The sequence below is a fragment of the Anguilla anguilla genome, chromosome 3, assembly GCF_013347855.1.
Source record: "Anguilla anguilla isolate fAngAng1 chromosome 3, fAngAng1.pri, whole genome shotgun sequence".
In the NCBI taxonomy this organism is placed as follows: Eukaryota; Metazoa; Chordata; class Actinopteri; order Anguilliformes; family Anguillidae; genus Anguilla; species Anguilla anguilla.
In genome coordinates this window covers 18,403,081-18,475,169 of record NC_049203.1, presented here as the reverse complement: position 1 = coordinate 18,475,169, position 72,089 = coordinate 18,403,081, and the positions used below count along the sequence as shown (strand labels likewise).

At 40.2% G+C, this 72,089-nt stretch overlaps 1 protein-coding gene across 2 annotated transcripts; it reads left to right on the top strand.

Annotated features, from left to right (window-relative positions):
- The first annotated feature begins 29,305 nt into the window (after nucleotides 1–29,305).
- On the top strand, nucleotides 29,306–53,155 carry gypc (glycophorin C (Gerbich blood group)). Of its 2 annotated transcripts, XM_035409016.1 has the most exons (4): nucleotides 29,306–29,629; nucleotides 31,187–31,402; nucleotides 49,489–49,530; nucleotides 50,533–53,155. In XM_035409016.1, exons 2-4 carry the CDS (start codon nucleotides 31,330–31,332, stop codon nucleotides 50,727–50,729), a joined length of 312 nt encoding a protein of 103 aa, XP_035264907.1. In that variant the 5' UTR covers nucleotides 29,306–29,629; nucleotides 31,187–31,329; the 3' UTR covers nucleotides 50,730–53,155. The 2 variants fall into 2 exon arrangements, with proteins under 2 accessions (XP_035264907.1, XP_035264908.1); XM_035409017.1 differs by lacking the exons at nucleotides 29,306–29,629; nucleotides 31,187–31,402 and adding an exon at nucleotides 48,031–49,401 and having other exon boundaries at nucleotides 50,533–52,685.
- The last annotated feature ends 18,934 nt before the right edge of the window (nucleotides 53,156–72,089 follow it).

The window sequence follows — 72,089 nt, the reverse complement described above, 5'->3', positions numbered from 1 at the left end:
TGTGTGCTTTGTTGCGCTGCCTTGAAGGTGCACTTCCGCATGGAGATCATGGAGATCAGTGCGCTAGTGTCCCAGAGACATTGTTCAACCAAACCTGCAGGGTAACATGCGAGGCCGAGCAGAGCTCCTCTATTGAATAGCTCTTACAAAACCCATCTTTATCCTTGTGAGAGCATAGAAATATAGTGGTGTTTTTTCAATTTAGAGCTGGCTAACTACAGCAAAAGAGGAAATATGAACAAATGTATACATACGTGCACAGGCATACTTCAAAGTAATTGATATTCATATATAGGTAGATTTTCAATTTAGAATGACATTAGATGCAGGGGTTGCTTAATATAAGCTTTTGAATGCCCTGGCATGACAGCAAAAATAATTAATTAAATGATATATATAAAATAGCAAAAATATTTTATACATGCATACTTTCTTTAGAAAGTCTTTAAAAGATCTTAACTTTAAAAGAGCCTAACTTTGATTTGATGTACAAATAATTATACAAAAATATAGCCTTAGCAGACCTCTGCTCCCAATGGAATTAGTCCTTTTAACCCTTTTTTGTGTGTTGGCAGTCTTCAATGAATAAACTGTACATGCTGTAATCTGTAACAAGCTGCACTTCAAGCAGTTAGTGGCAGCAAATATTTCTCTGCTAAAAAACATTTAATGAAATGTGTAACTGTAACTGGAAATCAATCAATTGCATGGCTTTTCACCCACTTTGTACAACTCTTTTTATCATCCAGTTTCCCTGTTGCCTGTCATTCATTCTGGAAAGTAATTTTTGGAGCTACAGTAGGATTGAAACTCATCAATACAACAAAAATAAGAGAGCAAACTTGCGAAGGTCGAAAATGGGCCCTTGCACGATAAACAACTTTCATTTTTAAATATTTCTTTTTTTCAGTTGGATCGTTAACTTTTCTTTTACATCTGTTGGTGAAAAAATAGTGTCTGTTTATCATTCCTAGGGAACAGACGTTGGTAATATATATATTTTCTTCTGGTCCAGGTGGTTGTTTGCCTTGAACTCTTCCAAAAAATAAAAGCCTTACATGCAAATAAGAGAGGCTTTAAGTTGCCATGTTATATCTGTGCCCATGTCTTGTACAAAAGCACATGAGGGTTCCCACTGAAAAAGCCTTATCCACGAGAACAGTTGTGACAGATTTTCTCTCTGAAAGCCACCTGTTTCACATCGATGTTTCGGGTATAGCGCAGGAACTGCTGTTGCAGAAAGCACTCTGCGTGACAAATCATCTCATTGGTGACATGCAAATGATATGCCAGTGTCAGTTTGAAGAGCCAAAGAAACACAACAAAAATACCTGGGATTAAAATTACCCCCCGCCTGTCTTCTGGCTCAAAAAAGGCAAGGAAAAAGGCTCTTGGATCCAGTCACACCCATTTCCGGCAATAAAAAAAAAAATCTATCCCTCTTTACAGAACTAGTTGTCTTCAGGAAGTCGGGGCAGCACGCTGGGCCTCTCTGCCCCAAACATACTGATAATATGTCAGTCTCTGATCTGTTGTTCAGAGTCTACTTTAGGATGTCCATTCTCTCTCACCCCTCAATGTCAAGCACAGTCCCTCCTCTTCATCCTGTGTCCTTCCCATAATGCACCTTGGCTCGCTTCCCATGTCCACCCCTCTTCTCTGTTATTGCATGCTTCATGGTGTAATAAGGAGGTTAGTTTTACAAATGTATGGTTACAAATGTATTTTATTATGGTTGCATATTAACATGAGCTAACTTACATTTAGGCCTGTACTTAATTAACATTTGGCCTTAACTTTCACTTATAAATAAATGCAAGCATCACACTTTTCTTAATAAATTGTTTGACTGCATAATACTTCTAGTGATTTCTAACATGTCAAACTGTGAAAATAGAAATATTGCACTTAACTGCTAATAAGTAGAAGAAATGCTGATTGAATGAAGGTTGTTGGGTAATGTTTTACTTACACACGCCAGTTCAGTAATTTTGTTAGCCTGGGGATCGTTTCACGAAATTGACTTGTGAGGATTTTAATTTGTAGATTGCGACATCTTGTCCAAATGCATCTCACGAAAATGTGTCACTTGTGAAATGTGAATAAAAGTGTAATGACTACAGACTCACGGATCCTTGCTAGCATGGCGCGTCCACTGATTGTGCAGAGACGGAGTCAGACTCCGGAAAGAATCTTCTGTAATTGTGCCCATCCATTTGATAGCTATGGCTATAATAGGCTATGTTGATAAAACGACACAGATTTTCCTGGCATTAAATGTTATGTTTGTGACCTTCTTGACATAATTCTTAGGTCAATCACCTTCAACTGCTCCCTTACAAATAAGTAGTACATAAACATTTATTTTTAAAAAATATAGTCTACTTAAGTACATCAAGTTTATTTTAAAAGTATTTATTTAAGTATATTTTAAGTAGTAAAGTGCACCGTAAGTATACTTTCTGGAAATTGGTTCTGAAAAAGTATACTTCAGGCATACTTTTCTAAAGGTTTTTTTTTTTTAAAGTGTAAGGGTTGACAGCTCTGAACTTCCTTGCAACCAACAACCACCTTTCAATATGTTTGAGAATATGTATTGTCTGCTGGATATATGTATTCCAAAAAATTATTTTGATATACTTTAGGCTACTGAAAAATGGCAAAATTAGTTTTATATTGTATGAAGTATTGAAAATATTGGAAAATATATACTTCATAAATAAACTTGATGTAGACATATTTATGTAGCCTATGCTTAAAAAAAAAAAATGTTTATGTATACTTTTCGTAAGGGGACACTTAAGCAAGACTGGTATAAGACCACGCTCCTGTTAGTGATTTCAGTCAAGATGGTTGCATAAATGTAATATTTAATTTCATAGAAATCTATATCATTCAATCATCTCATTATCTCTAGCTATCTAAAGAGTGGGCGTGATCCCTGAAGAAACAAAAAAAGAAAAGAAAAGTCTGTTTTGGTAAGAGCATCTGCTAAATTAATGCAATGTAAGGTAATGTAATAAATCATTTAATTCAATGCAGATGCTTAATTTAGTAATAAGTCACACGTTATGTAGCTGGATATCTGTTGATTGAATGCTCCTGGTACAGAACTGGAGGTGCATCACTCACAGGTAGTTAAGATGCTTCCTTTTACATTCATCAGTGTACTTATGATGTACGTCTGCTGTTGTTCAGTAAGAGCAAATGGATGTACAGAATGAAAATGTACCAGGATATTTTTTAAGGGGAGGGGAAAGCTAAACAAAAAAAACTTTGGCTCTCATTTTACACCAGTCCCATGACTGCATTATTTCAGGGTCGAGGGTGATTCCAGCTGAGAACAGAATTAAGTTTTCCACTTCCACTGGCAGACTAAATTGGAGGGAGTGTGGCGAAAAGTATAGCACTTTTCTTGATGACAAGCATTTGGGTATGGAGAGGAAATGAAGATGGGGAACGGATTGAAGCAGCACACCCGAGTTAGGCAGCCTTACTTAGTGACTTGCTGGAGAGTGCTAGAATTGCTGCCACAAAATGATTGGGATTTCTCCAAATGATTTGGTTCACAAAATGGGAGAAGGTGGGGTTTTTTATTTATTTAATTTAATTTTGTTTTGTTTTTGGCAGATGCATGTAGCCGAAGCAACTTACAAAGATACATTCACCATAGTAGGCAAACATCCCTGGAGCTCGAGACAGGCACAGTTACAATCAAGTAAGTACGACCAATTTTTTTTATTAGCTCCTTCATTCATTTGGAATGAAGGACCTTTGCACTACCTGTAAGTTATACAATGGTGACAAAGTAACACTTCATTAATGCATAGCTATAGAGATGTCTATTTGCGTATGAAAACATAAAGAAAAATGCTTTGTGTTCAACAGTAGTATCGACTACAGACAGTGGGATTATACAGATTGAGACCTGTTTGCTATCAATTTGTGGAATTTCTGTGAAAGGTTACAGGGATTCATGAGAAATAAATTGTGTCCTTCATTACGCTCATCTGACAAGCTAGGTGAGGGTTCTTTCAATTGCAATGAATAGTGTACCATTTCCTGTATAGTGCATGCTTTGTGAAGTACAAGTGGGCCTGCAATTGGATGAATGTACTGAAGTTCCTGTTGCAATCAAAATGGTGTTGATTTACTCCAAAAATTCATTCATTCATCACTTGAGGCACTTGGCACATGGAATGTTTTGGGAGCTCATGACTAATCTTTTTTTTTTTTTTTTTTTAATGTAACTGCATTTCATTTTCCAAAGTTTTAATTACTAATTTTCAATCCACCAAGGACAAAATTTGAGTCAAAGATTTTTCCCAGATTAATAGAAATGTATAAAATCTTGTTTCATCTCATTGACATGTACACAAGAGAGAGAGAGAGAGTATATCCTCACTAAAACATTATAACAAATTAAGATTGTTTGTGTGTGTGCGCGTGTATGTGTGTGAAGGCAGTGTGAACCTAAAACATTTTACTAATTTCTTACTCGGTGTGTGTGATGACTCTTCACCTGGTGTATGTTGTGCAGTCCACACAACACCCACACAGAAATTCATAGGTGAGAGAAACTGAGATAGTCCCTATGGCTCCCAATTTTGGGGAGCATCGGTTGGCCTCAGACGCGTGGATATGAGTGGAGCAGCCAATGCTGCACATGGCTTCCAAGCAACAACCAAAAAAAAATGAAATAAATAAATAATCAAGAGTTGTCTTCCCTCTTCAGAAACAGAACAGGCAATTTGTGTGCAATTCAGCCATCACTCTCACAGTATCACTTCTGAGAAATGAACCTGATGAGCATTGACAGGATAATTTTTCTCAATGCCAGGATCAGATTGCCTCATTTGCAGATGAAGAAAGCAAAACAGTATTTCCATCCATTATTTCTTTCTCTCCTGTGATTTGGGGGCATCCAGTGCTGGGCACTGCAGTTATGCAAACCAGTAATGATCCCTGATGTTGAATCAGTGCTGGCATTCTTAGTCATCGTTTTTGAGGTTTCAGAAATTTTTTTTCCCTCAAATTAACATAAAAACTCTTCCCTTTTTCTTCTCAGTAGACATATATGAAATACTTTATTTATATTACTTTATTATACTTTAGTCTCTTTCATAATGGAAAATTTAAAATGTCATGTGTTTATGTGTTCTGTCTTATTTATCTAATAGGTATTCCATTACACATTAAGCAAACCTATATAGGATTTTATTTTATTTATGTTGCTCATCATCCGTACACACAACAGTTATTATTAGGACATAGGAAGTGTTGTGTTTAACCACAAAGCCAGTCCTGCCGTGTTTTCTCTATGTTTGCTGGTAGAAGGTAATATCACAGTCTTGGGGGGGGGGGGGTTCTATTTTAGCAGCTGTTTTCCACCATCAATAATGCAGAGCCCAGCATCGCGTTAACCTTTCAATGTGCTAAGGTGGGGCCAGGCACCTCTGTGACCTGTGTGAACCCGCTCATTAGAGAAATTTAACCTGTGTGTGCACACATCCCATCAGGCTGATATGGGTCTGTGGTAAGGCTTTGGGCTAAATGTGAACCTAAAAAACATTGCCTCCAGTTCTCGCCTCCTCCTCGTCTGTTAAAGGAAAACATTTGACACTGTGCTGTCTTGCTATAAGAATCCTCCACTTGCGCCAGAGAAAAGCTGTAAATCCGCGAAACGTGGTAGTGAGAGCTGGCCCTCCCACCTCTGCTTTCAGCTTGGGGGGTGGAAATGACAATGCCAAGCGATCGTGACAAACTAGCAAAGGTAAAGATGACAAGTAAATCAAAACATACATTTTTTTTTTGTTGCTTCTAAAGAAAACAGTGGCACAGATGAATGTGCCTGGCCATAACATCAGATACGTTAGTGAAAAATCCCAGACTGAAACAAATAGAAACGTATAAACAGGCCACGTACAGGAGGGTCAGTAGGGAAGACAACATGGCCGATGTTATTACTAGCTGTCAGAGTGAGTTCAAAGGGCACATGGGCTAAAGGGACTCTGCTGAAGACGTGCTGGTCCACTTCACATGGCACTGTCCCTCCCCGGCCCAGGAAACACTGACCCTGGCCTTGGAAAGAAAGGTTTTGGAGATAAAATAGATTACCTCTGAAATATGAAAGGATGGTTCACATTGTAAGGTGATACAAGGCAGGATAGCATTGTAGTATCCATTTTGAGGGGAAATCTTATCCATTCAGCAGCTGGGCTGCCCTGCAGCGGTACCCCACTGGTTAGGAGGCTGTTGTCTGCTTTGTCCGAATGCCTTCTCACTGACTCTCGAGGCGGGCTGTCAAACTGACATGGCTGTCCAAGCGCAGACACCTGGAGCCTGACATTACCCTTTCCCTTTCTTTCTCTTCGACAGCAGAGCTTGCAGGATGTCAGTACTTGGATGCATTTGGAGCTGAACTTTTGAAAGGCGATGTGAACCCTGATGTCGAACCCTGATGTGAAAACATGAGTCTACAAGTGTAAGCGTTGTATAGCGGTGTGTCACATGATGGCCTGGCTGGCTCCAGTACCCTCAACTGACAAAGTTGGGTTTCACAAAAAATACTTGAGTCCCTGCTAAAGTTTGACTGATACTCCGATTGTGGCATAAGCAAGAAGACTGAAGATGGATTTAGGTGAAACCTAGAGAAAATATGACATTGATATGATTTCATGCTTGGAGCACAGTTGGGTTGTGTTAGTTGCCTTTGCCCATCAGTGCGTTGAATAAGGCATGGGAAGATTTAAGAAAACATTAAAAATGAAAAAGAAACTTGTATCGATAAGCATTTAGCATGCAAATCAGTGTCAAGATCAAAATCTCCCAACCTATTCGCCAGATTAACACGTAAATAAGGCAGATAGCAAAGGTGCCATGAAATTAGATTTCAGTGGACTAGGCCCCATGTAATTGGTTGGTTATTAGCAGGTCTTAGGCATGTTTAAGATTGAAACTGGAATCTTAATCTTTGCTGACAGACAAAACCTACAATGTAAGCTCTTTGATTTTTCATTCCTTTTTGTTACTGTACCCCCTGAGTGGGTCGATGGCCGTCTCTTCTCAAAAGCCAAGCTGGAACACAGGACACACAACTCAATCCTGAGTGGCATCACTAAGACTATTTTAATTTAGAATGGGAAACAAATCTTCAAGTCGTTCACAAAGGACAGCACATTACCCTCGGCATTTGAATTTATACCAGTATTAATTTTGCCTGGTGAACACAAAGCTCCTGTGTGTTTTTAATGCCATAATGAGTTTAGAATCTCTTTAGCAGATCTTTAAGTTCCACTTTTTTCATTGTTCTTGTTAATCATCTTACAGTATTGCAATGCTGCTTAGAAGAGATTTCATAACTGGCTTTACTGTAAGAGGAGTCGTCTGCATTCAAATCCCAGGCTTTCAGAGAGATTTTGAGATGTTCTGTGGATGATACAGCAGCTAGGCTCCTTTTGAAAGGAATTATGGGATTCTCACTAGCATTTCCGCCCCCTGAAATAGCACAGTGATCATGGCTCATAATAAGGAAATCTTTGGGGAAGTGAAGGAGAACTATGTAACTGTACTCTGCTGCTTCTCTGGGACAGAATATCTTTTGAGGCTTTGTGTGTCTTTCTTCACACACAAACACACACACACACACAGGGTTATCTGAATCCATGCATAAATACCAAAAGTTATTTTTCAAGTTGTACATATTTTAATATTTAAGTTCTAAAAACAAATGTTTGAGGTTGCACAGAAATATGAAACGTACTGAAGGTTGATGTAATGCCGAATTAGTACATTTAAAATTGAATCCATATGGTGAAATATATTAATTCAAAATAATATTCAGGTCTTGGGAGTAAAATGGGGTGGAGGATGGCAGGAAAAGTACAATATTTGTCAATAAATTGAATACAGGATGTGTGGGAGTATAAACTGGTAGTGGTCTAGAGGACAGGAATATAAAGGGAGACTATTGGCCCTAAAGCCAGATGTTTTTATAATGAGCAGTGGCTTTCCATTTTCCCACAATCCCTCACTCCAAATATCCAGGGAGGATTGGAGTGATCTATGGTGGCCATTTTAAGAGGAAGAGCAATACTGGAAACTCAGAAATAAATACTGCTTAAATAATGCTTCCTCCCATGTAAACACGCAGATCTCATCGGCTCTAAATAAGGGTTGTGTGAGAGCTGGTTTTTTGTTGTAAACACTGCAATACAAGGCTATCAAACTCATGTTGCAGTGTCTGCAGTTATTTGCAGTTTCCTTTTAATGAACAGCCAATTAAGGCCTTGGAAATATAGTGTGTGGATTCCTTATCCAAACAACAACTTAAATGAATCTCTGGCATGAAACACACTGAAAAGCAGTTCATACTGTAGCTCTCCAGGGCTGGATTCTGACCCCCGAGCTATAATGGGTTGTACTACCATGTAAGGGGGCCATGATTTTTATTTCAAAGTGTTTTGCTGTAGGGAGAAATTCCTTCCGTTACATCTTACCTGGTGTAAGGGAGTGTTTATTTTCCAGCATGTGGGGTATCATGGCTCTTTGAACATGCAATTAGTAGTGGGACTGCGGGGCCAGCCGGTAGGAATATTTTTTATGGAGGAACAGCCATAGTAAGCCTTAAGGGAGGGTCCATCAAGTGTCTGACAGCAATTATGGTAGCAGCATACTTTAGAGATCGCAAAATGGTACCTCTAGTGACAAGCAAGTCTATTAAGGTCCCATATAATCTTGTATAAATCTCAGCTCCACAAGGGCCTCATCCTGCAATGTTCAGTATATCACAAGAATGCACTTTGGTTATTCCCAGATCCGTACTGTTCAATAAAATCTTTTTTTTTTTTTTTCCCTTAATCAGTCCGACTCTCTTGAGCTATTCAGGAAACCCTTTCTTCACTGCAAAGCCTCCATGTCACTTCCAGCTCAAAGGGAGATCCTTCCACTTGAACTAGTGGGAGTGGATGCGAGGCGGCCAAACGATTATCTCTCGACGTGAATAAAAAATTGCTTGCACCGGTGCTTTCACGTCATGTCTGTGTAGTCATGTGGGGAGCTGGTGAGGGCTGGGGAGGTGACAGCTGTGCAATTTACTCCCTGGGTCAGTATTGATGGCGACGCAAGCTAAGAAGCTGAGCACTATCATAAAAGAAAATTGATTAGTACTCGGAGTAGAGGCTAAGCCAACCATTGGACGTTGCCCACTCGCCCCATGTAAGCAAATGGCTAATGCCTGCTCTCCTCCGTTGAAGATAATAACATTCTGCTCCATTTTTCATATCCCCCATGCAGCAAATTGCTTGTCACGGCCCGTTTGAACTTCCAAAGAAGAAACAAGAGGGTATAGTGTGACGAAACAAGAGCATGGACCAATTCCAATGAGTGAGGAACATGTTCAGTGGGATAACAAAAGCTAGGCTTTTCCCTTCTTAACCCCTTTGCACAGATGCCAAATCTGGCCAATCCTCATCTATTTAGGTAGTGCTCTATTTAAGGCTTTATAACTCCAGATGTGAGCATCCCAGAGACTTGGAAAATGGCCTAACTCCTTCACATGGATGCCAAATCTGGCCAAATCCTCAACCATTTAGGAGGTGTTCTATTTAAGGCACTATAACTCCAGATGTGAGAAAAACACAGCAAAACAGTTGTACCATTTACAAAACTAACTTAGATTATCTTTATTATTTAGGTAGAAATTAAGTGGCAGAAATGCAATTATCTTGGAGGAAATGCAAAAATGTAGTTGTTCTCATTTTTGAGAGATCAGATATGTATCCTCCTGAGAGATCATACGTATATATATGTGTGTGTGTGTGTGTGTGTGTGTGTTATGTTTAGTGAGAATTTGTAAATAATTTTATTAATTTTATAAATTCATTAAAATAAGCCCTGGTATTTACTGTGTGTGTTTGCCTCTGTATGTCTAAACATGTTTTCTAAATATGCTTTCTGAGTTATTATTAAATCATATTATTATTAAATCAAAAACAGAAGGCTGTCTGATGATCATAATTGTATTCTCTGTGGTATGGCCCAACTGAATTGTGTTTGCATGTCTGGATATAATCAGGAAATAACACAGTTTGATGGGCTGCATTAATGAATATCTGCAGTAGATATAGAGTCCTTCCCTGAAGTGATACTGTAGATATCTGTGACAGATTATGCATAGCCATATCTCTGGCTTCACCTGTTCTCTGATGGGGTCTTAAAAAACAGACTCATGTTAACAATCACAGGATGTCATTTATGACAATGACAGAGCAGCTGTCAGAAAGGACCTGTAAGATTGTTGTTACCCTGTCTGTCTACTGATGGGGTGAGAAAGGGGACGTGTGTGAAATTTCAAGGAACACAGCAATTACATTGAAACAAATAGACATGGCTGTGCCAGGCTTTGTATGGAGGCCTGGACTGGAAGGTGGATTACATCTGTGTGGTCCTTATTTATTACTTTTCTAATTCATTCTGGTCTTTCTTGTCAATCCTGTCCCCCGAGAGAACATTCAACACTTCAATGTTCAAAAGCCTGGACTCAATTTAGCTGTAAATTTGGTCCAAATCACGGCAAAGAACGGCAAAAATCTAATTTCCAATCTTACGTATTTCCAGGCTGCTTTCGTTTGTTATCGGCACCCTGCTGCCAGACTAGAACGTGCAACAGCCACATGAGCTGCTGACACTTCCTTTTCTCCTCTCAGTTTCTTTTCTCTTCATTATGAAATTCCTCCCACTAGATGTAATCCGGACCTGACAAGCTGCTCATAAACTGTGATGAGGGAGACCAAACTGTGAACAGCAACACACATATTTAAAATGGTCATCTGTAAAGTGTGGATTATGATTGTGAAGGGAAGCTACAATATTAAAATGATTACCGGAAAAAATAGCTGAAAGCGGGTCTTGTGTAATAAAGCCCTCAAAAACACCAGATAATGTAATCTTTTTATGTCTTAGTATGTCATCATATTTCTGTAGGTAGTAGTTAATCATTTTGAATGCCATTGTTCTCTAGAGCAGCCAACCTTACTTGGCATGCAAAAATGGTGATTTACTAAGAGCTCCAAAATTTTCCAATTTAAGCTCATCATGCTGGAGAGAATAATTCCATTGGAAGATAAATAACAAATAAATATAGTCCAATCATATGTTCTTGTCCTCTGTTCCTGTTCTTTGAATGCCACATTTAAAATGACAAAATGCTATGAAAAATAAGCAGCAATCTTTAGCATTCTACAAGGTTCATTTTCATGGCAGCAGGAGAATTATGTTTGTCTTGTTGATACATGCAGCATATACACATTAATTATCACTATAACCTGCACAGTTCCGGCAGCAATCGAACCTTTTAAAACTACAAGTAGCACCCTCTGACAATTCACTCACACTTCTCGTGATTCAAGAAAATGGCATCACAGTGCGTCATGCATTTAAGTTCAAACTGAACTGTATAACTGTCACAATGGGTAATTTTAAATACAAAAACACAAAAAAGGATCCACTTTCTGGCTCATCCTGTAAAGGCAGTGGTAACCAAGTCTGTTCCTGTAGATCTACTGTCCTGTATGTTTTCACTCCAACCCTAGCAAATCACACCTCATTCAGCTGCTAGAGATCTTGTTCAGCTGCTAACTTGTGGAGTCAGGTGTGCCACATTAGGGTTGAAATGAAAACCTACAGGATGGTGGATCTCCAGGAACAGGGATGGTTACCACTATGTTAAGGCATTGTTCAAGCCCAGCAATCTCAAATTCCAGTCCTGGGGGGCCGAAAGTTTTTATTGGTTTTTTCTATTTTTTTTCATTAAATCAACCACCGATTTAGGCTTTGGACACCAGATTTGCAGACTCTTTAGATATCAATTTACATAAATGAAGCACTTAATGTGCAGAAACACATTAACAACCAGCAGACGCTTTTATTCTTTTCACATTTTAAAAAAGGTGTCCATTTATTTTAACATTTTATTTAAAATGTTGTCTTAAATTTTGGTGTGCACTAGTCTCCATTGTTTTATCATTTTACTTTATTATTCTTATTGTATATTATTTCATGCCAATTACATTTGTATTTTTTTTTTTTTTTTTTTGAAAAGCACTATGAACTGCATTTCTTTTTATGGCAGGTGCTGTATAAATGAAGTTTAATGGACTGATTGATTGATCCCTGTTCTAGCAGTATCGAATTTGGACTGTGCCCCTGCTGACCTTCGTGCACAATTGGCTGTAGCATCGCCTGGGGATGGGAGGGTTTCAGTCCCTTGGGGTGACATCATCGCTTTGTGCGGCAGTGACCCTTACTGGCCAATGGGGCACCTGCAATTTCACCTGTAGAACTGCACAGGAAGTGTTTCCGTTGACTCATGTTTAAGCCAGCTTGACTTACGAACAAGAAGTGGCGGCTGACTTTGTGCACTTGACATTGAGGTTGTTTGCGCTCAATAGCGGGGGAGTGCCAATGAGCACTGATAAATACGACTTGGCTTTCCAAATTGGGGAGAAAAAGGGGGAAAGCATTAAAAATTAAAAGAAAAGGGCAGGCTTTCAAAGACGAAACTGACATCAACTAAATTCATGCACTTCGACATTAGGATTGAATTTCATCTGGTAATCAGTGCAAGACTCCTCTTAATCTGCGATCCGATCAGTGTGTTGTATTTTCCTGCATCCTTGAGACTGAGAAACACAGAGAGACATTATCAGGCGTGGGGGTGGGGGAGGGGGCTGAGCTTGAATTTACAGGAAGTTCATGTCACATTTTCTGTCAGTGGAACACTTTAAATTCTATTTCCATGCCTAATTGCGTCTATCGTCTGTACTTTTTTTTCTGCAGAGCTCATCACCTTCTGCATCTGTGTGAGCCTGAAGTAGCATGACGGTCACTGCTTACATACACACGCACACACATGCACACGCACACACACACAGTCCCTTGGGGATGTCAGCTGATTGATCCATGGGAAACAGTCTGTTCAGGAAGCAGAGAGATAGGGGTATGGCAGAAACTCTGAGCTGGAAGAGTGAGCCGTGTAAATCAATAACACACAATCACCTCTACACATGCTCACCCACGCTCTGATTACATAGTGCCCACGGTCTGCTCGCATCAGAGCCGCCCCAAGACCGCTCATGTCTCTTTCCGCTAGACATGCATGAAACCAGGGAAGTACAGAAATGACCTTTAAAACAAAAGGCAGTCCTTATCTTCTGTATGTATGTATATATTAAGGATACACGATAAAAGCAGGGTCATAGTGTTGGTCATATCTGTATCAGTCCATAATAGCAGCAGGGTTGATTACGGGAAATATGACAACAAAACTTACATGCCCAAGAGAGGAGTCTTATTTTATGTTATGTTATTTTTGTAAATTGAGACATAAGTCTTAAATGTTAATGTCAGTAATAATGATTTTGTTAAGTTAATGCAAGCTGAAACTGCGTATCAGGCTATTAAAAGAAAAGATCACATGGAAATGCAGGGGTGTTGCCAGGAATATTGGGCCCCATGAAAAGATCCCACATTGGGTCCCACCGCCCCAGGCCGGCCCATCCCTGCACAATTGAGGACCGTCAGTCAGTCATAGCCTTTGAAATTGTCCTGACTCCCACATCACCCCCCCCAACCTACCCGCCCCATTGCGATGTTGCTTTTAAAATATTACTTTTATACATAAATATTAATGCCTAGCCCACAGCTCTCATTGTTTTCACTTGAAGCTTTCAGTCTATATTTCAAACCAAGAAGAAAGTAAAACAAAAGTCAATTATCAGTTATCACTTGTGGAATAATGGAGATATGTATGGGTATAAAAGTTGTCATGTTTTAATGTGGTCTAGTATTCAGCTAGTATTAATGTAATGATTGCCACATTATAATGTATAGGGTATAAAGGTTAAGCTATCACATTTTAATATGATCTTTTCTCTTAATAACATGATTTTTTTTTTCCAATGACAACATTGCAATTTTATGTTACAATATTTTAAGTTTTTAGGGTAAAAAGGTCCCCTGCATATAAATTCATGTTAAGCTTCATGATAAAACATTTTGAAATTATTTTTCAGCATCATCCTGGACTGAAAATGTATTAAAAGGGAACTGCCATAGACTTCTCAAATAATGTATTACTAAATGACTTGCTCAAGCTTTATACTGTGCTCAGAGGCAATAAATCGTCCATGTTCCTGGAGTATTTAAGTGGTCAGAGTTTCTGCTCTTCTCATAGCCTATTCCTGTGAATCTCAGTACACTGGCTGTGACCTTAAGCTTGGGCAACCATGGATGGTTTTATAAATTTGTTGTTTTCCAGCACACATTAACTTTATCCATGTCCATAAATATCATCAGAGTTATAAGAATTGCTTATTTCAGCTGGATTTTCATCATGATGTACTGTAAAAATCATTCAGTACATCATAACTGCAACCGGAACTCAAAGCATTACATTACATCATCACATTTAGCAGATGCTCTTATCCAGAACAACACAGATTGCATTTTTGGAGGCTATTTTACTGAAGCCATTGAGGTTAAGTACTCTACTCAAGAGTACAAGGGCAGTGCTATCAGCTGTAAAGTGAACCCAGGTCCTGCGAGTTACAAACCCAGCATTATGCCGCTCTGATTTTCCATTCAGTTAATGTCATCAAAATCTTTGATTTCATGTACCGAGTGTTCCAGCCAGCTCTCTGCTTATCCTGCCAGTCCCTCTTACTGCTCAGTGTTATTAGCCCATTACCATGAGACTGGCTCTGAAACCAATCACTGCTTCTTCAGCCCAAGTATGAGGACCACTATACACATTAGGCACCACCTTGAAGTAACTGTACTCAGCTTGCAGGTTCCCATTCACCTTTCATAAATGGGTTTTTGCTCCCAGTCAGCCAGCTTATATTACTCTCTAGCTGAAGAAGTAACCCTATGATATTCATAGGGGTAATAATCAGAAATGTGTAAAGCAATCTGGTCTAGGTGAGCAGCCACTTGAAAATACTACTACAGAAAAATGCCTTTTTTTAATCATATGGATAATCATGTATGCTACTGTACGTGACAAGATAATGGTGATAGCAATTTATTTTCTTCATACTGAAGTGGCCTGATATTGCTACAGAGGATGCAGGGATCATACTAAACCCTTTTGATTAAAAATATGAAACAGATTGAAGAAATTTCCATAATAATTATTACTGTTCCATGTGGTTTAGTACAAGCAGAAATTCTACCTTCTTTACTAGGTCAGAGGAGTTTGACCAAAACAACCCAATAATTAATTTAGCGCTTCTCAGTGCAACCATTGTGACTGAGCCCTAATCACATTTATATAGAGATTTATGGCCATATTCATACCATTACTTATCTGTTTGTTCATTTAAATGCAATCTCAGACATTCACAGGGGGGTGTTGAAATGACAGATGCTCAGTGAGGCTTTAATGCTAGCCAGCAGTTGCTGTTTCTCACATAAAGTGCCATCTGTTTGCATTAGGACTCAAGAGAGAGGCAGGTGTGTCGCTGGTTCTGGCCTCTCATTCTCAACGTGTGATAAAAAGGCCCTGAAGAGGGATCAGAGACTGGGAATCCCTGTGGCAAAGAGCGTAGAGTCTCCCCGCTGCAGTCACACTCCCACTCTCACACACACATACACGTAAATACACACAATCCTGAGCCCACTCACGCACGCACACGCGCACACACACAAACACATATACCTACACTTGAGCAGGAGAACAAGCAGAACTCATTAATTTCTCTCGATCCACATTCAAACACAGCACGTGGGTGCTGCTGGCGCGGACACATAACACAAGGCAGGGCCACAGTTTATTTCTAATCTGAAAGATTCACACAATAGCTGATTGTTTCTTGATCACACAACACCACGTTTCTGTGCCCGGCCTGGTTTGTTCTCTTTTTCTGTTCTAGGGTGTTTCTTGGCTGCTTCTGATACTTGCATTGGCATTCTCCCCACCACAGTTTCCCACCCCCAAGGGGAAGGGGGGTGGGGGCGTGGGGGGGGGGGGGGGGAGCGCGATCGATTTCCAGGCGTGTGGTATTAGCCTCTGACTCCCGCCTTGGCTTTCCCCCAGCCTCAGCCTCCTTCGCCCTCACACCTTCCTGGGTAACATGTGAGAAAGAGAGAGCAGTGATGCAGCGGGGGACCAAGAAAGAATATCATTCTGAGACTTAAGAGGGAGGGAAGGAGAGAAAGTGAGAAGCAGCAAAAGTGTTAGAAACTGAGAGAGTGAGGGAGGGAGGGAGAGAGGGGGAGAGAGATTAAAGGAGGGAGAGAGGAGGATGAGGGAATGAAAGCTTTGCTCCTGTTTAGGAGGTGACTTGATCCGAAAGTGTCTGAGCAGGCGGAAGACGATTTTGAAGGTGGCGGGCGCCTCGTCAAATACCTCTCCACCACCCTTCCCACCAGCTCCTCTTCTCTCTACCACCCTTTTTCTCCAGCTCCACTCCTCTCCTCACGAGCAGCCCTTCTCTTCAGTTATCTTCCCAACCAGCATCCACCCCCCACCGTCACCCCATCTGCAGGTTCCATTTTAGAGCTGGGGGGCTGTGGAGGAGACCCCTTAAGCCTCCCACGGGGAACCAGGAAGCAGGATGCCTGGGAGCCGCCACCCCACCGCACTCTGGCTGCGCTTACTTCTGCCTGTTTGAGCCGTTTGTGCTGTTAACCAGTCAGCCGCATGCAGAGGGGCTGGCGATCTGATCCAGGAACAAACACCGAGGGCAAAAGGATTCCCTCTGGAGCCCTAAACAGAGTGAACATGGGTCCTGTGACATGCTCCTTAGCACCCATTTCTTTTCACAGTGATGACAGAACCACCCCTCACTGTTCCAAATACTTTAAACTTAATTCCTGACAGAATTACCTCACGGCCTCTGGGCAGCTTTTCAAAACAGCAAAACTGATTCTGATATTTGTGCATTTTACATAAATATATATATTTTTTCTGGATACAGTTACAATGAATTTACATTTGTGCCCAAGGGTTAAAAAATTGCTTGCGGGGAACCTCAATAACAAATGTGTGGGATGAAATACCAGCATTGTAAGAAACAATATATTTTCTCCATCCAATCAATAATGAATTTTCCTGTTTTCCATTCCAAAGGGTATGTTATGTAATAAGACTTTCTAAAGTAGATATCTATTTTCCTTGGAAACTTTTTCATTGGCAGACATGATCTAATGACCAGCAGGGCCAAAGGACATTGAAGGCAGTTGTGTGCCCATGCTGGAGGACTGCAGATGCTACACAGGATAAGCCAACCGCAACTCTCAAGTGAACCTAGCTTAAGAAATGCCAATTTGTAAGGGTGTCAAATTCTTAATGAAAGCTTTCACACCTTCTTGTTTTCATACAGCAAACAAGACTCTTCATTCCAAGCTCTGAGCCATATGCACAGTTGAAATCACTTAGTATGCAACTCGGTCTGAGCAACTGAACAACTAATGAAAAAATGTCCACTTCCAGGCATTAGTTGTTTTCAAGCATTCCAAACAAGTTAGCAGACAAGACAACTCACAATAAAGGTGTTAGGCTAAGGTGTTAGTTGGCAATAAAATGCCAGCAGGAAATATCTGATTATTAAGATGAACACACATTGCTCCTCTTCCACTAAGGCAAAAACGAAATATGCTATTATATTAAAATAAACCCCAATGTATATTAAATTTACAAAATAAAAGGTGGAAAACGGATAGTAAAGTGGCTGTCAGCTATAGTCAATAGTGATTATTGCTAACCTAATTTTAGCCACAACAATCGATCAAATTTACTATCTAGCACAGTCCATTAAACAACAAACAGAACATTTGTGTCTCTGCTCATTCTCGGCTTCTTGGCGCCCATACTGATCGCTAATATGAAATCACTCAAGCATGCTTTGAGCAGCTTGGAAAGAGTGAAAACCATGGAAACTGCTAATTAGCGGAGCGTCTCATTGCATCTCTGAGCCGCTCGGATACTTAACGAACCCAGTGCCTTACATGCTTTAAACTCTCTCTTACACTCTTTACGATCTCCAACATAAGCAAGATGCTGAGTTCAGTTATCTGAAATTTCTGGCTTCTGCAAAATTATACACCAGGTATAGAAATGGGTGGTTTCTGCATTTTCAATTGAGGCAGAAACTGTTTCACTTTCTCTGACTGAGAGAGTGAACTTGAACTTAATCTTTCATCCATACGCTGACACTTTTCTCAGCTCGGTGTTCACCTTTAATTGTACTTTCATGGTTCTGCATTGCAATGCATTGTGGGAGCATGTAGCACCCATGAAAACTATTCTTTCAGATTGTTGAGACTCTTTCACAGATATTGAGGAGGAGAATGGCAGCCGTTAAAAGTCCATCTGATTGCTCCAGGCCCCCTCTTTTCATGTAAGCCTGATGAAAGGACCACAGCTCCACCTATTGATTAAATGTTAGAAATGCCTTTTTTGTCAGTCTTTAAAGAAGAAAAACGGCTTTTTGGTGTGATTCAGTACTCAAAAATCCAACACTTGAATTCTTCAGTGATATCATTAGATATAGAGAAAGATATCGATCACATTGAGTGGGAGCATTTTTAACTGAAGAACATTTCTGTTTAGGGGACACGTTTGTTGACTGTGTCAGACATCTTTTCTCTGTGCCTTAGCAAGCTGCCTCAGTTAATGGGAAAACGTCACTCCCTTTCCCCTTAGGAAGAGGGGGGCTCAGTATGGGTGGCCCAATTCACCTTTGCTGAAGTCATCAGGTTAAACATTGGCATATCATGCACTAACGCTAAACAAAGAGAACATAAAATTGTTCTTTACACAGATGACTGCCCGTCAGTGATCCTACTTCTTCTATCCCAACTGTTTGAAAAAAGAGATTTCAGTCCTTTTTTGGATTCATTTTAGTAAATCTTTGTAACTTCATATTGGTGAATCTGATCAGTCTCAAATCCTCTTGCCTTTGGTATTCAAATTGGCTCAAAGAGGGCTTATGCATCGCAGATTACGGATAGCTTGTTTTCCTCAAAATCTAGTTAAATTGAACTGAACCCCAATGGTTCAATCTATCAAGTGACCTTTTTTGCGGTGAGGCAGTGTCGTGCAGTCCGTAGGGCAGCTAACTTTCAACCCAAACACAACTCTTCACCACTTTAATCCAAAATTTCCCTTCTTTTCTGACGCAGAATTTTAAGTAGAGGGACCATTGTGGTAAATGTTCCATTAGTGGCCTTAATGTATTAGCCATTGTTACAGGCCTTTTTATTGTGGGATCTTTAAAACCCTCAGGCAGCTATAGGCTGAATTTAGTTTGCCCCAGCCTCTTTTTTTCCACTTTTCAAATTAAGAGTTTCATAAACTTCATTCCATTGTACAGGCAGTTGTCCGGCCACTTGAATAATTACATTCTCAGAACAAACAACTGTCAGGGGGAAAAATGCTGAAGTGTATCTACAACTCTCTACTAACCCATTTCAAAGTGCATAATGAGACAAACAGTCATTGCAATACCTTGTGGTAGACAAGGGAAAAAGAATGACAGAAACAATTTTGTTAATGCAATGGTAGAGCCCTTGAGGCCCTTTTTAAAATTATATGCAAACTTCATGTTACCTCAGTAGGAAGTACAACCAGTCTTGTAGTCCATTATGCCCCAAATGTAACACAAATGTAACATACAGGTATCGGATTGTATCATTTCCTGGCCTGCACTCAGATTCAACAGTTTTGGAACAAGGTTGAATCAGAGGTAGCAACAATATTTGGACCATTAATAAAGCTCCAACCACTCTGGGCCTAGACCTTCCAAGTCCATATCTAAGGCAATATAAGAAGGTCCTTAAAATACCCTGCTGGTCTACTCCTTTTAGTTCTGATCCAGGCCTGGTTGGATGAATCCCCACCTTCCCTATCAACCTTGTTTAAAAATGTGCTGGATTTCATGCCTTTAGAAAGCTTAACATTTGTTCTAAATGGAATATTAGATCATATTTTCACGAATATTGAAGCTTATACTTAGTAATTATGGAAGTGATAATGGTAGTGCTAAAATCGTATTTCTAGTGAGCATGCATTACCCTTTTTCAAGGATGATTCCTCTGCACAGTAATCTACCATAATTCATTCTTCAAACAATTAAAATTATCACATCAATAGAGAAACCACCAATATCCAAGTAATTAATGTACATGTAATAATATTTCAGTCGAATGAAATGAATAGTCTCCTTTTATTATGCAATTGTCTTTCCTCTGCAAATGTTTTTTCTCTTCCCTTTACCTTGTTTTAAATGAGCAGCACAGTGTCACATCGCTGTAAGGTCGTTTGTGAGCTATTTTCATTACTATGAAAGGCTGAGCTAGCGAAACGGCCTTTTTGTCTCCGATACCAGCGCATAACGGCTACGCAGACATGCGGTCACTCCATCTGTCCCTGGAGGTCAGCAGGTAGCAGCTCCAGGCTGACGGAGAGAAGGAGTCATCACTTGCGTTTGACCGCATGTCAGCTGGTTCACTGGGGAGGTAAACGCAGCCTGTTTCCAACAGTGAAAGCCTTAAACCCCTGTCACACCCTGAGTTTCATGTTCTGTGAATATAATCAATAGTCCAGCGAGGAATTTGAGGTTGATAAGGTATATGAAATAAAAAAGTTTTTTTTCTGACTCTATTAGATATCGTTTACTTTCTTTGTGATTTATTGGACCTCAGTTCTGAGTTCTGACTAGGGTGGTTTCACTTATAGAATATAATATAATATAATATTTCACTTTATAGATTTTTTGATATTGGCTTGAACTGTGACCAGCTATAGTTTTCTTCATTTAAAATTGTTAGGTCATTATTATTGTTGCATTTTATGAGACTGATTCTATTAGGAAAGATGGAAATATGTCTAAATGTGAGAAATAGATTCCATTTTATGGTTTGTCAAGGTCACTGTAGGTACTGGACCTGCCAATTAAATCAAATTAAAGTGTCCCATTATTCTTATCCTTTGTAATCAGACACTGAAAGCTGTCAAGTGCACAATTTCATTTCACTGCCACAGGTATAAACCCCAGAGTTCTTATAACATCCCCAGATCAGTATATACTATTAATTAATTGAGCCAAAGAAATATATAAATTCCAGAATGCATGTAGATTATATCCATTACAGAAACTGAAGTGAAACTAAAAACCATTAAAAATTCCATAAGCTAACTAAAGGTAAGAATAATTCCTTACATTTATATAATGCTTTTTTTGTCAAAACTCAAAGCACTTTTTACAGTGATGAGGGGGAAGCTCTCAGCCACCACCAATGTGCACCACCCGTTTGGGCCACACATCAGCTGAGATGGAGAGGGAGAGAATTTTTTCCCCCAGTGACACTGGAGGACGATTAGGTGGCAGGTTGTGAAAGCCAATTTGGGAATTTTCCCAGGGCACCAGAAGAACCCAACTTTTTGCAATTAGTGTCATGGGATCATTAATGACCACAATGAGTCCGGACATCGGTTTAACATCTCATCAGAAAGACAGTTGTAGGCACAGTGTCTGTATCACTGCACTGGGCCATTAGGGTTCATTTGACTGGTCCAGCAACACCACTTCCAGGAGCAACTTAGTTTTCCCAGGAGGTCCTTCATCCAAACACTAACCAAGCCTGTGGGCAGGATATATAGTGGCATAGCTCCTGAATGATGGGGATGGGACATTGTGTATGGATTCACAGATCCGTACATATAAAGATACATGATCTAGATGGCTGATACCCTGCTCTGGATCTGTTCTCAACCTGTGCATATGCTGTAGAGAAACATAAGGAGCAATGGAAGCCCTCATTGCAATGAAAGGCAAAGGAAAAACGTCCATTGGCATCCATAGCAGAATGTTATAAAATTGCACTTGAACAAAACAACTGACAGGGGGAAGACATTGGCAATATACAGTGACCAATTAGGCCATAATACCTGGGGTTTCTTTTTTTAAAACCCATTAACAACAGTACATACTGAGCTACAGTCATAGTGAACTAACAGACAGCCAAAATGTTTAGCATTGTAATGCTTAGCTATAGCTGCTACATAATTTGAGAATGTTCTGTTATGTACATCAAAAATGACTTCACTTGGAAGTAAAGTTTCTCCCTGTATAATTTTTCATTCCTTGAAATGTTTAAGCACCGTGTGAGATTTTGATGTGATGTTAGGAGAGGGCCAAATTAACTTGAAATTTCTCATATTTTCAAAGTCAGATGGCAGTGCAAAATATTCTCCAAGCTGTGAAAACATTTCCATTTTTTTTTTACCTCAAGATGGTTCAATGTCTATATTTATCTTTGCTCCCTGAGTTATATTAGGATTTTCATATTTCATATTTCATGTTTTCTGCCACAAGTTGCTTCTTCATTAAATTTTCTCTTTTCCTCCTAGCTTACCAAAAACAACAGCAACTACAGTGCTGTGTGTAGTATTTGGACAGTGACACAATTTTTGTTTTTTGCTCTGTACTCCAGAACATTTGCTTTGAAATAAAATAATAAATAGAAGTTTAAAGGGCAGACGGTCAGATTTAAACCTCTAGTTAGCCACAAAAACAGGATGGCCAGCTTACAGTTTGCTAAGAAGTACCTGAAAGAGCCTGCAGAGCTCTGGATAAAGGTCTTGTGGACAGATGAGACTAAGATTAATTAGTATCAGTGTCACGGTTTCTGTGCAGGTAGATCATTTTTCTGTGCCTGCACCGGCTCAGTGGTTAGCATTCCGATTAGCCACTCGGCTAATCGTTATTTTGGTGTGTGGGGACGATTAGTTCGAGCTTGCAGATTAGCCACTCGGCTAATCGTTATTTTTGGTTCCTGTGGGAGGATTGTTCCTGCTTGAACATTCCATGCATTCCTGCAGGGTTACCTCTGATCTGTTTCACCTGTGGGTTGCTCACATCTTCCGCTGATTACCAGCCACACCTGTGGCTGGGTATTTAAAGCGTCAGTAGGCAGTGGAACGGTGCTTGAGTGTAACGTGTTTTGCTCTAGCCAGTTCCCTGTCATATTTCTGAGGAAGGTGTAAGGATTTTAAGAACAAAGAAATTTAAAAGAATTCTGACTTCAGTTTGTTTGTTTTTTTTGGAGAAAGGTATTAGGACGGTATATGTCCAGATTCTGAGGCTGGCGGTTTTAAGGGGTTATTGTGTCACCGTTGGGGCACAAACCTTTCTGCCTCTTACTAACCAGTTTCCCCCCTGGTTTTAGTTGGCCTCAGAACATCTTCTGTTTGTTTTTGAAAAGACATTTTCTTTCTCTCTGCTTCAGGTCGAAGTCGTTTTTTCTTTTCTTTCCCCTGTTCCTTTATTTTCTTTATATACTCCTTCCTCAGTTACCCGTTTAGGGGTTTATTCATTTTTTGGGATACGTCCCTTAGGAGTATAGCACCCCCTTCTTATTTCGTCTCTCACGAGACTCAGTGGTTACTGGAGTGCCCCTTTGGTAACTTGTAGATCCCCTGTTTGGTCGCGTCTGGTCTTCACACTTCCCCTCCCTCACAATCAGAGTGATCGCAAGATAAAAGTGTAGAGGCCAAAAGGAACTGCCCAAGATCCTAAACACCCCTCTCCTCATCTGTAAAACATGGTAGTCGAGGTGTTGTGGCTTGGACATGTATGGCTGCCACTGGAACTGGTTCACTTGTCTTCATTGATAGTGTTACTGGTGATGGCAGCAGCAGGATGAATTCTGTAGTGTATGTAAATATTTTACAGTATCTGCTGAGATCCTTCCAAAAGCCTTAAAATATAATGCCTAAACATGACAATTTAATTTCAGATTATGTTAATTTTCCCAATTACTTTTGTTCCCCTAAAATGGGGGAAACATGTATAAAAAGGACTGTAATTCTTACATGGATTACCCAATGTGGATGTAAATACCCACAAATTAAAGCTGGCAGTCTGTACTTTCAACCTCACATTCATTGTTTCATTTCAAGTACAATATGCTGTAGTATAGAGCAACAAAAAAAACAACAAAGAATGGCGTCATTTTTTAAATACTTACACACTGCACTGTGCAACCCTGCTACAGTAACACAGACATTTGAGAAGGGAGAGGAAAATAGCATCATAGCTGTGACTGTGTGGCTACAAGTTCAATACTTTTTTTGGGTCGCATTTCTGAAAATGATGAAAACAATTAAAAATAATCAGGAAGATTAAAAATGACACTAACTCATCCATGGCCAGCACCTAATTTGCAATATGTCAGAGCTTTTCACCTCTCACATAACCGATTCATTGAAAGAATTTAAAATGCATTTGTCTCAATGCATTCAAGCCATATCTAATAACCCTGGTTAAACATAGGGCACCTGTTAATGGTGTCAGTGATCTGTAAATTCTAATATAATTAAGAAATTGGCACATTCTGTTTGATAGCACACATTATGTCTGTTGCGATGTTGCCTCTGCAAGAAAATGAACTTCCAAATTGCCTGAAGGTTCAGAAAAAATTAATTTTTTTTACCATCTCACGGCTGGTGTCAGCTGAAATTGGAAAAAAAACATCAACCCTCTACATTAAAACTCCACATTGTTGACTGTTAGTAATGACGTGCTACCCCTCCAACAGTACCAATTTAAATGAAAGCCAGAGCGTCAGAAAATTTGTTACCCCGGGGAGTGAAGGAACTAATGGATTCATTTGTGTAACTTAGTCCCCCCGATTGATTTCCAGCGTGTGCGCTTGCGAGCAATCTCTGCAATATGTATTAATCAGGTCAGGGCCAGTGCATCTTGATCTGTGGGCATTGCACTGGTGTGACGATGACAAAAAACACCGGCCTCACTAATGTACCCCAACAGCTGTTTTATGAAGCAGCACAGCCCTCTCAGCATCCGAGTTGGATAACATGAACTTGTGTAGTTGCACGTCACTGAAACGGATCAGAACTAACAAAAGTGGTTTGTGTCTCACTGTGTCCCAGAAAGGTGCACGCATATTGTAAAAAAAAAAAAATAATAATATTTTTAAAAGCTTTTAATTTAATATATCGCACCTAAATTATTTATCAGAGTGATACCATGAATAATTGCAACAATAATAATTTCAGTTTTTTGCAGACAAAAAACATCTGCTTTTACTGTTAATAACAAGGACTTTGCTGGTTTGCAAGCAAGAAATTTCTTAATACTTTACCTGACTATTAGTATACATGCATTGTAATATAAGTAAAGTATATTTCTTTATAAATGTTACATAACAGTGAAATCACTTAACATCTGCTCTTATCTAGACTGATAGGCAGTAGAATAATCTAGAGGTTAATTGAAGTTTTCTGAAAAAGGTCAATGTGGAGCATCAGGTGATGTAGCCAGCTAAGGGACTGACTTACGGTGCAGTGGTGCACTCCAACAGTTTAATTACATTTACATTTCATCATTTAACAGATGCTCTTGTGTAAGTGACTTACACAGGTTACATTTTTGCATACAATCCAATTATACAGCTGGTTGTTTTTGCTGAAGTAATTCAGGTTAGGTACCTTGCTCAAGGGTACAACAACAGTTCACTAGCTGGGAAGCAAACCTACCACCTTTCTGTTACAAGTCCTGACCTTAACCCACGCCTAATCACACACTAGTGACTCCTTTGGTCAGTCCAGGAACTGCAGCATGCCTGCTATGCTTTTCATGAATCCTCCACAACAGCTATGCAACTCAGCAGGTGGAGCACAGAGTGAAAAGAAAAGGTTGATGGCAGAACACATGTACTTGTCTGCAATCTAACCAAACAGTTCTATGCGCATGAGTCTGATGTGTGATAAAAAAACAGTATAAAAAAACTATATAAAAGTCTAAATGATCAAATCTTCAGAACTAAATATGCATATACAAGTGTTTGTCCTGTAAAATTATAAATTAATTGAATGTATGTTGATTACTGTTTCTTTGAGTAATATATATTTATTTTATATGAATTTCACTCAAACATACTAAATTGCTATGCTAGCCTGAACATACAAATGGCACATTTTGAAATGTGAAATATTAATGAACGTCAATGTGGTTTTCTCTTCACTGTTCAGTGGGACAATGTGCTTTCCAAGTAATTAATGCGATAGCCCGGACAACTGAAAAACATCTGGTGCCTTCAGCGCGCATTTTGCCCCCAAACCATTCGCTTAGCATCTGCAGGCCTGACAACAAACATCAGTTTCATTTTTATAGGAAATGGTGGCAATTAAAAAGCCATTGTGTTTACAGATAGCTCTCTCGCATTTACATTACAGTCAGTCGATGAGATGTGATAGCTCACAGGGACTCCGGTCCCTGTGTTCGACTCGAGTGCATTAAATAAAGCATAATTGACTCTCTTCATCACATAGCACAGTTTCTTTTTTTACTTTGTTTTGTTATCGACTTCTTCCTTCGGAAAAATGATAAATGGATGCTTTGTCTCCTTAATGAAGAACCAGTGTGCAATCTGAAAATGGCTTTTAGTTTTGGCCTTCTTACAGCAAAAATAACAAACATATTCTTAGATGCTTGCCTTCTCCCATTAGAGGGGTCAGAGAGGTCCAGTTACTGTTTCACTGGTGGGTGTCCTACTCAAGAATGTCCCAGTCTCATTAAAATTACTGTCATAAAAGCCCAAGAATATTGCTGTGTATTCATTGATTATGCCTGCTGTCAGAAATGTGTTTGTCATGTCAGATGTGCAAGTTAACAGTGTAAAGTAAGAATTAAATCCTGGAGTGTGGTTGTGGGGGACAGCGTTACTGGAAATATGATGTGGCCTTTAAAGCTGTGTATGATTTGTGTTAAGATTTTAGAAGAGGTTTCTGGGCAATTTGTGTGTTTGCACAGGGTATGTGTGCACACAGATGAGTGACAAATTAAAGGAAAAACCAACATAAAGTGTCTTAGTAAGGTGTTGGACCACCAAGAGTCACTTCAATGCGCCTTTGCATAGATCGTACAAGTCTCAATCACAATTTCCGACCCCATTTACAGATATCTTTCCCATAGATCTAAAAGCAGATGCCACTTTAGCCACTGTTCCTACTGGAACACTAGCCAGCTGAGCAGTCTTTGTGACTGAAGCTTCAGACAGCCATGCCCCAATAATGACACTTCTTTAAAACTCTCTTACTGTAGATCTTTTCCTTTTGCCATCTTGATCCAAAACTGAGGTCAACTGGGCCTGCTCAGCATTTTGCTACATGCCACAGAGCATGATAGTATGTTAACTGCTGAATTGTATCATGCAGTACACCTGTATGGAAGCATCTGCATGAATTATGTGTCTTCACTCATGTATTCAGGTTTTTCCTTTAATTTGTCACACATCTATTATATATATATACATACATATATATAATGGAGTCTCCCCCCTCTCTGTCTGGTTCTATAAAGAGCCCATATGCTCTGAAGCTGGAGTCATCACATGTTTTAATGTGACGTTCGGGCAGTCCCTTTGCCAGGAAGTCATGTGGCCTTAATTTGAGTTGCAAGGCACACTGAGGCATGCTCCGTGGGTTGTTTGTCTCTGCTGAGAAATTAATTTTGCTGCATTGCCCATTTCTTTTATTCATGCAAAATGTATGCTCTATGACTTCTTAGCATTTGTTGTTTTCTTATTTAACAGGGTGTTCCCTTAGATGGCTATCTAATCAGTAGCCAACGTGTAAAAAAATATGAGCGTATGCAAATTGACATTCAAGTGTAATGTAAAGTTTGTTTAAAAAAATATTCCATCTACATTTGAACTGATTCTTCTTATTTTCAAGCTCTTGTGGTGCATCTACATGTTTGTACACTGCCACTAAAAATGATAAATGTAATAACTGTAATTTCAGACCTATCATTTATAATCAACATACATAAAGCATCGCCAACTGACAGGCTGGAGAACAGATTATGAATAACATGAGACATAAATAATGTGTTTTACATACACACAGAGTACATGCACACCACACACAAACACATATACACACACACACACACACAAAAACTCACGAGCACCTACGCTAACACCTGCATGCATTACACACAATATACACTCAGGCAGGTTAACATTAAAAGCTAAACACATGACCCCGCATGTACACACAGGTAGAAAAACAGACATCAATCTTTGGGTGAACATATAATAAATCCATCTCTCAACTAGACATGCGAAGCGTAACAAAGCATGCCTTTTTCTTTTTTTTTCTTTTTGAGTACCATGTAGTCATTTACTCACTGGAACAATCAAATATGAATACATTTTAATTTCATGCAGTCTTTGTGAAGGATAGTGTAACTAAGAAATGCTTTGTATCTTGAGCAGACTGGTGTCTGTTCCTCCCTTGTCGTTTCTTTTCTCTTCTCAGATGACATAATTGACACCAATTACCAATTTGTTGAGATAATTCTCAGGGAGTGGATGAAAGCCTGGTTTCATCTGGACTTTGTGTACAGAGGGACATGGCCAGAGAGAAACCTACTCACTGCTTCACAGGAAAATTCTGCTGAAAAAAATAAAAATCTGAGGTTCCATTGAAGACAATCTGATCACAAAGCAGAACTCCATTAAAGAATGAAATTAGTTTCTAATAGTGTCAGGCCAAAGGCAACAGTCTCCAATTTAATTAAGCAACTCCAATAGCTTGAAATTGGTCTGGGGTGTATTGTGGCATCTGATTACTATCCTGAAATTAGGCAGACGTGAGGAGGTAAGACAAACTCAGCATTGTGGCAACAGGACCTGAACCTCAAGCTGCTCAGTGCGTCCACCCCACCTGTCATTGTTAAAATCTTGTATTCTACTCATGAGCTTTGGGATTATGTGCACATGCAGAATAGAGCTCAACGCTCAGAGGACTACCACGGTGTGAACTGAGATGCGTTGTTGGGAACCTGGGCTTGTAACCAGGAGATTGCTTGTTTGGTCCAGTTCTCGCATTGGGCTCAGCCATTATACCCTACGGAGGACAGAACTCATGCTGAATTTCTTGTGCAAATACCCGGCTGTATGTGCTGATAAAAGTAGCAGAAATTGATGCTGGGGGAATTTACCTTCGATGTTAGCGCCTGCTATGGTAAAGAATGACAGTAAGAAGCTAAACAGGCCTTCCATGTTCCGTCATTCTTCAGACCTTTGTGTGACTGGGCAAAGCTCCTAGACTTCCATGATTTTTGGATCATGGTTTTTATTTTTTTTAAATTGAGGGCCAGTGCCAGAACACCCACCACCCCCAAGCTCCACCCGCTTCCCCCTCTCGTCTTCCTGCAATTTCTCTAGCACCCCAGTGCGCTCTCTTCCTCTTTCTGGATCTCTCACACAACAGCTGTAGGTCATTTGCATAGCAGGGGAGGGGCCTGCTGAGCCATTGGCCCAAAGGGAGGAGATGATCAGCATGGGAACATGCAGAGAAGTTTGCAGGCAACAGATCAGTTCTACACCTCAACTAAAGAAGAGAGAAAACACACATGCTGCACGCGGCTCACAGAACAGTTCCTCAACAAAGAAGCCTGGACTCTCAAACTCAGAAAGTGGACCTATTTCTCACACTACAGCCCAAATCTTTCCCACTTTTATTTTCCTGAAGACAGCAGATAGACTTTGGCTGAGAGGAAACTTGTTGCTCCACGGCGCGTAAAAAACATTGGTGAGTGCTCCCGTTTCTAAGCTTTCCCTGAAATGTAGTGTTCTCTCTCTCTCCCTCTCTCTGTCTCTCTCTCTCGGTCTCTCTCTCTCTCACCCCCCCCCCCCCCCCCCACATACTGGGCAGCCAAGTTGCATAGCAGTGGGGAATAATGTGGGAGGCAGTTCGAACATCAACTGACTAATAGGCAAGCTTGTTCTGCAGCTGCAGCAATGACAATCAAGTTGAAAAACCACACATGCTCTTGATGTCATCACTGTCATTTGCTTCTATATCTGTTCTTGTCAAATTTGAGAATTATTGAGTAAAATATTAATTATCTTCTCTCGGCTCTAAAATCACATTCCAGAGATGCAAAATGTTTCATCGCTGACCTCAACATTATTATTATTCAATGCAAAGTATTTGTTTCTTTCTATCCCTCTCTTGCAAATTCTGAATTGAAGAAAAATTATAATTAGCCCATAGTTGAATGAACTGAGAGAACAGCAATGATGAGGACTACAAAGGCTTCATGGATCTACTTCCCTTGTGTATATATTATAGGGAGGGCCAAAATGTGTGTACTGTGTTGAAACAGTACATAAAATATGCTAAATCTGTTTTTAAAAGGCTGTTTCTCGGCAAAATCATTATCTTAAGATTTGACACCCACCCCCCAAAAAAAGCAAATAGTCACTGATGTAAACACAATCTTCTTTTTCAAGTCAAAGTGATTGGATGAAGTTTGTTTAGGGTCTAGCCTCATTTAATCTTCTAATGAAACTGCAGACTTCCATTTGAAAACCCTCCCCAGATTTTTGAGGACGAGATATTACAGTCTTTGTGTTACATTACTTTAATGACAAAGTCCTCGGTATCACCTGATGCACTAGATAAATCATGCAAGGCATATACATCCTGCTGATTCTTCTTGCCCATAAGCATGCACATATATGCATTTGTATTTTTACACTCCTGACTCCATACAGTGAGACACAGCTGCAGATAACCTCCTTTTTTCAAGGGAGGAGAGAAAGTGAGTGAGCCAAGAATGTAAGAGGTGGGGAGTAGTGCTGGTGGTGGGGGTCTGGGAACTCCGGTGCTGGGTGGTGTTCTTTAATGGTTTGTGCCTGACAGGGATAAAGTGTGACTCCAGCTCTGAGCACGGTTATGCACAGGATCCTCCCCTGTTGGTTGGAGGGTCACGGCATTACCAAGTCACTGTTGAGAAAAAAACAACATTATCAGTTTATGGTGTTACTGAAAGACTATGAAACCCAGCCTACTTTTCTTCTGGTTCCAGCTAGAATAATTTTATATTTACCTTGTTCCCTCGTTTGCTTGTTATGGCAAAATATGCACACATTTGTTTGTGTAATTTGTTTCATTAACCATGCAACCAGCTTCAAAATAACAAATGAAGTCATAAAGGCTTTCTTACGTCAGTTTGAACCTTTGAAGGGAATGACGGTGTGTGTGTGTGTAATAAAGAGAGTGAATGAGTGAGAGACAGAGAGCGAGAGATGGATTGAAGGAATAACACATGGTGTTTCCCTTATCTCTCCCGCCTCTCTGTAGCAATCTGATGCCAGAGCAAAGTATCCCCACACCCCAGTCCGGCCCTCTCTGACTTCCCGCAGTGGAGCTCTCTGCCCATTCCTGCCCCTCCAATCCAGCTGTCCTTCTTAGTCCTTCCCCAGAAATCCTATTAGCCAATTACCATGGATCTAAGCTCCACCTTAACAAATAACTCAATGAGGCATCAAGAATCTGCAACGCAAGCTGTCATCCCCAGTGAGTACACGCCATTATGCCCTCACACATAATGCACCTCTCTCACTGCCCTGTGCTACACTGCACAGAACCTCATTGTATTTCCATTTAAAGGTCCTAACTTCACCTGTGTTACCCTCTCTATAGGGCAGGTAGGATGAGAACAAGGGTTAAGCTGGGTTATTTGGTGAAGGTTATGGCTGAACAGATGAGGCCTCTCCTCTAAACTCTACAGAGTATGGATTTATGTGATAACTTCCTTCAAGAAAAAAGTTAAAGTCATTAGTGCTTATGCAAGGCTTTGCATGCCTGTTGTTTGATATATACATATATTGTATATCTGGACACCCCTTCATCTGGGGCTATTTTTTATGGTTTGGACTAGGCCCCTTAGTTCCAGTGAAAGCAAATCTCTATTTTAGACGATTCTGTGCTTCCAACTTTGCGGAAACAGTTTGGGGAGGGCACTTTCCTATTTCAGCATGACTATGTCCCTGGGCGTACTGCAAGGTCCATATAGAAATGGTTTAATTGAGATTGATATGCAAGAACTTGACTGGCCTGCACAGAGCCTTGACCTCAACCCCATCCAACACCTTTGGGATCAATCAGAAAGCCAACTTTGAGCCAGTTAGTGCCAACCTCACTAATGCTCTTCTGCCTGAATGGATGCAAATCCATGCAGCAATGCTCCAACATCAGGTATAAAGCCTTCCCAGAAGAGTGGAGGTTGTTATAGTAGCAAAAGGTGGACCAACTCCATATTAATGCCCATAATTGTGGATGAGATGTTGGATGTCAGGTGTCCACATGCTTTTGACCATTTAGTGTGTATATACTGTACACACACACACACACACACACACACACATATATATATATATATATATATATATATATATAAAACCTGTCCGGTTTTCCGAGAAATGCGTCTAAAAATGCTTGCAATTAAATTCTACTCCCTTCACAAAGTTTATAACAAAAATCATTAAAGTTCTCTTGAAGTATTGCTCTGCCTCTGTATTCTCTAGTTGCATGTAGAACCCATTATTCATTTTCTGAATAAGTTACACCCATGATAATATACTGACAGAGAAAAGATGATCTTCATAATTTGTTTTGCACTTGAAGCTTGAAATCATATCCTTGAGCCTCTTGTAATGTAAGAGCCATATTCATTGCTTCTTGAACCGGGTACACTAATACCTAAAAACATGAGATCGCAAAAAGGATGAAGATGGCCTCTTTCTTGACAATGCCACCTTGTTTACTCTGGAGAATGTTCTGGAAGGGTGCGCGGATCCAGTGCATGGAATGAATTCAGTGCTGGTCCCTCTGTGGAGTTAGAATACCTGCAAAAACTAGGCGACTGGGATTGTGTGCAGTTCACTTTTTCTCCACATAGTGTTTCCTGCCTTTGTTTTCTCAGTTATCAGGCTGCGAATGCCATTGTTTCATTATTTAAAACATTTGCCATGCACTGCACCGTATGTCAATATTCACTGGCCTTTCACTGTAGCATTCTAACAGCCTGAGTAATGGGTCAGTGGCAGGAGATTTCCTAAAACTGATTTTCATTTATTTAAGCAAAACAGGAAAAGCATACAATGACTGAATGTTAAATTTTATCAAGTAAACGGTTTGTTACAGTTTCCATGAGCTAAGCGTTGGGCCTCCCACTAGTTGAGCTGCTGTTTCTTCTATTTGTCTGAATGTGGGTGATTAAAGAAGCACAGATTAATCCCACGCTCAGCAGCCAATGTTTTCCCAAGGTGCGATGAGGGTAATTTGTTTCTGATGTTAATTGTGTACTTGTGTTGACTGTTACTCCTCATTATACCTGAAGGGGAAATATTTTTTTTTGCTATTTCTTTAAGCAAAAACCCTAGGAAATAGTGATAGGTACATTAAGTACTGCGCAGATATATACAGCACTCAAGCACAAAGGCACTCTAATGATTCCACCATTCAAGTCTGCCTTTAGTGCTGCTAGGATATCTCAAAGATGTACATTTTGTTTGTGTTGTGTGTGCCTGTGTGTATGCATGTGTCTTGAGGGCGTGCAGTGGGCATGATCTGAAAGGGATGTTAATGGTCGTTTACTGGATTTAGAAGAAACCTGTGAATACATTTTTACATTCCCATTCAACCCATTCCACTCAGAAATAAAACTATTTTATTTTACATCCATCTCGTTGTAAAAGGAGCCACCATGTTGAGAGATTCAGCCATGTGTAATTAAGTGCATATGGCAATGGTAAAGCATAATTGCATTCCCATCCCGCAGCGCAGTTTGTGGTGCGGTCTCACTACACCGTTAATGGAATGACATATTGCCACGCGTCTTCCCACTGTTCAGAGAAGGGGACTGTCGCAATGTTCTCTGTTTGAAAGCCTGTGCTTACAAGAGAGTATGGGGTTCCTGAGGTACTCGAGAAGTAATTTCCCAGCCCTACATGTGCAAAGCATTCCTTCATGCAGGGCGTTTGGAAATACACATCAGTTTATCATGGGAAATCTAAGGATCAACCCGAGCTTGCAAGACAGTAACGGTCACATTTTTTGTATCAAGGGGTGATGGGTGGAATTTAATGTCAAGGGAGTTCTCTGCATTCTATCAACTGACTGACCAATTGAATACAGTCTTTTCTCTCAGCCGATTAAAATAACAACTTATCAGGCACATTGACAAAGACATGCAGGGATATGTTTTCTTTTGGAAAAGGAAACCTGACTCACAAAGATTAAACTTATATTTATATTTATACTTATTCTAAATAAAATCCTAATGATTAAAAATGGCTGACCAACAATTACCCAGATGGGTACTAGCCTTTGGTGGACTTCTGAGGTGTGTGTGTCTCTCCCCATGAGTGAAGCTCTTGTAGAGCTTTGAAATTCATCACAGGCGCTATTTACAGTATATGAAATACATTATTATCATTCAATTAATTAACATATTTAACATGTTAACTTATTTACTTACAGCACCAACTTCTCAGTCAAGACCTAAAACAGAGCCTGTTTTGAAATGGTCGAATAGTATCAGAAGATGGGGAGAGGGAGGAATTGGCAACACCAGATACAGTGAGGTCAACCCTGCATTTACCACTGCAGGTCATCTGATTCCATCACACAATTTTACGCCAGTTAACAAAGTGGTCCAGGACAAATCAAGAGCAAGATAAGGCACCCTTACACCAGCATTGGATGAAAATCACAGGCAAAAGGGGTTCTGTTTTAACTGTTCTCACTGAATTTTTCAAAACTCCAGCCTGCTACGACCCATGGCGTAGTAAGACAGATGTCAAGATGTGTCTTGATATTCATTTGAATTAATAACGCTAATAAATATTGCATGCCTTTGCATACTATTCATACATATTATGCAGTGCAGTCAGACAGTGACACAATTTTTTCCGTTTTGGCTCTGTACTCCCGCACATTGGAATTAAAATGAAACAATGAATATGATGTTAAAGTTCAGACTGTCTGCTGTAATTTAAGGGTATTTACACCCATATCTAGTAATCCATGTAGGAATTAGGGGAACAAAAGTAATGAGACAAATTAACAATCTTACATAAAGTCATCATATTTAATATGTGACTGCAAATCCTTTGCATTAAATGACTGCCTGAAGTCTATGACCCATAGACATCATCAGATGCTGGGTATCTTGCCTGGTGATGCTCCGCATGGCCTGTAATGCAGCTATGTTTGTTTGGGTGATTTTTTTCTTTCAGCCATACAGTGAAATGCAAGTTTAATTAGACTGAGGTTAAAAACTCCTTGGTTACTTAAGCAGTCTATTTTGAGACATTGTCCTGTTGCAAGGTGAAGCACCACCCAATGAGTTTTGAGGCATTATGATGGATTTGAGCAGATCCTGTAAAATGTTTCTGTACAGTTCAGAATTAATCCTGCTGCTGCCATCGGCAGTCACATCGTCAATATAGACAAGCGGGCCAGTTCCAGTTTCAGCCATACTTGCCCAAGCCCTAACACAACCTCCACCATCCACCATGTTTCAAAGATGAGGATAGGGAGGGGGGGTGTTTTGGGTCATGAGTTCCTTTTCCTCCTTCACACTTTTCTTTCCATAAAATTTGTGAAGGGCTGCAATTCCTACATGGTTCACCTTATATGTATTTAAAAATGACAGCCTGCAGTTTTGTCATATCGATTGCTTCATTTCAAATCCAGTGTGGTGGAGTAGAGTCAAAACAACAAAAATGTATCAAATGTCCGAATACCTATGGACTGCACTGCGTTATTATATACACCGTCATACACGAGGCAGCATCACCCATATCTCAATATAATTCTAAATGTCTTATGATATTTTTCCTGTTTGCAGCATAATGGTTAGTAACATATACGTTGTTATTTAATACTTAACTCCAGGGTTGCAGGTTTGATTTCCAGGTGGGGCACTGCTATTGTATTCAAGCAAGGTAGTTGATCTGCATCGCTTCAGTAAATACCCAGCTGTAGAAATGGATTGCAGGTATGTAATGTAAATGGTAAATGGACTGCATTTATATAGCGCTTTTATCCAAAGCGCTTTACAATTGATGCCTCTCATTCGCCAGAGCAGTTAGGGGTTAGGGGTTAGGTGTCTTGCTCAAGGACACTTCGACATTCCCAGGGCGGGGTTTGAACCAGCAACCCTCCGACTGCCAGACAATCGGTCTTACCTCCTGAGCTATGTCGCCCCATGAATGTAAGCTACGCAAGTCACTCTGGTAGAGAGTGGATGCTAAATCCCTGAACTGTAAAATGAACTGATGTTGGTATTGAAAGAAAGAGAAGGAAGGAAAAAGAGAAGGGGATAAAGAGATAGAGAACACAAGAGGACAGGGAAGATGAAAGAAAGAGAGCCAGAGGGAGAGAGAGGAAGAGAAAGGTCTGATTTTCTGCTGAAGCCCAGGAAGTGTAGGGGAGGAGGGGGTGTGTAGCATTCCTGCTATTGTGCTTGAAGCCCATCTCCCAGTCTGGGCACAGTCCCGAGCCCTACAAGAGGAAGTCTGCTCCGCGCTGATAAACGCCCAGCAAGTCAGAGACGTTCGCCAAATTTACGGGAGCCATCTCTTAAGGCCCGGTCCCGCCCGCACCGGCCGTATTTCTGATGAACGCAAGCGCTGGTGAAAGAGATGCGACAGTGCGGCGCCGTGAGCTCGCTGATGATTCTGACGTGCCAGCGAATGATCAACAGAACCGTGAGAAAGGGGGCGGGTGCGGCAGGCATCCTCGGTAGTTTGGATTTGTCACTTTGCATGCTCGGCTGTGCCAACGCCTGCCGGCAGCCTCTATCCACGCAGTGTGTGCGCTGCCTACATGTTTTTAAGGTGTTTCTGAGAAGTGTGTTCTTTTAGCTAGCAGTGCTTTCTCAGCAGTTAAAACATCCTTCTGTTCATGTGTTTCGATCCTCTCTCAGTATTTCTCAATTTATACCTTAAAGGTGCCTGTCTCGCAGCTGTAGAGACCGTGCTGTAAAGCTGTATGCATCTGTCATACTGTGTGTGTGTGTGTGCGCACGTGCATGCGTCTGTGTGTGTTTTAACACATTAGAGGTGTGCTAAACTCCACCTCTACCACACATATGCATGCGTGCGTACACACTAAATTAGATGAAGAATGGAGCTGTTCCTGTCATTTTGTGAGAAAATGACAGCATGCTAAATTGCTTTAACATTTTATTGACATGCTCTCTGACAAAATGATGTAGAATCACAATGAATGGCTGGGAATTATGAATTCATCCCAAGGAGTAACTGTCTTAGTCAAATTATATCACATGTATTGGGCTTATCTCCTTCTTCAGATACGGCACTATTAAGCTCCCCAGATAGAAAGAGATGGTTCTCTCATTGCAAATAACCTTTTGCCTCCAATTATATTTCAGCTCCTTATTTAATATGGGTCATGATTGCTCGCCTTTGAACCAGCTTAGACGAGCAGGAATAATTGACAAGATGAGTGAGGAAACAATTTTACATATACCCGCTTCCTGGTTCCAATTTTAACATTTAATCATTAATTGTGTCCATACCGCTTCCGCTTTGAAGTTACTGCATTTTCTCTTCAAGTTCCTACTGGATGAGGCACAGTGGCCATGTGACAATATGCCCAATGCCAAAACTCATGACCTGGGAAGTGACCCAATTTGTCACATTTGAAGGAGTGAATATTGCCCCTCCCCCCCTTTAGTTTATCATTCAAGATCCTATACAGAGGGTGAGGTGTTGAATTTTCCCAATTAATTTCCAGTCCTCCAATCTTCTGATTAACCTTGTGTGTGCATGCATTTGTGTGTGCGTGTTCGTTGTGTCTGTGAAATGGAGAAATTGATTATTCTCGCTATGTAAAAGAACAGCAGGGGTCTTTAATAATGCGGCAGAGGCCATCAGTTAATGGGAAATGAGAAAAGTGCGTTCGACTGAAGAACAGAAGGTCTGGTTGGCAAGGAACGGTTTTGCTTGATGAGGGATGTCAGAAGGGTAGCGTCACAAGGGATGCGCAGCCACCGGGACCCAGCCCAGACCTCCCTCCCTTCCTCCTCCTCCCCACGCAGAGATGGGAAACAGGTGCGTCTGCAACAAAGGCTCTGCCGCCTGCATGCAGATGCGCAGGCGCTGATTGGACAGACCCGGGCGGGGACGGAGTCTGTGTACAGCGTACTGACAGGGTGCCGAAGGGAGACGTCACGCGAGGCTGACAGACCCATCTGCAGAGAGGGTTAGAAAAACAGAAAAGAGTCCAGGGAGACGCATCTTAACTGAGGAGCTGTCAGGCGGCCCGGAAGCTTCTGGTGCAAACGTTTACGGCACAGACGTATCTCTCCAGCTGAACCGCAATGGAAGAGATCCACAAGTTATTCAGGAAGGCCAGCGTCTAGTGTTATGGTAGCGGTCCTACCTACATAGTCTACGATTCTGGGCAAAAAACGCTGTTACAATTTTCCATTCCAAGATCTTTCACTTCTTAAAATGCCTGATCATTCTTTGAAACAGTGGACTCTAGCCAGGGGTATGACAGCAATATTCAGAAGTGAACACAGAAATGTCTTTAAATGGAGATGAAAAAATTCACTTCTCGGGGGAAAAAGAGCAAGTTCATTGTTCAAAGAAATGGAAAAACAAAGTCCAAACATGAGGTATTTTCTTTCAAAGCTGAACCACAGTTAGAGGTACAGAATGATGTACAATATAATGTTCTACTCAGACAACTGCTGTTACTACGCAGTTATGCAAAATAAGACAAACCAAACAAAATTATTTATTGTTCAATTGTGAATGATTTACATAGGGGGCTCTTGTCTATTCTCAGATGAAGTGTCAATTTTTCATAAACTATCAGTTTCTCATTGTCAAAATGCATCGGTTAATACCATTCTATCAAAATGCATCCATTCCATTTTTAAAATACTCTCAAAACATACGCATTACAAAACAAAAATCAACAGTAACTAATTCAATTCTGAATCAATTGATGGTATTTTATCGATGCGGTTATATAATTGTTCCCAAGTGTAAGCAACTTAGTCTTAGTTTGGAAGCAACCAGCTGCCATCTCTAAATGAGCTTTCACTCCCCGAAAATAAACTTAGGAAAGGGTGACATTTTGACAACCTGGCCATCTGTCAAAGCATAGCAAACCAATGAGAGAGATGCAAAGTGCAATGCATACTGTCTTGCACTGAATGTTCTGTCATGCGATGATGACAGCTTTGTTCAGCATTCAGCCCATGGGACTAATATAGCCATCAGATATCTGATCACAAATACAGAAAAACACCCAATTAATATAACACATCAGAGACCCATTCACATGACTGTGTGAAGGGTTTACACACGCACAATATTTTAAGTTAAAATATTGAATTGGCCAAATTAACAAATTATCTTGCGAGGGTTAATTTCTGCTGTTGTTCTAAACTGTACTGTACAATATTTCTACAGAATCTTGAAGAGGGTGAAAGAGGTCCTGAAAACACAGTGGTCCCCTGGGTCTTATTATATTCACATTATGCTTGTTCAAATGACATTCTTTATTGATACTCCACACATTTCATTTGAGTTATGTTATGATAGTAGAAGGTTACATATGTGAATGCTAAATATCAATGAATGCATGGAAGGTTATCGTGATTCTGTGTCAATAAATATCCCATAACAACTTCTCAAAGTGCTGTCATTATGTCGGGTTTTATTAAGCCAAAGAATCTTTTGTATTTTTTTTATCAGCTGGTTGCCAGTATTCTGGGTCAAACTCAGGGACTCTGTGAGATTGCTGTGTTTAAAATTGCATGAGCCCTGCTCAAGACCCATTTCAAATGAGATTTTGATTCTCTTTATATCTCAGAAGTTAATGAATGGAAGGAATGAGAGCGTCTGTCAGGCTTGCGGGCCAGTCAGCCTCAAGGGGGTCACCCCAAAACTGGAGGCCAGCAGGGGGGTCATGCCCTTCGAGAGCAGCATGGGAAACCCACAATGACAGCTGGGAAATCAGCAGAAATGTCTTCAGTCTTATTAAGGGCAGGAGTGGCAGTAGGTTTGTAATGTCTTTCTTTATATTTGCACAGAACTAGCCTAAATGTGACTATCAGCTCAAACAAGGGCTCCTTTGTGGTTTTATATAGATATATTATCATATCACCCATCTCAATACCAGTTAAAGTTTGATGTAGTCATAGGTAATGGCAAAACCACTTCTATAGTTTTATAACATTTTCACAGTACTTGTCAGAGAAAGGCAGAAAGGAACAGAGAATGAGGGAGAAAGAGGAAGTGGAGAGCCAGATAGAGAAAGAAAAAACAAGGGCGCTGCCAAATATTTGAAATGTTGTGTAATGACATTAGGGGAGAGGGAGAGGCCGCACATGTGCTGCAATGGTTCACTTGATAATAAACAGCAGACTGCGCCAACAGAACACTGCGTCCCTAGGTGCATGAAGTTCAGATATGCTCAGTTATAACCATGGCAACCACTAGCTGTTGTGTCCAACCGTTATTGTCCCAAGGGTGCAAACCCTGGAAAAAACTTTGAGGACATTACTCCATTGAAGAGATCAGTTTTCATACACCACACTTTTACTCTGTCATGCATTCCATGCAAAGACCTGAAGCAATTTCATGTTCAGATTCCAAAATGGCAGGTTCAAAGAAAAACAGTTCTGGCTAACAAGGGGTTAGGTGGGAGTGGCTTATCTGAGTGGACTGTGGTAAACCACAGTGTGATTGGTGACACTTGGCAGTACTCTCCAAATAGCAGAGATAAGAGGTGTCATGAATCCCAAAGTGAGTGGAGCCACCATATTCTGTCATCTGACAGTTTTACTGACACCAATGAGCCACTCATCTTTTGGATGTGCTCCATATTATCCACACTGTGACTGGATATCACCAGCCCCACTTTTGAGTTCACAGTCAAAAAAACAAACAAACAGTAAAGACCAGGTGCATCACCAAGCTGCTAGGATTTAGAGACCTGAAAACAGAAAAACCTAAATATAAAACGCAGTCTCAGACCAAGATGTGCAATTCAGACCTTAGTGGGAGTTGTTAGTGACATGAGGACTGGTAGGGCAGATACGGTTCCAACTGAGCCCATAAGGGGCCAGGGATGTGAAAGGAGCCTCTCTACAGCGTCCCACGCTTTCAGCTGAACATGATGTCAGCGAAGAGCGAGGGGCCCTGTGCTGTGATCAGAGGACAGAGTAATCGCTTCCAGAACCTCTGGCGGAAGGAGCAGAAAAGCAGTCCGTAGAGACTGGGCGTTGGAGAGTCGGAGAACATGCTGGGGAGCAGTTATCACGGCAGAGCATCAGCTCAGCAGGGAAACAATGTTACAGAATTTTAAACTTCCAACTGATGTGTCCCAGCAAGGGGAAACAATTTTATATAATTTAAAAGTTATATGTGTACTGAAGCAAGCACAACAATTGTATTTACATTCATGGAATCAACTCATTCCATGATTGTAAATAATATGAAAAATAATTTTTAAATAATTGTATATTTAATAGTTGATATCAATAAAAGTACATACAAACATTTCTCACATGCTGTAAAGAAGGGTTTCACACGTAGTTTTGGTACAGGTATTTGATCTAGCTGCAAAACTGAGCTGACAGCTGTCTCTCACAGCTGAACGTGGATATCTTCAAGACTTCCTCATTACGACCACCGCATAAACAGAGGGGTCTGTTGAGAGTAGGTGTAGAGTGGATCTTAAATGGCTCACATCCTTCTGTTCCTCATGCATATGACTCTGTGTGAAAGGGTGGATGCATAGGAGGAATTTTATCTGATCTTGAAAAGACTGATTGAGATTTCTCTGCCCAGAAGTCATCTCTAAAAGTTACAAGCAAGCATGTCCGTTTTACACAAATTTTTGAGAGGACACAAACACAAACTCAAAAAATGTGGAAAATGTATGTCCACAATACAAATATTTTTTCTTCAATCTTTTGTTTCCCATATTTTATTCCCAATAGTGACAGTATTACACTTCCAACAGTAACAGCACACACTAAATATTTCAACAACATAATGTACTAAATGGTGTTGCTGTAAATCATGAGAACAATCATAAAATGAAATGAAAATATTTGGTTCACATTAATTAGCAAAGTCATTGAAAGAATTAGTGGATTTATACTGTACAAACAATATACTGTGTGTGTCTGCATGCCTCCAAAAGGCATCCCTCATTAGGGGTTTACCGTTGTGTGTTCCGTGACATATTTAGAAGAATGATTTAACTCAAATATGCAGTAGTCATCATCAATGCTAATTGTATATCTGAGAAATCTGAGGGCATGTACCCCTTCCGTTTGTAGCAGAACGCCACTGCAAGAAAGTACATAAAAATTATGTTCCTCACACTACATATTTAAACTGTGATGGCACACCTTTTCAGCACAGTTGTGATAACAAAAAAATGTAATATTTTTTGAATGTGTTGATTGGTATCACAAGTTTTCCTAGAAGAAAGTAACAGGAAAGTATGTGTGTGTGTGTGTGTGTGTGTGTGTGCATGTGCATGTTTGTGTCTGTGTGTGCACACATGCGAATGTTCGTGTGTTTCTTTATATGGTTTAGAAGACGTTCTTCCCTGGACATAACTGGAAGGCAGTGAGGAGATATATGTGGTGCAGCTCTGCAACTCACAAATGCCCATCTGCACCCCATTAACTTCTCCAAAACGACGGGAGCCCCAAAATGATCTCAGTACTGTAAAGCCCTCTCCCTTTCACTATGGGCAAAGCCCAAAGTCAAGTCAAGAGTGCCTCACTTAGCCCCTTCCCCATCCTTTGGACTGTCTTTGGCAATAGCTGGCTTATCGGACACTACGGCTGCAGTTGAGCAATGAGAAATCGTTACATTTTTAATGTGAAAAAAAGAGACAGATGAATATCTCTTCACCATGGAAAGATGGATTATAGTAGATAACCAATGAGAATTCCCTGTAATCACACTGTTCCTTAGTTTTACACAGTCTAACCCAACTATTTAAAAATATATATATTTGGCCTGGAATTAGCCCAAAAACCTGCTACTAATTCAAAAAAACTATTCTGCTGCTGGTTTTGGGTCATCTGCCTTTGTCCAAGTGGAAATTCTTCACTTCTGTAGATTCACATTTCGAAACTGGGTCAACATACTGGTTCAGTACCAGCCCTAATGGTCACATTACTCAAGGTTCAAGTGTATTTGCTTCTGCATGAAAGCAATAGCAACAGCCATTTCCAGCTCAAATTTGTAGTTATTCTGTGATTCTCTTTACCTCAAATGATAAATAAAAAATGTTTTCATCTTTCACTCTTACATAAGAAATGTAAGAACCAATAATAGAAATATGTAGTGCCTGAAATGCCTAGTTTTCCCTACCAAGAAATGTAATACATAAATAATTAACAATGTTGAAAAAGTAATACAATCAATTAGACTGCAAGAAATAGCCTGGGTCTCTTCAACATGAGCGTTCAGAGATTTCTGTGCCTTAAAAAAACATAAATAGCCTGCAAAAGCAAAGTATCCAAATTCTGCAACATAGTTTGGAGTTTGGAAGAGCCCCCAAAATCAGTATTTGCCCTGTCCAAGAGTAAGTGGCAAGCATATATCAGTTATAAATTGGAGCTAAAGGAGAAGAAAATATACACTGAGATCCTTCCTTTTCCCAGTAAATGTCGATTCTTTTTTTTTTTTTTTTTTTTTGGATCTCAGATTAAATGTGTAGTTTACATCTCATCAGTCTCAATTATGTTCCACTTCATGTGAAATGCATGTGCACTTGAACTGTCCCTCAAATCTACTCCCGTAGTTTTCACGTGACAACATGTAACTGGCAAATCTTCACAAAACTGGCTTGCAAAATTCTAAAACTGATATGTTCACATCAAACTTTGATTCAAAGTGAGGACATGAGATGCTGTTTGTGGGTACCATAGCAATGACTCTCCAGTTCCGTGTTTACAGTTACTCTTTTGTTGGTTACAATACTCGTCTGGCAAATATCTCGGTCCATATAACGTAAACGGACCAAAGTAGTAGCGATAGTGAGATGCTTGCTGTAGCAGCAGTATTGCTAATAAAAGCAAGGCTTCTTAAGAGCTGAACATCCAGGCTTTGCAGGTGGCCATAGGTGCTTCAGCAGCCAGTACACAGGGCCCTATCCACAGTTGTGCAAGGACCTAGATTTACCATTGTTTCTTAATTTCATCTAACTTTTCTGTGAGCTGTTACCTAAGCGGTGGTGTCACCATTGATTCTGGACAAGACTCGTATACTGTAAAATATATGTTTTGTGCTGGTGCAATCACCCCAGTCTGGACCGTATACACAAGGTCAACACCATCACCCACTAATAAAAATGTTCTTGGGGAAACACTGCAATAGTTTAAAGTTCCTGACTCTCCAACAATGTGTCTGCCTTCAGCAATACCGCCAAAGTCAAGATCAATATTTCAACATTTCTGATTTATGGTCCTTCAAAAATGGATATATATGTCCCCACAACAAAGCACTCTGTCTTGCATCTGAAGGCAACGGCAAAGAGTAAATTCACCAGGAACGCTAACCACTGTTGTCAGTACTGCATATGTCCCTTCTGCCTCCTACTGGCACCATGAGGTACAATGGATTTGCTCTTAAAATGTATGTTTTTTGCAGTTTTGCACAAACTTGGAAAAGAAAGACAACAGAAAATCACAACAAACACCATACACAATCCCCAATGTTAACAGTCAAGGCAGAGAAAAGTTACATTAATTTGATTCAAAAGTGCCACTGTGTGCAATTTACAGAACACGTTTTTATTGATACTTGTGTCAATGTGATGATTGCTTTGAAAATAGCTAAATTATCTACTGTTTTCTCAGTACTGAACCTCACACTAGGTGATTATTTATAGATATGTTCAGGTCAGATTTTGACGTGTGCAGCCATGTGACCAAATAACAAGGCTTAAAGTATATTTAAGAAAATTAGATACCTTGTTAAACATCAAAATAGGCAAATTACAGTTTTTCTGTTTTGTTTGAGTCATCTAGGAGACCTCCAGCAATGTTTGGTATAAATTTGACAAGGTGAAAGACTTTCTGACAAGCGTATAATTATAAACACTTTCTCTTTTGGCACACCATCATAAAACAATGTCTTTATTTCGAAAAATAATTTTTCTGTTCAGATCTATAGTGCTGAAGTTGATTGTGTATAGCCCCGTGAAAGCAATAGCTGTTTCCAACCCTTCCTTAAACAACTGGTTAATACTTAAAACTATACAAAGGAATTGTCTGCATTGGGGAGTGGGGGGAAACCATGTATAAAAATGACTGTAATTCCTAGTGATCACCCTTTATAGATGTAACTGCCTTCAAATTACAGCTGACAGAATTTAAAGGCATACTATGCAGGATTTCTTTCCTTCCTTCCCTCCTGTGTTTACAATCAAAAATGCCTCCTCCGCCATTCTCAACCCTGCCCAAGATTACAAAGCTCATGCACCAAAAAAAAAACAACTAGTTTTCTCTGCCAGTTTGCAGGATTCTTTTCAGTCCTTAAATTATGAAGAAAGAATGCGAGTGAAGGCAGAGGGGAACCCGATGCCTCCTATCAGCCTGTTCGAGCAAGTGGGCCCAGTATGTCAGAGTTTGAAAAACTCATGGTCCAACAAGGTGGAGTGGCTAGCTAACAGGGAGCTTGCTGACACATCGCATGTATTTCTGGCCATGTGTGTTTGCAAGATGGCTTTGATTTTATGATTTACGTAAATTCATGCAAAATGGAAGGAGCATGTCAGTGCAACCGTGCAACCGAGTCTTTTGGGAAATGTCAGAATTATCATTTGATTGATGAAGGTGCACATTGTTTGTTTAGAGTCGTGCTTGTTTAACATTCATATAAAAGCAAAAAAAAAAAACAAATGCCAAATTTGTTTGTAGCATATGAGCCTCAAAAACAAACTGACATTTTGTTTTCTGTTATAGGCAATCCAGCTTACAGATATGATGTGTGATATTACCTACAGAACCACACACCCATTTGGCAAATATCTAGCATGTCTGGGGAAATGTGAGTGCTCTGCCATCTATGCTTTCTAAAGCTTGGATTGTGCCAGATTCTGTGGGATGGTCTTTCAATCTGTGTGGCCGTCAGCACGATGATGCTACCTTAAAATGTGAAAAGACGTCCACGGTAGCATACATTGATGTGTTCTTCGTTGCGAGGAGGCAAGGAGCCCAATTTGAAGCTGATTCGCTTGTCTCCTCCAATATTGGAACATTGGAGGGAGGACACTAAGATTAGTTTCCGGGGCACATAAGGAGACGAGATGGCAGCGGAGGAAAGGAGAATGCATTTTTCAAGCAATGGGATGCACCCTACCACGATTCAAAACGATCTGATCTTATTTGCTTCACCAAAAATTCTGGTCTACAGCTGTCGCTGATATGTAGTACTGCAGAACATCATTCCTACAAAAACTTTATAATGTGCTATTCAGTGAAATTATTAAATTATTGGTGCAATTCTACATAATTTAACATTTCCTCTATTAGTGGGGGAAAAAAACATTGATAATATCAGTGCAGTTGATGTTTCCACTGGCTGAATAAACAACAAATTACAAATGATTATTTATATTGGATGTATTTTAGTTTGGGGAAGTTATTACTTTCTCTGTTCTCCAGAACCCCCCAAGCACCGGAACCTTCTCCAGATGGGTTTTGGCTGCACCTGCAGCACCGCTAGCTCTAGCTTTCAGGCCAGGTTGGTTAGGTCAGGGTGTCTTGTTTGCTCTTTTAATATTAAAAAACTGTTGCTTCTCGGAGGGTGAGGTTTTTGTTCCATACCAGGTGCAGTGGGCAAACTGTCGACATGTGCCATAGTTCCATGCCACTAGCAAATGGGCTGTGATTCTACCCCAACCAAGACACTGCCATGTCTGTGTTGCCAAGCCATTAGGAGCACATTTCAGCAAAGGCAAAAAACTCTATAGAGCACTTCATGGAGAATAATTGTTTGCTGAGATTCTCCATAATTGTTTGCAGTACACGTTGCTCTGCTCCAGATTTTTTTTTCTTTTTTTCCCAACGCCTCTGAAACGCCCGAGGACTCAAAAATATCTCTCTTCTTTTTCCCTTGGACCGAGTGTTAATTTCTTATTCAAAAAAATCATATCATCAGGATGCCAGCCACTGGGCTAAAAGAGGCAGAGTTAATCTGGGACTCAGTCCTGCTGGGAGAAACTCATGAGCGCGGCTCAGTGCTGCACTGCATTCAGTCCAGATTAGCACCGCTTCCGGGAGCGCACTGAAAGCAAACACTCAACCCCCGGGCGCGTGTCTTTTCTCTTTTTTTTCCCGCATGCCGACTGACAGCCCGCAGTCTATAAAGCAGCGAAACGAACATTCGTCCATTTGCTGGACCGTCGATGCCAAAAAGCTATCTGGAGCGTGACACCGTTTCCCCCGTGCTCGCTTCCCTCAGCTACGGCCAAAGGCCAGGACATCCTTCCCCCCAGAGTGGAGCAGGCTTGGATCTGGTCAGCAGCCAGGCAGTCCAGGTGCCAAGAACCACAATGAGATCAGGCTAATAAGAGGCCCCTCTAGGGCAAGATGGTGCCTGTGTATCCTGCTACAGATCTGTCAAGGGCTTATGTACTCTGTTCTTCGATACTCGCCTGCACCCATTCAAGGAGGTTGAATGTACAGTATCTATTCCACAAACATAATCATAACTGATGTAAAATTGAGACAGATTTGATATCGTTCACTTTTTCTGTACTTTTAAATAGAGGTAATAGGGTTACTTTTTACAGCATTTATCGCTTTTGTCATGACCTGAGCTGGTGAGGTTAATGAAAAATGTATTCATAAATAATACAAGTAATTTGCTTTCTTACATTTGAATGCATATTTAATTAATTCTATAAATGTAATAAAATTAAGGCTATAAATGCTATAAAAGGAAAAGTTAATGTTCTGCATTTGTTTGCTCTTGTTATTTGTGTAAATGTTGAATACTGGGAATGTGCACTTTATATTCTAAATTATATATATATTTAAATATATTGGTGGGAGCCCTCCCAATATATATTGTCCCTGGTCTGAGAATTCATAGCTGTGGCCCTGCCTGGAAAGACTTTGAAATTGCGAACATTTTCAATGATGTCGGCCTAAAACAGACCTTCACTGCAGCTTTAGTGCACTAGCACATATTGATTGCGCATATTAAAACTAGTTTATTGAGATGCCAAGATGAAGAGGGGGAAAAGACCTGAAGCAACATTGGAAAACTTGGGCAGAATTGCTTTGTAATAGCATTTGATTAGTTGCTGTGAAACACATTGGTGAAAGTTTAGTTGCGATTTATGACTATTCAGTATATGATTTGCATATATAACTTTTTACAGGGAAAATATTGAGTGTATGTTTATATTACAAATTACTGAAATATATGGATATAATTATATAACTAGAACGTCTGTGGCAATTGGCAATTCAGCCTTTACCTATAAAAGAATTTAAAAACGGAAAAGCACCTGAAGTAACGCGTTTACATAAAAAAACGTAAAGACAGCAGAATACCAGGGATAACGAGGCCTGCGTTGGGTCTTCAGAAGGAAACGACCGAGAGAAGCATGCAAATGAGGAAACCGCAGGAAAACGCAGAGCAGAAGACAAATTAAATGAGGCTTGAGTGTTTGAGGTGAGGAAAGTCTGGACAGAGGCCTTTCTGGGACCCGCCCCCACGCGCTGGATAACGATGCACCTGTGTACAGGCCTAACCATGCTACCGCACGTCCTACAGTCAACATCTCCTCTCGCCTGCCAGCCATCCCAGTGCGCTCCCTCTCTCTATCTGCACCTGAAAGAAGTCTGTAACTGACATGGGTTCTTTAAACCGTGAGGGAGTCGTGGTTTAAACAATGTTGATTAATGAAGCTTTAATGATTGCCTAACACCTAGGTGTTACAAGTAATTAAGCATTAATGAGGTATGCTATAATTGCATGCATTAGTGGATCGATTACCATATTGTGTCGAGTCTTGCAGCACTTTTGAAGGAGCCAGCTCTTGTTTTTTTGCACCTGAAGTGAGTTGCCAAAGTTTACAGTTTAGAGTCTGGGTACTGGAGAGAAATGATACGCGCACTTAGGAGTGTGTACCGTCCTTCAGAGGGAGCAGACTCAGGGCAGACAGATGTTCTTGCGTTTTAATTTATGATCACCCACACCTTAATTGCTTTCTTTAATTAGCTGCTATTCTTCTTTTGATGGATATACAGAACTACACATATCACACGCGGGGGACCAGCTGTCGAGCCTGTTTTACCTCAGTCAAAATGTCCCCTGTAACGACAATCAAATAATAATTCACACAAGCCTGATCTTACACAGGGCCTGGAAAATTGAGATCTGTCTGAGAGACTAAATAAACTCCTGCTGGTGATATGCAGGCTCTCTGCATGTTAACAAGCTGGCAAGAGGCAAAAAATGAATTTATGTGCAAAGGTGTGCGTGTGAGTGTGTGTGTGTGTGAGTGTGTTGAGGCTTCCTCCTGTTCCTAGTTTCTAATTGGCTGTTCGTGTATCTCAACAGGTAACAGTGCGAACGACCAATCCTTTCAGGCCATTCTGGGAGGTAAGTGAGAAAAATTCAATTGTTAGACCACCCCGACAGTCATATCATAGCCTCCAATGTCACATTTGATCTTCTCCTATCCGAAAAGGACCAATGAGGGTGCAGGTTTTTGTTTTAGCCGAGCACTTTGACTCCTGATTCAACTAATTAACTAATCGTGGTCTTTAATCAAACCTTGATAAGTGCTGGGCTAAAGCAAAAACCTAAACCCAGAATCAACCCTTTTTTATAAGACTGGACAATGCCAGTTTCAAGAAGCTGTGGGTTCTACTTCAGGAAAAATGCTTCCATTTCATACGCAACAAAATGCTTAACCCAATTACTCCACAAATAATCAAATTTCACCCACAGTGCCTTATAATGTGACAAGGTGGGGAATGTATCCAATATATTACCTTAACCCACTTTGGGTTGTTGAACATGGTTAACAACGGTGCAAGATTTTTAAAGAGCATCCCCCTCCAGCTGCTGATATTTTCTTAACTTCATTCTCTGTGCTTGTGTCACCTTTGTAGGCAATGCTATCCCATTGCTCACAAGTAAAAATAAATCAGTTACTGATGTTTGGTAATTGTGCTTATCTTATTAATGATGAAAAGTAGGTTCAGGACCATTTTCAGACTGAGCTCAGCAGCTGCAATCGAAAGTCACCTTTGATAAGGAGCACTAAGATAATTCAAATGTAAAGATAAATATGAATAAATCTACTGAATTTTATTTAGATAAATCATTTGTAAAATGTTCTATCACAATGCACTTCCCAGTACACCCTGGGCTAAACAAAGCAAAGCAAACAAGCATATCTTATATACAGTGAGCTCCATAATGTTTGGGATAAAGACTTTTTTTTCCTTCTTGATTTGGCTCTGTACTCCATAATTTTAATCAAACAATTCCCATTTGGGTAAAGTGATTCTCAGCTTTTATTGAAGGCCATTTTTATACATTTTGGTCTCACCACATGGAAATTACAGCCCTTTTTATACATGCACCTTTTCTTAGGTGTCATTGCCTCGGTGATCTTGGTTCTACTGTGCCTGCTGGGAACAGTGCTCCGTTACATGTACCGGCACAAGGGGACCTACCACACCAACGAGGCCAAGGGCACTGAGTTTGCAGAGACGGCTGACGCTGCGCTCAAGAATGACCCGTCCCTGCAGGATGCCGTCGACGAGAACAAGAAGGAGTACTTCATCTGAAGCGGGACGTCCCGACAGGGAGCCCACGCTTGCCACTCGGCCTGGGTTACTGTGGAAACCGTTGCCTTGTGCACTTCTCCTGCCCCTGAACCGCAACACCTGCAGCTAAGAACCATGTGATGCTTAATGAAAAGACATTTTGAACTTTCTATTAACCTGTACATCTTTTGTTAGTGCAAACCCCTATGTAATATGTCTTTCATTTTACCACAGGGAAAATAAACCCATGATATGTAACCAGCCTACATTAGCTGAGACACTTTATTCCTCAAAAACAGGAAACTGGGAGATCCAAGACAGTGTGCCATCACTCTCTGAAAAGCCTGGGATCACATCCTAGTCTAATCCAACAGATTTATTTCCTCTTCTGCCAACTGGAAGCTACACAATTAAAACCGGGGAGCATGTCACCTGTGTTGGGTCTTAGCTGTGCAGTTAATCCATCACTGGTCAGTCACTCCTGGAAAAACCTAAAATAAAGAAAATAAATGTAATGTGATTGTTATTTTATGCAGAGGGCGGTGCGGTCAATATCACTGTCTCCTGTATTAAAGATACTGTCTCCTTTGTGAAGATGTCGCCCTCTAGCATAAAAACGGTAGTCAAGGCAATACATGGGTTGTGTTTAATGCAGACAACTGCAGGTGTCCACTGGGCCCGTAGGGATATGCTGAGCTTGAACAAGCAAGGACCTGAAGAAGCGCATGTCAATCTCAAAGTATTAGCCATGTCCCACGTTTCCAGAAATGGTTTCAAAAACCAACAAAGGCCTTACGGTCTTAGTGCCATGAACACATCAAATAACGTACAGTTACCTGCTCTGGGAACATAATCTGCATTTTCTGCGTTGATGCTAGAGACTAAAATGGCTGTGCACTGGAGTGTCATTTTGTCTTGTGCCTCACAATCTGTTCTTGAGACAACTGGCACTGCCACGCTTTGTTTTTGTGATGTCATCATCTGTAATTATATTGTTTAGTGGAACTACCTATTGTTTTTTAATACTCATAAGCCATGACCAGTATTGCCTTTAAAATGTATTAGGATTATTTGTGTTTCATTGCAATGTGGCTCCCTGAGTTATATTTCAGAAGGAAATGTATTGCATGTAATTCAAACCTACAGAATTACATCTCTAATGATTATAGTGTGAAAAACTTGGAGCTTGTTTTCTCTGTAGGTTATCAGAAGGCAGGGTCTCATCTAATTCCAGTCACAATGATCAGACTTCATCCTTTCAACTTGAAGGACTGGCGACTAGGTTGCTTCATGGAGTTTCAAATATCTTCTACCTGAAAATATTCAAATACATTGGCTACGCCTCTCCTTAAAGACTCCATTACGGTCGACTTCATGAAAAGTTGGACCATAAAGGTCAGTTGTGACTGAAACTTCTCACAAGTTTAATGGTTAGCCTGGCCTCAAGCTCTTTCCAGAAAGGTTGAAGTCCGCTCATATTGATACAAACAGTTGAGACCAGCGTTTGTTTCAATGCCCAATCCATTTTAAACATGAGGGTTGTATACCAGCATGTGCAAGTTCTGGGATATTGTGTTTGTTTAAGGTATAATCACATTTCATGCTATTATTCCCTGGAATGTATGATGGTGCTTTTTAAGTGCCTCCGTAGAAAGGAAACATTTACAGAAACATGTAAAACTTTTATTAGATGCATCGTCGACCCTCCAAGTCCCCAATAATAGCCCAGAGAAAAACCATAAAAGTTCAAATAAAAGCCTTCTGCTTCAATTCAATTCAATTGCCTGGTAGCAAAAATGCATCACTGTGATATTAAGCATAATGTTAATTGACTTCCCACACAAGTGCAACTAAAGTATGGTGGCTATGATGGCACCAAAGAGACATATTGATCTTAAAATCACATTTTTTTATTCAAGTATGCCAAGAATAATGCAGTTGAAGAGCAGTGTGGCACTTAAAAAAAAAAAAACACAAGCACATGTGTGACTGGAAGGGGTGAAAAGGAAAGCTCCTAAATATTCCACAGCCTGTACAAGTAAAAACAGTGAGATGTGTGGGCATATTCAACAAGGTGAATGTGAGCTAATTAACAAATTCTTCCTTTTTTCTTTTTGTCGTAAATTGCTCACATTAACTTACAGTCTGAACAAAAATGGAACATGTGGAAGTTGACAGTCATTTTGCAGTTATAATTAATTTTATAATGAAGGTTTTCATTGTCAAACCCATGTCGGACCAGACTAGCAGTATGTGTTTGAAACTATAAGGTCTCAGAGTCATAGTGCCAGTATATGTTTTTAACAATAAGGTTCTTCTGTGTTCTACAGTGCTCTTCAGGAACTCAGTGTTTTCTTCTATGCCTTTCCGAACGTTACGTGAAATAAGATGAAAAGAAAAGTCAACTCACTTTGAAACTATTCTCAATAAAATAAAAAATTAATAAAGGTCTCTCTTTCTTGACCAGGCAACCAGTGGTGATGGTGAAACCGAGCTTTGTCAAAGATACAAATATTTCACAAAGGGGACCTTCACCCACCACCATCTTCTGCTTTAACGATCATTCCACGGCTGAAAGGTTTTTAAAAATCCAAATTTTCAAAGCTAGACAGTTTACTGTACCCGGCACATGCTCCATCCAAAGCAAGCCTCTTCAGCACTGCCTCTTCAACACCCCCCATGTTTCATCTCATGACTTTAAATAGCTTGTTTTCCACCTGAAAGTCTGACAGCCTAATATCTCCGCTCTGACTCCAACTCAGGACAGCAACACCCCAGAGCCATGGGAGGATCTACGACACTGTAGCCTACAAGCTGTGAAATAGTCATAAGAGCTGTCAGATTAACACATTTCAGAATGCTAAAACTGGCTCAAGGCCATTAAAAAATGGAAACTGTGCATTGCTTCTTTGTTCATTATGTTACTGTGAACAGACATCCTATTACAATTCTATATTCTTGAATGATGTGATATTAATCCATTATTTGTTCTAATTGCATTCCTTCTTTTTTTTTTTGATACAGAAGGTAAAACTTCATAGCACAAACTCGTGCCAATTCACAAAAAAACACAAATCCATGCCTAGCCATTACTAGGTTATAATAAAAGCCTTACAATTGCTAACTAGGCCAAAATGAATAGAAACAGCCAACTGACCCTGTAACATCTTGTTATATGACATCACACCTTAATATTTCTGAGATTACCTCTGTAAAATGCAGTTGGGAAGAGATTTACAGTTGTGTAGAAATGTGCTTTTTAATGATGTGAATATGGCCACATAATGGCATACAAAAATATTCCTGAGTGTATCTGGGGCAGTTCTTTTTTTATGTGGTGGAGGTGTAGCATAAAAATTAGGGAACTGGGGTTGCAACTCCAAGGAGTTTGAAGGTTTGATTCATAGGTGGGGCACTGCTGTTGTGGCTTGGAGCAAGTTGCTTAACCTGAATTGCTTGAGTAAATGTAGTGCCTTATAAATAGAATATCTGTAAAATGTAACTTGCTCTGGATAAGAGCATCTGCTAAATTTAAAACATAATGCTTTCTTATAGATTAATTGAAATCATTTATTTTATCATCTTCCTCTAATTTCTTTCCAAAAGGATACCTTTACTGAACAATCTAAAGTGAATATATCTCAGGGTTTCCATGTTTCTTGCTTTTAATACTATCAAAGATTATATCAGATAATTATTGGGTTTTTCATATTAATACTGTTGTCTTTCAAGAACATCCACTAGGGTCTCTATCAGACATAATGTCATAGCTCTAAGCATCACAAAGATGGCAGTTACTTCAGTGGTCCAATCTGCTACTGCACATTTAATACATTTAATAGCTTAGCAAATGCTAATTTAGCAATGTAGCATTTACACAGACATATTCCGCATCATGTGCCAAAGCTGAAACCTGCATCTTTCTGGTTCAGTTGCCCTAACCAGTGGTGCACACCGACACCAGTATCTGCAGCTGTTGGAGCCAGTGAGGGTGGGGTTCAGTGGTGACACGAATGCATTGGTGGGGGGGGGGGTCTCTGATCACCACTGGAAAGAATCAGAGCAGAAACAACTTTGCCAAGCTGCAGTTAAAAATACCAGCTAGGCCCAGACTTTGAATGTGAAATATGAAATGTTACGGCCAGATATTTGTTTCATTGGCTGCCCCTGAGATAACTGCTTGAGCTGAAGAGAAGTGCCCTTCATCACGACTTTCATTTCATTCTTGAAATATTAAAAATAAGTGCAGCGGTATTATTTTGGAGGGCAAATGTTTTATTTATTCCTGTAAAGGTAATTCCAACTAAAAGCCAAATAAAAAATTCCTTTTGAACTAAAAGTTCCATTTCCATTGACAGGAATGTATTGACACAAAGAAAGTGCAGTGCCTGAGGCTGGACGGATTTTTCATGTATTGAACAGCAAATGGATGGAAGCATTAACCAGAAAATGTGAAGAAAAACAGGCAGACAAAGCATTATGTGATTTCTGCCATTTTAATTCCTATTTTTAATGCTCCTCCCCACCCCCCTTCTCCCCAGTTTGGAATGCCTAATTAGAGCTTGTTAAATGCAAAGTCTTTTACCTCAGGGACATTTCTGTTCTTTAACTCTGTACTCCAACACATTTGAAATAAAAAAATGAATATTAGGTTAAAGTGTAGACCGGCTTTATTTTGAGGGTGTTTACATACATGGAACAAAGCCATTTGACAGATGAGACTTATTAACTACTACCAAAGTGATGGGAAGAAGAAATTGTGGAGAAAAAATGGCGGTGATTGCAGCAGGATGACCTCTGAAGCGTGCAGAAACAGATTCAACCAAAAGCTTCAAAACTCATTGAACGGCACTTCACCTTGCAGTAGGGCCCCAAATGCACTGCTAAAGCAACCAATGAGTTTTTCAGCAATAAAAAGTGGAATGATCTTGACTGGCAATCACCTGTCCCGAATCCAATTGAACATGCATTTTACTTTCTGAAGACAAGACTGATGGCAAGAACATAAAGTTTCCACCTCCGTACCACCTTATCACACTGTACGTCAAAATTTGGGCACATACAGACATGAGTCGGTGGAAGACTCTTCTTGCAACACGTCAAATGGCAGGCACCCAATCAGACAGTCTGGATCGCCACTATGCGATGAGATGCTGTCATCCAGGCCAACTGGTCAGGGCTATCGGGTGCCCCCTTCCTCCAGTGCCTGGGACAACGTGACCAGTTGACCCCCCTAAGATGGCTAGCCTGCAACTGATACCCTCTTTTCTCTGGGCAATGCAAGAGACAGTTGTGTCACCCTGTGGGACTGTCAGCCACAGTCAGCACTGGTATGGCAGAGATTCGTTACCAGACCGTGGGGCTCATCCATGCACAGTGCTTTCAGTCGTTGCATTTCTTTACACCAAAAAACAAAATAAGTTCTTCATTGTATTGCAGGGGACCATACTGTTGAAAACCGATAACAGGAAAACAAATCACTCAAGTATGTAAATGGCCATCTTACGCAAGTCCCCGCAACCACTTTATTATCCTATGATTAAACAATGACCTCATTTGCCTGATGAAAACAGTTTCTAATTAGCAGAAGGCTGACTTCCTTCCTCTCCAAGCTGGTATTTATTTGTTTAATTATTTAACTATCAACAACGGCCAAGATTCAGATGAAAAGTCAAACATCCCTCGAGGAAGAAGAAAAGTCGCTTTGAATTCATATTGCCACTAAATCAATTGAAATAAGCCGCATATTAACCAATTATTTATATAATTATGGTTTTATAAATATCTCAGTTTCATTTTTTTTCCTTTACAGAATACACACTGACTGTGTTTGCACTCTCAGAAAATCTGGTTGATATTTTTCAGAATCAAAAAGAAGATTCACAACTGAAGTAATATTCTTTCAATGATGCCACAACAGTGAGGAAGATTGTGTTTGTGTGGAATGTATGGTGTTACTGCTGAAAAAAATAATATTGTCCACCTACAACAAAATGAGGCATTAATGCCCATTTAGGTAGAAGAAATTATATACAAAGGTTTTCATTTCTGAGGGCATTGAAGTGTCACTCAAGCTTAAGAAAAAAAACATAATGCAACTATTGAAAATAGACTGCATGTATTTAAAGACCACATATAATTCAGGAGCACTGTTATCATGCGAGTAAGAACTGGGCAGCAGAAAACATTTAACTTTAACTGGCTCCTTTCATGATTCATGAAATTCAGACAAGTATATGTGAAAGTTTATAAGACAATTATATATGGCTCTGGTTATTTGTATGTTATCTCTGCCCTGCATTCAAATCAGAAATAGCTAGAAAAATAAACAAGTTTACTTTTTTAAAGCTACTAGCGCTAGGGCGCAGCCATCTTGAAACAGGTTAGGTTGTGACGTCAGTAGTTTGGCTTTTTTCAGCTGCTCAAGCCATTCCTATTACTTAGGCTACTTACTTTCAGTGAGCTCAACAATGAATCATGAGGTAAAAAACAAAACCGAGGGAAGGTCATTTGTATTGCCCCAGGATGCTCAAATAAGTATTACCACACAAAACCTATTAATCTTCTTGAATTGCCTCTGATGAGACCAAAACTATTGCACCGCTGAGCTGACTAGCTGCACTGAAATGGCCTATCGCAAATTTAAAGGAATGATTGTTAATCATTCAAGCAAAAACAGGTTCAGAATGGTAAGGAATAGTGACGTTCTCCAACTTGGAGAGATGAGACATGGAGTTCAATAATTGATCTTTTTTCAGTGGGTCTGCGTCATTGCACTTAATTATACAGTCCTGCAGCTTTTTTATTTTTTTGCTCAAAGAAGGTTAACCTTATGCTTTCAGCATACAACTCTCCCATAGAAACACAAACATTCTCCTTAGCCCCTATAACATTTCCTCAACCCCATCCGCAAGAGAAGAGACAATAAGGCCAGTTTGATCTGGCATGATTCTGCTGAAGTATGTGATGCAGCGGTCCTATCAGATTGATTTCACACCTGGGGCAGATCTGCCTCTGTTTGATCCTGAATATCTGCCATGTCCAAGCGGAGATGCCTCTCTCATAGCTGTCAGTTTACATACTGTAACAGTGTTTGCACATGAAACAATTCAAGTAAACCTTATTGTGTGTATGCCTGTATTGCAGTCAGGAGTGTTTGGTCTTTATAATTATTTTTATAGTTTTTTGTGTTATTATTTTTTATAAATGTGCCTTTGGTTTTTGTCAATGAAATGATGCCTTTGACACTCATTGACTTCAAGAAAAAAACGGCAGAAAAACACTGTGCATTGTGTCACATCAAGTGATTACCAGCTTTAAAACTGTGTACTATTCAATATAAAATTTGCTAAGGAGAGGTCATTCGCATTATAGCTGAGACAGCAAAATGAACCCATCCATTGAAGCATTCAGACTGCTTGCATTATTACCTTTTCAAAGACAAAAAAGAAGTAATCATCCATCATAGGATCAGGGGTTTACGAGGCGAAGATACAGACTGGAATTTGTGCTTTAAATAATGCATTTGAAGCAGCTTAGGAGGGTTGTTTTTAATCAGGTTAAAAAGTGGCCCAAGGAGAAGCGTGCTGCAGTGAATTCAGTCAAGTTCATCCAAACTACAGAGCCTGCCTGGGTTTGTGGGGGGAAAAACAACCCCGCATTAATATTTCAGGGGAATCATTTTTAAATGTTACATGAATCAACATTATGTGTAGCTACATAGGTATTGGTTATTCAATTATACATAAAACAAAAAATGAAAGGCTGGAAAAACTGTATTTTTTTATTTTATTACATCACTAATTTTATCATTAAAATAACTCTGCCAACATGATGTATGAAATAATTATACTGTAAGTATAAGCTACACAGTTCTAGATGTTATACTATTAGGTTTACAGTCATGGGATTTGCATTTATGAGAATGTACTGCAGAGATTAAACCTGTGCACAGTACAGATAAAAATCCTTTCCACATTTCTCTTTAGGGCTGAATGTTCAAACTCATACTTGCAATTCAGTTTCGCAACAGTGAAAGACAAATGCGGAGCTGAAGACAAATGATGAATTGCATTTTAGCATTCCACACACCACCAAGTTCCCTCTTGTGCCACAAAATAAGAAAGATGTATTTGTGTGTTGTAGCCTTTGTGATGCAAGCTGCAGTTGCTGTTTGATTGAATGCCCAGTTTTTTATTTATATTTTATTTTTGCTTTAGAGAGGCGTGCTGAGAGTGTTCAATCAACAATCCTTTCTTAACCTAGTGCTTAAATCTCTTTTTCAGAGAATGTTATCCCCTGGTTCTGACACTTAGTGTGCGTTTGACTTTACTTTAGTCTGAGGAATAAACAGATGTGTATTCCTTTTGCTTGTAGTACAATATGACTCTTGTGGTCTAATAGTGTTTAATAATAGTTGTCACTCAAATGCTTGCTTTTGCTTTCAGGGAGTAAAACTTGCTTTAGGGATGGAACATGTGTCAGGGGCACATGATCAACCAAGATATGTTCTAACATATGAGAGAAAATGTGCATTATAGTTCGACATGAGTTACACTTCACTTTAAACGCCATGCTTTCAGGAACGCATAAACAGCATTTATTTGTAATCAGAAGAACTTGAATGGTCCACATTGCATAGTTTGAGTCCTACCTTCAAAAAAGAAGGAGATGGGGGGGGTAAAACTTAAGGAAGAGTCAAGAAAATTGAAGGTTGAGTTAACTGTCTGCTCATGAGTGCTTTGCCGTGCTATCATTGTGCATCCAGATTATAATTAGCCACCGATTTGAATCTCACTGGATCATTAAAACATGTATTATTCATAGAAGCCTAATAAGAGAATGGGTGAGAATCGTTCACAGAATGCAGCCGTCTGAAAGCTGAGACAGACTTACTGGACTTAACTGTTTATCAGAATCAATTTTTAAAAGGCCGAAATTGACGAGTAGATGCCAGCACCCTATTAAAATAGGAACGGTTTAAAGCAGGCCTGAATGAACAGCCATATTAGAGGCAGATAGGTTGGTCTGTTGCCCAGAGCAACATGCTGCTAAAGTTCTTTACTGTGTGGGCTCAGCTTGGACATTTCAATAAATACCACCCAGACAGAAGCCTTACTAAATTATTATAGAGAGCTAAAGTTAAGTTCAAAAAGTTAAATAAAAAGCCAAACCTATATAACCTAGTAGATGGTGGTCAATTCACTCGGCTACATTGATGAATGTTTTTAATTCAAGGTTTAAAAACAGCATAAAAGTGACTTTAGAATGAACTACATTCCCCTCTTAAATGTCTAAAGAACAGAAAGGAACCTGGGTTACACACTGCTGTATTTTAATGTTTTTATTTTATTATTTTTTTTTGTTTTTGTTTTTTAATTGTTTCATGAACGATGTGGGCCGAAGCCGAGTGGATAAAGCCTGAAGACAACTCAGTTGAGATTACTTTTTAAAAACTCCCTTTGCTTCCTTGTGTGTTACAATTCTCAGCTACCATGTTTTGTGCTGCAGGTTCCAGGTGGTCAGGGTGTTTTCTTTCATATTTTAACACATTTTTAGATAGTTAGGCTGGAGTAGGAAGAACATTTACTGGAAGACTCATTCCTTTTGCTTTGCCCAGTTGTGAGGTTAGAATTGTGCATGTTGTTCAGAAAGCAGAGTTTGGAAAGTGCAGAAATACATTTTCTAAAGTTGGAATTTGTTCTGAACAAAGCATATTTAGATTGCAAATTCTTTGCAACATATTTTTACTTAGCAAAAAAAACATTAATTTATCATTTCCCATGCAGACTGTGTCCTTCAACTGATATTTCTATATTTTGTATGCCTAACAAATCAAAAATACATAACTCATCTTCCATTATGGCGTGCCATATTAAACACACCAACATAAAATAAGGGGATTAACTATCAATTCAACAAGAGAGCTTCGAGTAATCCCAGTTTTGAGGAGTTTCATTATTGTTCAGGAAATTGGCTGTAATGTGGTGGTTAAATGGTGGGTTTCAAACAGGACGAAAAATCATATTATATAAATGTACATCTGATATGAGGCTGTAAATCCTCATCTGAAATGAGGATCCAGATCCCCCAATTGTCATGCGTGTATATCACCTTAAAGCAAAAGTTAAAGATGTGTCTCAGGCTAGAGTTTAGTTCAAAGAGGACCCTATAGTGAAGACATTCTCCTCCTTTCTGTGCTTTGATAATGCACTGGCAGAGACAGAGAGAAACCTTCGGCTGAGAGCCTTTTCCATTTCAGTACGTTTCTGCTACGGGTATTAAATATCACAGGCTAAGCAGTTTGTGCTAACAGGCTGCTACCTCAGCCTCTCAGGGCATACCTGTGTGGGCTCTCCACAGCTTTGTTCAGCTCTCAAAGCAGGGAGATATAGTATGTGAAGTTGAAACTCTTTCGCTGCATTTAGAGATAATCAAATTTGTGTAGGGACCATGCTTCTGCCCTATCCTCAGCAGTCTCCTGCAATGTCTCAGAGTGTAGTCAATTGATTTAAGTGCCGTGAATAACTTGAATACAATTCAAATGCAGTAAAGCAGTGATATTTATGCAGTCCTTCCATAAAATATAACATATTAATCAACTAAAACACAATATAAAGAGGACTGAAAGATAAATAAAACAAAACAATAAAAGCCCTCTTTTATTAAAAAGTATGTTCTGCATTATGATTTAAATTACTACTGCTACTGAGGAGGAGTCTCTGATATTCTGTGGAAGTGAGTTCCAGAGTTTTGGGGCCTAAAAAATAAACAGTCTGGACCCTGGTTTTAAAATAACCTTTCAGATTATAGACTAGTTCATTACTAGTTGGTATGGTATTAGCATGTCTTTTGAGTTTTCAGGTGCTGTCCAATGTTCTGCTTAATTTTATTTTAATAACATTTTACAATATATAATAAAATCATTTATGCAACACTACCTGACATGTCCGACTTTCTCTCATGTTAGGAATGTTTCATTAGTAATGGCTGCAAATGAATGTTGATGGAGTCCTTGAAGGTCACAGAAGTCAAGATAACAGCTATAAATGGACTGAAAAATGTTTCACTTCCTTAATTTCCTTGCCTGATACAAACAACAAAGCTGTTAAGTTTGACCTTCGGCTGAACATTTATCTAGATGTTTGTGTAACCAACCATAACCTAACCATAGTTTTGAAATGGGTTTGAAAATAAAAATGAGACATCTGTGCTTATTTGGTCATGATCAATTCAAATTATGACTCAAATATTAACTATTGCCTTCCTAAAACATGAACACTAGCTCAAAATTCAAAATCTGCCAGTGGATTAATATAGCAATGTATTAATCAAATGTGGTATTAATCATAAAAAGGCTATTTAAAAACATGTTTCAGGAGAGAATAAATTAATTAACGCCTTTGTTATGTTTAAATGGGTCTCATCCTTTGCCATTGACTTTGATGAATAATTTCACCATTCTGTTATGTTCATAGTTGCAGAAAAATACTCAATCATCGTAAAAAAAGGTGCCATAATCCCCATTAGGAAATGCTACTAATTAATGTTAAACTCCACATATGTCAGATGACCCACAGTATCATATAAACTGCTTCAGAGGAGCAATAAGTGAAAATTACAGGCAAGCAAAGCATAATTTCTGTGCTCAATCAACCCATTGTCAAGTTGTGGGCCTGCAGAAAAACTGAGTGTGATTTATCACCGTCAGTTTTAAAACTCCCTAGAAAAAAAGAAGGAAAGAGAGGAAGAGAAGGAAAAATCTTCTTCACAATTTCAACTTGGTTTGTTAGTTTTAATAAAAAACTAAGAGAAACTAACAAAACTGAGTTTTTTTTTTAACTCACCAAACTGTTTTTTTTTTTTTGTGAAGAAGAAAAAATATATATTTTTGCTTTTAATTGGTACTCAAAATTAACAACAAATGGAAGAGTTGTTATAGGGATAAAGAGGGGATTGTGTTCTGTGTTTCTATTGTTAGTCTTGAAAAAAGAATGTTTTTTTTTCAAATAACCAGTTCTACAACCAAGCAGAGAAATCCCATTGATAGCACTTTCTTGATGTTTATCTTTGTAATTCCGAAGGATGGTGCAGCTGCGAAGCATAAGAGAAGCATGTTTCACTGACCCGAAAGATCCCTGGAGCCGTGTTCAATTTGCCCACTCTGCGCGCTCACAAAAGGCACTCTGTCTGACTTCTGCTCTCGTGACACTCAGCTACGAAGAGTTTAGGAGCGTTGATGCTTCACTTTCGGCAAAACAAGGCTGGCCGATCAGGTGATCATTGTGCTTCAGGCACATCAATAACATCCTTCTGACCTGACCCTCTACAGCAGAAAAGGGAAACACTTTCAGATTAGTCAGGGTTTTGGATGGGTCTGGATTCCATTATGGTCCATGCTATCACGGCACCACAATGTTTCTCAGTAATCTTTTAGTCGCAGTGGATTTTAAATGAACTTGGTTCAATAATAAAACAGTATAGTCTGAGCTGTTGATCGGCTCTTGATGTGGATTTAAATGTTGACTATTATCCACCATAAGTCATTTATGGAAATTTGTGGTTGGAAATGTGTAAATGATATCAAAAATATAAAAGTAATCTTTGATTCCATAATCCTTACATTTCTTTACTTAGTTTCCTAACATTAATATTTTATATTTTCTATTAGAATATTTACTTGGAGCAGACTCCAATTATCTGCACACTAAAGCACTACAATTATTAACATGATTGATTTGCAAATATTGAGGGTTTCATGTTATAGGCCACAGGTTTTTACTTTGTATGCCTAACAAATCAAAAATACATACTCCGAGCTCATGTTTACATTTCTGTATGTTTATTAAATCACACCTCTTTAGGTCATTTCAGACATCCACTCGGATTTGGGGAATCTGGGCTCCTGGGTGACTCATCCTGTCAAGCTACTGTTTTAGTGCATGGATGGGCCCCATGGTCTGGTACTGAATAAAGACCATGCCAGTACTCACTGTGGCTGGCAGCCCCATGGGGAGACACAAAGTTGGCTCTAGCATCATGTAGGGAGGGGAGGGTTTCAATCAGCTCTCTAGCAACCCTTGCAGGTGGACTGGGTGCCTGTAAGTACACCTGTTGAGCTGAACATGAAGTGTCTTCCTCTGATTCATGTCTGTGAGTGCCCAACTCACAAACCGCGATGTGAGCAGAAGCAGTGGCAAACATCACATACTTCAGAGGAGAGCACTGGCTTGTCCACACTCTCACAAATCAGCAGTGGAGGCTGCAGCAATGAGCACTGGTGTGTATTAAGCAGGGAATACCAAACTGGGGGGAAAAGGAGGGGAGCATAAAAAATACAAAAGATTGGTGGAATCATTCTGCCACTGCAGTGGTTCTACCGTCAGGGTCTGCCCCGTTCTGCCTTTCTTATGCATTTTGAATGAGAGGTGGGAAACACAGATGCAGTCCCACCCCAACGGCATCTACACAGCAAAATGCCTGACAGCCCATCTCAGTGTCCCCACAGAGGAGAAAAATTAGATGCGTTTGCTGCAGCTGTGGAAGCCTTTGGCCAATAAGTTGGTCTCCTGGGAGAGGGTATTTTGTGCTAGGCAACCCAGCGCATGCTGTATGGAATATTTAGTGAGGGGAGAAATGACAAGCTGTTGTTCTTCTTACAGAACATACATTGTTTAACTGCACCGACAGTCCAGTTTGCAAACTCTACGTGAAAAAGGAAATGTTTAGAATTCCGCGGCAAAAGTAATGCAAGAAAATACAGCACGCACGCACACGCACAAACGCAGGGAATTCAGTTACAATGTGAGATGACGTATTGGAGATTATCAGAAGCATCTGCTGTTCATCTCAAAGTGAATCATCTACAGAAACATCAGCATTTACAAGTGCTCAGGAAAAGCAAAATTAGAAAACTGGGTCAGTCTTCAACGGGCCTGACCAGGAGTTGATAGCCTTCAAAAGGCGGGTTCATACTTACATGGCACATTGGCCCACAAACACTTTTCCTGTGTGTATGTCCTTATATTTTATTAATTAAATTTTTATTGTTGTTTATTTTCAGGGAAGTGCCTTTGGTGCTTATTAATGTTCCAAATATCAGCTGCACTGTGGAGGGACTGCACCGCTTTGGAAAACAAGGGCTAGCAGACCAGTTGAGACCTCTAGCAGGATCGGTTTAATCAGCTGTTCTCCACCAGGACCCTTTTTGTCTCCCTTTTATTGTGCTTTTGCATCTCATCACTCAAATGGTCCCAACAGCCTCATTCATTGCGCACACGTCCCAGGTCTGTTTGTACGCTCGCTGTGTTTTCTCTCTCTCTCTCATTACCTCCGCGGCCCACAGAGACCCCTCTACCTGCGCTCGCTCCGACTCCGCCATTTGCTTGACTAAACGAGTGGAGGAGGAATACTCCGCTGGGCTCGCCCTCCCCGCTCCCCGAAAGCGCCGCCTCGTAATGAGCTTCTAGAACGATCCGTCCACGCCGCGCCGTTGTCTTTTGATGTAATTACACGGCGAGCGGCAAAAAAGTTTGTTCATCCCCGGGAATTTGCTGAAACCTGGCCATTTTTCAAGCCCCACCCCCTGGCAGCACCCCCTGGAAATTAGGTGCTGAATCAGCTTCTGACACGGCTATAATTTGTGTCCAGAAAGAAAACATCCCACAACAGCTGCTATTACTCAGGGCAAGACTTTTTTATTGAGATTTTAGAATGCTTATTTCATAACAAGGCCTATTTGTGCCGAGGCAGTCACAAGCTTCCGATATAATTGAGGTAAGGGAATTGCTTGAAATCACATCAGCAACTGTTTAGAGGGATCTCTTGTTTAATTACTATAACAATTAGTCGATTCACGTTTTAGCATCTTTTTGCCACCTAGTGGTTGAAATAAGATACTTGCACCGCTTTGAGGGAAGCACTTACTTCGTAAGTCAGTCAGCGAGTGAGAGAATGAGAGAGGGGCACTATATTACATTACATTACATTACAGGCATTTAGCAGATGCTCTTATCCAGAACAACTTACACAACTTTTGTATTGTGCACTATGTTGTACGGTTGTTGTGAGATGAGGATCCAACTTTCTTTTCACCCATCTGATGTGTGGTACATTAACCCGATTCAAATGTACCACACTGTCTGTACTTACATTCTTTTGCCTGCTTGGTGGGTCATAGTTTGGTTTGCAAAATACTGATACATAATACAAATGATTATTTCTGAATGTGGCAGAGGTGTATGTCTCCTTTGTAGTTTCTGCCAGGGATTTATCAGAGCACGCGATACAATTTCCCCCAATGTCACAATTTTATGAGGATGCGGCCCACTCAAGCTTGATTTCAGTACACTGCAGTGGCAGGTGGCCCAAAGCTTTCACTGCCGTTGTCAAGCCTGCAACTACCTTTTACTATTCTCCTCCAAGATATCACTTTCTTTCAGATATCTATCTCTTTCCAAAGTCACACAGAACAGCGATGATATTTAATAAAGGCGAGGCAAACGTCCCCGACACTCACAGAAATCAACTTAAAGTGAAATGGAACACCACTGGCAATAAACCCGATGGTTCCGAAGTGGTTGAGAAAGACTGACTGCTCTTGTCATTTCTTAATGGGCCTGAGTTCCCTTGACGTGCGGGCTGGACACGTCCATGTCCGTAGCAGCGCGAGCGCCCAGCAGGCTTTGCATCAGGAACACTCCTTTGGGTGAGCAGCAAGGCCAGCCATTGACGGTTTCCGGAGGCAACAGGACCAAAATGAATGGATACTGCACGGCATTTAAAACACAAAAAATAAAAAGCAAACAGAACATAGGCAAAGAAAATAAAAGATGAAAAACAAAAAAAGAATAAACATGAAATTGACACAGCAGGAATTTCTTTTGCTGAAATGATTGCTGTAAAAGTAGAGTACAGGACAGCAGATTGGGTTGGGACTGTATTGGTTGAAACCTGCAGGGTCTCTGTCTCCACAGACGGAATCTGCAACAGGCGCCTCTCTTTTCTGCTCTACACTGGCCTCTAATGGCTGCCACAGAGCTGAAGGCACCAAACTCTCATCTTAAATAGAGGAGATTAATATCAGTCTGGCTGCTTCTGCCAATCCGTTACCTCAAGAGTTGGTGGTTAATTGGCCATTGTCCAGTCTTTTCAAACATGAACGCATGTGTATATTTGTGTATGTATGTGTTTGTGCATGTGAAGGTGGTTGGGGGGAGGGGGGGGGGGTCAGAGATAAAATCTTACTCCATCAGAGCTGAGGCATTCCCGTCCTTCAGAAACCTACAGTTTGGGACAGGTTGGCAAAAGAGAGGCCTCCAAAAAAGGCCCAAAACCATTTCATTGTCATTTGAACTTGTTAAACAGGTAAGGAGCTTCTCTGAAAAAGACATAAATTCTTCAGTGATGAGTTCTTCCTTAGCTTACCAGGCCCTTTGTGATTTCTGAGCTCACAGTTGGTCTCTTTCTTCTTAATGATGTTTCAAAAGGTTGATTTTGGTAAGTCCAAGTTTTGGCCTTTTTCTCCGACTGTTTTTTCATTTTATTTATTTTTTCATATTTCTCAGCCTCATAATGGTTTCCTAGACTTATATTGGCACACCTGGCACGCTTATTTTGGCATGCTGACAAATGCCAATAAAAGACTCCAAAGGCAATCAACAGCCTAAAATCAAGATTAGCTCTCTTATACTTGCACTAAAGAAGCAATTGAACACACCTGACTAATCAGAAACACCTGTGAAGCCATTTGTCCCAAACAGTATGGCACTTTGAAATGGGGGGCTATGTATAAAAAGCTGTTATTTCCACATGGTGAAACCAAAATGTATTAAAATATAAAATGTAAAATGTATATAATAAAAGCTCAGATTCTGAACATTAGCCAAATGTGCGTTGTTTGATTGCAAATCTAAAAATGGGGAGTACAGAGCCAAATCAAGAATATATGTGTGTGTTCCTAGTACTCCAAAAGAAAACATTTTTTTTTAAATGAAGGGGTAGGGAACCAAGTTGCTTTGAACCTCCCTTAACATTTATTTCACCTCATAATCATCAAGAGAGAACACTAGGGGGGTGCAGTGTCACATGCTGTGACACACCCCATGGGAGCGACAGAACAGCTGGACACAGTGATACGTCCGGATTCTTCCAGCAAATTTGTTTTCTGTTTCTGAGAAAAAGAGAGCGAGAGGACAGATAATAAACAAATTTAACTGTTCACCCTCACGGGATTCTGGTAAAGAAAAAAACAATGAACTAAAACATGAAAGTGAAAATAACCTATGGGGCTCTCTCTCTCTCCCTCTCGCAGCTGTTTCTGCATTCATTTGTGGTTGTATTTAAGATGGGGGACACACACACGAAGTAAAGTTCAACAGAGATTGTTATACATTATTAGAGTAGTTGCTAGTTTTTAACTTTAAAATGCTGCATATTAAAGGCACAGCTGAACAAACCATATGCAGAAAACATTTGGATCAGTGTTGAAAGGAAATCAAGTACTTATGAGGGTTCCATATAACCTTTGGAAATGTTGTGTTTTTTCTAATATAAAATAAAAAAAAGACCAGATTAAATTGAAATCCCTGTTTAGCAAACAGGCTGGTGTGTCTGGGTTGCAAAACCAGCAGCACAAAGCGAAACAAAATGAGAAACACAAAGTTGAGTCAAGTTTAAGATGAAAGCCTTTTACGGACACACGATCTCTCCGATTTGCTTTTATCTATAGCAGCATACAATGCCAAACAAGCTAAATATATTCTTGGAGGAGAGGAAAGCTAGGGGTCTCTCAAAGTTGCTCAACTGACTTGTTTGTTATGACAAACTTTTAGCAGAATAATTCAGTACCTAGGGTTTAATTACCCAGTTGACTGCTAGGCTGTCTTGGTTTTAATTAAAAGTGGGAAGTGAATATCACTTGTCACCGCACCTGACACTGCACAATAATTTTGTTGCATTGTACTCATTAGAGCAAGCAGTCATTTTGTTATATCTCCTCTAAAAATTGCATTTCATTACCGACAGCATAGGTCTACCCCTCAAAACATTTTGTAGAAAGTACATCCTTCATGCCAATATCTTCTGACATGGCAGAAGCTTTCATTCTTAGTACTATGCCATGCCTTAAAGAAATGGTTTTAAGAAGGTATGACATGTTTTGACTCTCACACATTATGATGAGTTTAGTGGTTTCTGAACATAAGAATAAACTGTGTATGAAGTATACCCTTGCCTACATTTGTTAGTGAAAGCTAAAAGCTGAAAGTTAAAGCACAAAATATGGTGGATTGAGTGCTTAAGGAAATGTGGAAATGTTGTTGTTATTATTATTATTATTATTATTATTATTATTATCATCATTAATTATTATCACTTTTACCATTATTATTATCATCATCATCATCATCATATGCAGCCAAAGGATGAGGTTGAAGCCATCAAAGCTTGTTTTGTAATCACCACCACATCGGCTGTCTGTCGTGTCTGTGTGATGTCATGTAGGATGGGATTTACAAAGCATAAAATGAGTTCGGTCACGTTCGAGACCCGCCAAAATGCGTTCCGCGGCTCACACAACCATACCGGCGCATTTCTGACAAGGCGCTGACAAAGCCCGCGGAATAAATGACGAAATTCAGAAGGACGTGGGGACGTTTCACCCCGCGCGCCAGAAGTGCCAGATGCCTCAGCGAATCAGTCTCAGGTCGGTAAACATGCCATTCCGTAGCGCAGATTGCAGTAATCGCCCCGATGTCTGATCCTATCGACACGCGCCGCCGGAAAGAAAAAAGAAAGAAGCTGTGATGCCGGGACTTTTAATACTTTTTTTTTTGCATTAGGAAATGAGTCTTCCCTCGTACTGGACTTGAATAAAGAGGCTTTTAGCCTAAGGCGCTGGCGATGCTGGCCTCCGTGCCACCTTTATAGTCTGACGCGAGGGCGGGAGCTGGGCGTCTGCCTGCCTGCGTGTCTGCCGCGCTTAAGCGGCTCCGAAGATCGATGGCCCCCGAGTTTATCAAGCCGGCTCGTTTCCCCGGAAGCATTGCCATGGTACCCTTGTCAAAGCCAGTCTGGGACCAGGAGAGGTAACGCCGCCACATTCATCACATTCACATTTTACACTGCGACCATTTTTAGCCCCGACATAATTCGACATGAATGACGGGTAGCCACGAGAGCAGGCTGATATTTCTTTATGTTTTATTGCACAGTGAAAGAAAAAGGAGAAAACTCAACAAATTATGTTGTCTTACTCGATGTGTACAAAGACCAAAGCTGTCTTGTCTTCCAGCAGCAACATCTGACTGTCCTGGTATAAACTGACAATTTTCTTCCCAAATATACATTACATAACCAAAAGTATGTGGACACCTGACATCCAACATCTCATCCAAAATTATGGGCATTAATATGAAGATGGTCCACCCTTTGCCACTATAACAACCTCCACTCTTCTGGGAAGGCTTTATACTAGATGTTGGAGCCTTGTTGCAGGGATTTGCTTCCATTCAGCCAGAAGTGCATTAGTGAGGCAAGGCTCTAATTTGGCGATTAAACCTGGCTGGCTGCTAGCTTTCCAGTTGATCCTAGATGGGGTTGTGGTTAGGATTCTGTGCAGGCCAGTCAAGTTCTTCCACACCATTCTCAACAAAACCATTTCTAAATGGACCTCGCTGTGTGGGGCATTGTCATGCTGAAACAGGAAATTACCTTCCCCAAACTGTTGGGAAAGCACAGAATTGTCTAGAGTGGGATTGTATGTTCTAGCATTAAGATTTACCTTCACTGGAACAGGAAGGGGCCTAGCCCGAACCATGAAAAACAGCCCCAGATCAAGGAGTGTCCAGATACTTTAGGTCATATTGTGTATTTATTCATTCTTATACATAGCTTGATTTCATTGCAGAGATTCTCAGGAAGAACTGTACATTGTGTACAGAGATGCCTACATCTGTCAGACTGAAAGCTTATGCAGTAAATATCATTAACACTTATGACTTTGTGCTGTTGTTCTCCTCGATTGTGAATTCCAAAGCAAAGCCAAGCCATAAAAATGAATAAAATAAATGCCTGTCACTTGTGCTCGGTACAAATAAAGGAGACAGAGAGGACTTGAGCAGGTTACTTCTCCTTCTCCTCTTCCCCCCACAGAATGCTGCAGGAGCATTAAAACTGAATGCCAACTAACCACAGAATCAAGTACTAACCACGGGTGAACCTGGTGGGAGACTTTGACCTGGTGATGCTATTAGCTGCCGCCATTAGCAGGCCGTCCCTGGGAGCGTCCCTGGGAGCGTCCCTGGGAGCGTCCCTGGGAGGTGGAGGCGGGGCTTGTCAGGGCATGTGGCGGAAAGCACCTGAGCCAGGAGCACTGGAGCACTGCTTCACGCATGACCGCCACTCCTCTCCTCGGGCCACGCCTGTGTGCAAGTCTACCAGAGTCTTGCGCTTGGAGTCGGCTCCCACCTCACTGCGGGGCAGAGGAAGGTGAATGGGCACAAGGTTACATTCCACCAGAGACACCGCCAGGCGTGAAAAAAATAAAACGGCTTCGGAGTCTACAGTCTTGCCGGAAAAGTGAGCAAGCAGGCTGATGGAGTTCGCATCATGGAGGACGAACTGAATTCTGGATAAGGGGTCAGGGGGGACGGGGTTTCATCAGCATCACTATGCTTGTTTAAAACGGTTTCTCCCCAGAGAGAATAGTGTCTGCTGCTTCTTGCTGTAACGCCGACCTTAGGGCAGGCTCTCGCCGTTTGTGTACGCCCCCTGGGCGTCAAAGGTCACCGCAGGAGCCTCCGCCTGATTCAATATGCAGTCCCAGCCCCCTGGACACAACGCTCCATTAACTGGCCCGGTTTCTCTTCTGTGTCAGATCCAAGAAAAGAGCAATAAATTAAAGCCCATTTTATTATACGTCTCACCGGCAGGCTGAGCAGGGTGACTAATTGAAAAGTGGAGGAACAAGGAAAGCAATTTACTCACCTAGAAGTGACTTTTTATCATACACAATGCCATTTTTCAAATGGCGCAATCCCTGCCTTCCACTCGGACGTCGGAGGGAACGCCATTACTGAGTCTGAGAGAAAGAAAAGCCCATTTGCATTCCATTAGGAAACACGCATGCCATTCTTTCCTTCCTCCACAAATCTATGCACGGGAAGGAATCATCAGACATATTTACAACGTGAAAAAGCTCAGCCGGGGCAACTTTAAATGCCTGCTTTCTCAGCTTATCAATAACTGACACAACCACATATATATCATGTAATATACAGCAAGTGCATATACATATAACATAAATATATAGCAACATAACTGGATACAGTATAACATTGATAACAACATATCCATACATAATATACCAAAACCAATTCTCAA

Excerpts from the sequence above, each read along its gene's own strand:
- gypc (XM_035409016.1), top strand. The coding sequence starts at position 31,330 with ATGGATCTAAGCTCCACCTTAACAAATAACTCAATGAGGCATCAAGAA. Across the intron at positions 31,403-49,488 it reads AACGCAAGCTGTCATCCCCA|GTAACAGTGCGAACGACCAA; the intron begins GTGAGTACACGC and ends GTATCTCAACAG. Across the intron at positions 49,531-50,532 it reads CTTTCAGGCCATTCTGGGAG|GTGTCATTGCCTCGGTGATC; the intron begins GTAAGTGAGAAA and ends ACCTTTTCTTAG.